The sequence below is a fragment of the Setaria viridis genome, chromosome 2 (assembly GCF_005286985.2).
Source record: "Setaria viridis chromosome 2, Setaria_viridis_v4.0, whole genome shotgun sequence".
Lineage (NCBI taxonomy): Eukaryota > Viridiplantae > Streptophyta > Magnoliopsida > Poales > Poaceae > Setaria > Setaria viridis.
In genome coordinates, this window is record NC_048264.2 from 23099746 (window position 1) to 23171834 (window position 72089).

Genomic DNA, 72089 nt, shown 5'->3' on the forward strand with positions numbered 1-72089 from the left:
ACCATCCGAGCCTTATGCGCATAGAAACAAATTCACTTACCGTAGTCTTGACCCGTGATTCTTGACAACGATAGTACTTGAAGATAAGCTGATCATCATGTGAATACTGTGGAGCTGCGGTGGTGTGGGGGAGCTCTGTCGTGCACCTTCACGGGGCTATTGTAGCGTCTTGGATGCTAGTCGATAGCTCAGTTATAAATAGACCAATGTGCAGCTTGAAGAGTCATGGCTCGAGTAATAGCGATTGTAGGCTTGAAGCTTATAGTTTTTGATAGGAGTCACACTCGCCCAGAAGCCTGATGCTAGAAGAATTCTCGTGAGGAACACCAGGGTGCTCCTTCCCTTCGCAGTCTATGCGATAGAGTTGGGGGGTAACGATGCTAGAAGAATCCTCGTGAGGAGCCTGTATCGTGAACCCAACCAACTTTGTCCAGGACACCGCTAGGGAAGCTTTCCCTATGAAGCGCAGCTTTCTTGTATTATGCTTTTTTCTTTTTTCTGCGTTGTAGCTTCTTATCCTGGAATGTCGGCTATCCTAGAGCTGTTCACAGTTTTTTGTAATATGTAATGCCGGGAATTTGATTTTAGCTGAATGAAAATATGCCTTTGCATCTATTTTTGGTGTTTTATGGGGCCATAAAGGCGTGCTTTCTTGAAACTAGGATACTGGTCCCTGAGGTTGAAAACTCGCTATGCCGCAAAAGCTAGCCGAGTAAAAGTAAGCGTCCAGCCCCCAAGGATGAGGACTGGCGGAGCCACCGAGGTGCACCAAGTAGAATTAGGTGCCTAGCTCCCGAGGACAAGGACTGACGGAGCCACGGAGGCGTGTAGAGTAGAATTAGGCACCCAGCCACCAAGGACGAGGACTGGCAGAGCATGGAGTCGCGCCAAGTAGAATTAGGTGCCCAGCCCCTGAGGACGAGGACTAGCGGAGCCACGGAGGTGCCCCGAGTAGAATTGGGTGCCCAACCCCCGAGGACGATGACTGGCGGAGCCACAGAGGTGCGTCGAGTAGAATTGAGTGCCCAACCCCCGAGGATAAGGACTGGCTAAGCCACAGAGATGCGTCGAGTAGAATTGGACGCCCAGCCCCTGAGGATAGGGACTAGCGGAACCACGGAGCCACGCCGAGTAGAATTGGGCGCCCAGCCCTCGAGGATGAGGACTGGCTGATCCACAGAGGTGCGCCGAGTAGAATTAGGTGTCTAGCCCTGAGGACGGGTCTGACAAAGCCACGGAGGCGCGCCGTTAAAAGTGCAACAAAGATCCCGCAGATTCCGTCCCACGCACGCAGCGTTAATAGGAGGATCCGCAAATTTCGCCTAGCACATTGCGCTGCTCTAAAGGAAGGCCTGCAATTCTCATCTATAACTCATGCCGTTATCCCATTCAAAAGCGCGAGGGGCATCTTATATTCAATCTCTCTTAGCGCCTCCACCTTAAGCCCACTAAGTACTTCGCTGCCGCGCTCCCGAACCCTAGGTCGCGTCGCCGCAGTCCACATTCCACTCATGTACACGCCGCTACCATCGCCTGAGCTGCTGCGCCGCCGCCGCCGCCCGAGCCGCTACATCACTATATTCGCAGCAAAACCCTAGTCCATTTTAGATCTAAATCCCAAGGCCTCGAGCTTGAAGAGATGGTGCAACTCTATGCCCCCGAGCCTTCCTTGGTGTGAATGAAATCTGTGTTGATGCAGGAGCGTATTCAAGCTCTTGTCGACCGTGGCCTCCTCAGTTCGCAAGCGCTGGTTGACTGGAAGCCCACTGCTAGTCAGGAGTTCTCGTCGGAGAAGCCGCGATGAGTACTGCTTCCTCAACTAGGTCGGTTAGCAAGGCGGAGTCCGATGCACCGAGCCCAGCTGCGAAGGACAATGAGTCGGAACTCCTCAAGGAGGCGTTAAAGGCGAAGATGCTTGACAAGGCTGGCGAGGATGCAGTGGTTGCGTCGCCACCGTTGCGCCCTAAGATTCGAAAGTACAGGAAAAGCACCCTGTAAGTATCACTTTTTCGTGATGTTTGTATTGTAATTGTTGTTGTCGGCTGAAACTTGTGTGAATTGCTTGCTGTGTCGGCGATGCTGGACCGGCGTGCGACCTGACGATGGTGGCGTACAACTAACTAGCTGCTCGGCCCAGACTGGGGCGACTAGTGGTCGTACTTAGGATTAGCCGTCAGCCATGGAGGGTAGTCGTACTGAAGAAGTTGCGCCGAGTCCACCGCCACAACATGATGAGGTTGGCTCCAAGGCTACCGACGATGCCATGGTCGACCCCGAGGTCGTGAAGAAGACAGAGGAGGATGCCAGGGTTGACCCCGAGGTCAAGAAGGAGGCTGAGGATGATGCCAGGACTGAGCTTTAGCAGGATGAGCCCCCTAGGGATGATCCAGTGCCTGAGAGGTCCACTAGGGATGGAGGAAATGATTTTGACACCTTGAACGTCTTTGAGGCTGACCTTGTTAGAGACACAGCGCATGACAAGAATGATCTTGCCAAGCTGCGGCAATCATCCTCTGAGATCTCCGAGCTGTTTATTTGTAGGTGTGCCGACCAACCCGGAGAACTTATATCTAAAATCCATTTTCTGTGCAGAGCTCTAATTGTTAGAATGTAAACAGAGACTAGCCGAGCGTGCTCACAAGAGGGCAGACACAATCCATCATGCCAAGCAATATCACCTAAAGGCAGAGCGCCTGGAGGTCGAGCTCGAGAAGGCAAAAGGAGATATCGAGAACTAGCTATCTCAGCAGAACCTCAAGAAAAAAGTGCATGATGCACTCATGAAAGGTACGGTGTGCCAACCTATTTTAATCAAATTTTCTTTTGGCATCCTTGATGCTGATGCGATCCTGTGTTGGCTACGCAGATTCAGCGATGCAAGTAGACAGACTCCAACAGAACCTCAAGGAGTGGGAGGACTCCAATGTGCGCCTCCAGCAAGAGCATGACATGGCGGTCAAGCGTGAGTATGCCGGATCATAGAAGCTGGCCTACGAAGCCAATGCGCGCAAGGAAACTGAGAGCTACTTAGAAGCCACCATAAGTAACCTTCGGAATGACCAATGTGTAATTGCTGGGTTGAAGGTAGAGTTTGAGGAGCTACGGAAAGGAGCCAGCTATGTGATGGACATGGTTCAGCCAGACGCTGACCCCTCCACACCAACACCGCTGCTGGACCGTCTGAAGGCCGCACCAGGTCAACTCAAAACTCTGCTGAAGGAGACTGCTATGGAGTGCGTCAAGAGCACCTTTGTGTTGATAGTGTCGCACTTCCCCAATCTGGAGTTGGAGTGTGCTATGACGGGAATTGCGGCTGACTTCAACGAGGAGTGGATGCCCGAGCTGGCTCAGCAATACCACGATGCGGCAGAAACTATTGTAAACGACATGGACCTGTAGAGAAAACATGTAGGATGTATCAAACTTTTTGGTGATTTGTTGGATGCAATGTTTTTAATTATGTGTGATGAAAGGAAACTCCCTCCCTCCCTTGGTGTATACAATAGGACAACATGTAGCTAAGGCCTGTAGCCGCTAAGCACCTAGCCTCGCGTGACCAGCATCCTGCTGAGACTGGATCTCGAGCTTGTAGGAGAAGTGAATGAGAGGTTGTCTAGGTTTCGCTAGCTAGGATGCTGACCACACGAGTTAGTTGTATAGCCCTTGCGAAGGGGAGGAGTGAAAGGCGTGACCCAGAGGTCAGCGCTAGGGGGTAGCCTCCCGAGCTTGTGAGTGAGCGGGTCGCTGAACAGGTCGGTCAGCCCCCGAGCATTAGGGATAGCTCCGAAAGGGGAACAATAAGGCAGTAGGTATGCAAAAAGGGACCATAGGGATTTTATTTATTCAATATAGAAAGGAAAATAGAGTACATAGCTTTATATATCTAAGGGTAGAAGCATCATAGATGCTCGATGTTCCATGGGTTGTGGACACCGTAGCTGTCAGCCCATTGTAGTCGGTAATTGCCTAGTTTGATGACCTCTTTGATGATGAAGGGACCTTCCCAGGGGGCGGTCAACTTGTGCATGTCTTTGGTAGACTGGACTCGGCGAAGCACCAGATCACCAGTGTTTAAGGAGTGTTCCCTGATATTCAGATCATGGTAGCACCGTATTTGTTGCTCATGGCGTGCATGTTGGATGAGGGCTGCCACATGATGCTCTTTAAGGCTATCAATGTCAACCTGTCAACTCTTTTATGCCTCACCCTCCTCGTAGTATTGGATACGCGAGGCACCAAAGGCCACATCAGATGGCAAGACAGCTTCTGAGCCATACACCATAAATAAACGAGTGTACCCGGTAGCCCGACTCTTCTATGTTCATAGGCCCCAGATGACATGGGGTAGCCCGTGTAGCCACTTGGTAGCGTATTTGGACGCGTCATCGAAGATACGTGACTTGAGGGACTGGAGGACCACTTGCGCGCTCCACCTGACCGTTGCAATGCAGGTGCACTATTGAGGAGTAGTACACATCAATGAGGTTGTCTTGGTAAAAATCCCAGAATCAGACCCTATGAATTGCACGCCAAGGTCGGTTATGATCCTATTAGGCACTCCAAAGTGGTGCATGATTTCTTCCACAAACTGAGCTGTTTTAGCCAATTCAATACTAGTAACAGCCTTGACCTCAATCCACTTTGTAAATTTGTCAACTGCCATGAAAATTTGTGTTTAGCGCCTGGAGCGGTTTTGAAGCGCCCGACCATGTCCAGCCCCCAGCATGCAAAAGGCTAGGATGGTGGGATGGTGTGTAGGGCCTGAGCCGAAAGGTGATGTTGCTTGGAGAAGAATTGACACCCTTTGCATCGTTGGACGAGCTCCTTTGCATCGGCTACTACTGTTGGCTAGTAGAAACCAGAGTGTAAAGCTTTGCCGACCGAAGTGCTCGAGGCAGCGTGGTAGCCACATGTTCCTGAGTGAATTTCATGTAGTAGTTCAATACCTTTGCTGCATAGAACACTTTTTTAGTATCCTTGTGGATGCAGCTTTTTTGTAAAGCTCTTTGCCGATGATGATATAGTTTGCACTGCGCTGAGCTAATTTTTCATGGTCTATTTTGTCCTCTAGCGCCATCCTCTGGCGCCATCTTGTTGGTGATCAAGGCTATGAACGGGGCGCACCAATCTTCTTCTGCCTCAATCATCATGATGTCAGTGGGTTTTGGGTCGGCCGGGGCCTAAGCGCTAGCGTTGTTGGCCTGGTCTGGGTCCATGATTTTGATGGAAGGTTTGTGGAGATATTGTATGAATACACCAGCCAAGACTTGCGCACACTTGGAGCCGAGCTTGGATAGGACGTCGGCAACAGCGTTATGGTCCCTGGGGACATGATGGAACTCAAGGTCGTCGAAGTGGGCTTCAAGTTTGCAAATTTCTATGCAATAAGCATCCATGGATTCCTTGTTGCAGTGCCAATTCTTGTTTACTTGCTCTATGACAACCTTGTAGTCGCCATAAGTGAGTATACGCTTGATTTCGAGGGAAACAGCGATGCGGAGGCTGTGGATGAGAGTTTCGTACTTGGCGCCATTGTTGGTGGCCTTGTAGTGAATCTGGAGCACATACTTGAGCTGCTTGCCTTTGGGGGATATGAAGAGGACCCTCACGCCGGATCCTTCAAGGTTGAGCGTGCCATCAAAGTACATGGTCCAGTGTTCTGGCCTCTCCAGGGAGGGCGGCTTCTGGATCTCCGTCCACTCTACCATGAAGTCGGCCAGAATCTGCGATTTGATCGCATGATGCGGGCAAAATTTGAGGACAAACTCACCGAGATCCATGGACCACTTGACAACTCGGCCGTTGACGTCCCTGTTGTGGAGGATTTCACCAATGGGGAATGAGGATACCACACAGGTCTTGTGCGCCTGGAAGTAGTGATGCAGCTTTCTTGATGATATCAGCACTGCATAGAGCAGTTTCTGGACTTGGGTGTAGCGGGTCTTGGAGTCGCTGAGGACTTCGCTGATGTAATACACCGACCGTTGCACCACATAAGCATGGCCGAGTTCCTGGAGCTCCACAACTAGCACGGTGCTGACAACATTTGTTGCGGAGATGTAGAGGTATAGTGTTTCTTGGTCGATCGGAGCCGTCATGATGGGAGGAGTGGTCAGGAAAGCTTTGAATTCTTCGATTGCCTTGCTGGCCTCGTTGTCTCACACAAATTTGTCCACCTTTTTGAGAAGCTTGAAGAAGGGCAGGCCTTTTTCTCTGAGTTTGTTGATGAAGCGGCTAAGGGCTGCCATCATGCCAGTGAGCTTCATGATGTCCTTTTTGTTAGATGGTTCGTCATGTTTCTGACTGCATCCACCTTGATGGGGTTGGCCTCGATGCCTCGCTGGCTGACAATGAAGCCCAAGAGCATGCCAGACGGGACACCAAAGACACACTTGCTGGGGTTAAGTTTCCAGCGTTAGGCCCGGAGGCTGTTGAAGGTTTCCTTGAGGTCGGCTATGAAGCTTTCCTCATCTTTTGTCTTGATAACCATATCATCGATGTAAGCTTCGACGTTCATGAGCAGTTGTGTTGTGAGGCAACCCTAGATTGCCTTCTGGTAGGTGGCCGGCGTTTTTCAACCCAAAGGTCATGGTGTTGTACTAGTAGATGCCGAAGGGCATTATGAACGTCGTCTTGTCTTGGTCAGCAGGGTCAAGGGAAGTCTGATGATAGCCCAAGTAGCAGTCAAGGAAGCAGAGAAGGATGGTCCCCACCATAGAGTTTATGACTTGGTCCATACGTGGAAGAGGGAAGGGGTCCTTAGGGCAGTGCTTGTTCAGGTCGGTGTAATTAATGCACATTCTCCATTCACTGATTTTCTTTCTTAGAAGGACTACGTTTGCTAACCTGGGATGCTTATATTCATGAATGAATCCGGCAGCTAGGAGTGCTTACATTCACGGATGAATGCTTACATTTAGTTCTACCCTAATGGCCTCCTTGCGATCTTGGGTGAAGCAATGAAGTTTTTCCTTAACCGGCCACACAGTCTTGTTGAAGTCCAAGGAGTGCTCAGCCAGCTCCCTCGAGACACCAGGCATATCAGATGGTTTCCACGTGAATATGTCCGAGTTGTCCTGGAGGAAACCGGTAAGCACGAGTTCCTATTTCTCCGAGAGGTCGGCCCTGATGAGGGCTGTCTTGGTCGGGTCCTCAAGGCTGAGGAAAATCTTCTTGACCCTAGGGTCAGGCTGTAGAGCCGTGGAGGTTGGCTCCTTCTCAGGAATCGTTAGCTGGTCCTTGCTCATCTTCTGGGCCTCGACTACCATGGCGGTGGCCTTAGCTGACAACTCCAGAGCTTCTGCAAGCTGAACTGCCTCGGTGTCACATCTGTATGACGTCTCCACATCACCGTAGACAGAGAGGACTCCGTTTGGGGCCGGCATCTTGAGGACGAGGTAAGTGTGGTGTGGTATTGCCATAAACCCCGCCAACATAGGCCTACCAAGGATAGCATGGTAGGAAGTCTTGAAATTGGCCACGTCAAATGTGAGGTGCTTCGTGCGGTAGTTGGCCTGTGTGCCAAAGGTGACAGGCAAAACAACTCAGCCAATGGGGTAGGATCCTTTTCCAGGGATGATGCCGTAGAAGGGTTCTTCACAGGGCTGGAGCCAGTCAAAGTCGAAGTCCATGCGTTTCAAGGTCTCTATGAAGATGATGTTGAGGCTGCTACCACCATCAATCAGCACCTTGGGGAGTAGGGCCCATCTATGGTCGGGCAAACCACCAGCGGGTAGGACCCCGGATCTAGGATGTGGACTCAATGATCTTGCCTAGAGAAAGTTATGGACTATTCCGACTAGAGCAGATACTGGATTGGCTATACAGAGACAAAGTGCACCTCTCGTTGCTGTAGCTTCTGCTAGCAGTTATTGCAAAAAGCGTTGCGGCCACCCACAATGATGTTGACCTGGCACTCCGACCGTTGGAAGTTCCCGTTTGGGTCGACACTAGGCCATTGGGCATCTTGATGTGGCTGATTGCGGTGCTCTTCTCTGTTCTAGTTGTCATGGTCATCACGCCTGCTAGTGTTGAGGTCATCGCGGTCGTTGCGGTTGTCACGGTGGCGACCATTGCGGTCGTCACGATCACCATTGTTACGATTGTCATGGTCATCGTGGCGACGGTTATCATTGTGGCTGCAGTAGTCATGCTTGTTGTTATCTCGGCAGTAGTCGTTGCGGCGTGGTTTCTTGTACCCCTACCTAGCGCGCCAACTGTCATATTTATAAGCTCGGCAGTCTACCAGGGGGTTACCCAAGTGGTTGATTTGTAGGTGAAGGCGATTGCAAAACCAAGAACTCGAAGGTGATCACGAGAACATGAAGGGGACATGAGGGTTCTTAGACAGGTTCAGGCCTCCGGAGAGTAATACCCTACATCGTGTATGTTGGATTGTATTGCTCAAGATTGATCTGGTTGCCTCGGGAGGCTCCCTTGGCCACCTTATATAGGCTGACGACCAAGAGTTACAAGTCGGTTTGAACTTAATCTACCCGGTAGTTACATGGAAGGTAATCTAAGCCGGATTACAATACGCGTCCTATGATACCCAGGTAGATTTGAACTATCTAGCTACCTTGACATGTACTCCAAGTAACTTCATGTCCTAGGCCCGCACGTCTTGGTTGGACGGGCCCATTTGTCAGGTCCGGCCAGTATCCTGGTCGGTGGTGATCCATGGGGTATCCATATCCCTCAGTCATAGTGATTGGAGTAATCCTTCTATGGAAGATACTCACTTAGTCAGTAGTACCACAATCAACTTGACTATTTCAAGTCATGGTGTGACTTGAATTATACACAATATATGCTGCGATTTAAATTTAGATTTAGAATGTGAAGTCTGTTGAGGACTTGTTGTATATCCAAATCTATCAAAGTTATTTGATCTGCCAATGATTAAATATGGGAACATAATTTTCACATATACCACGAGGGTATGTTGCTCGGTATATGCATGAAACCATTGCTACAATCTCTCATTATCTCACCACCTTGCTTTCATAAAGAATGCATTTGTGAGAAGATGATATTACTATGGTAAATACCTCTCACAAGTGTATGAGAGAAATTCTCCATAATTGCCACCTTTGCTTTGACCCAATTTGAGTATTGATACACTCTACCTAGGACTTTTGGTCTAGATCCAGTTTAAGGTGTATAGCAATTTTGAGGAGCATATGTTGACAACTTGTAGTCTTTGTATAATTGATTCAATGGAACCAATATAGCATGTGAAATATTAACCCTTTAAAACTCATATCTCATTTTCCACGATGATATAGTTATGGTGTTCCAATGACCCAGTGCCTGGATTTATGTGCACATGTACTAGACTTTTGAATGCTGAACATTCATAGGCTTTGGATTTGAATATCCAAAAAGTGTCTAACAACATGCATGATGTTGATTTGCATTTACTATCTTGGAGGATGTCTCTCCCTATTTCCGCGGATGCTTGTAATAAGTTGTATCCCTAGTGACCATACTTCACTCCCTCTTATTTTAATTTGGCAGTTGAGTGATCTTGTTAGATCATCACTATTTCTTGCGCACTAATTTTAGGGATTGGATAAGATGACACTTTTGATAAGTAAATGCATTTGGCAGACTATTTGTAATGTGTTACAAATATAGGATAATCTGAACTGGTTGTTCAGATATTCTTTGTTATGTACGTGGATGTGAGGACTGAATATGTGTAACATTCATTTTGGATTCCTGGCATTCTATGTGTGGTATTAATCTCCCCCTAATGACTGGAATTATCCTCAAACTATGATCAACATACGGGCTATGTATAAATCTCCATAAGAGACCTAAGGTATTATATGAATGACGGATAATAATACCTTTTATGTGGGTCCCTAATGCCCATGATGTATACTGAGATGGTGATATCGGTATGTGGAAAACATAACCGACATGCAGATGGGAAATATTTGGGTGTGGCCAAGTTTCCACGTACTAACTACAACGAAGGGAGCCGTATGATTGTACTTTTATGAATTTAGATTATGCGGTGTGTAAGTTCGTATATTACCAACTTGATGTTGATACATTCAATTCTATTTGGATGGTCATACAAATGAGTTATCTTGATAAGAGATTCAATTAAGCCATAACTGGTATGAACATAGGGACTTAGTGATTCATTCCCAAAACCAAATAATTCCATATGAATGGATTTGATCCTGTGTCTAGGAAAATTTGCTCTAAATTGAAAATTTGAACAATGAATTTGGTAAAAAATAGTGGTGCCTTATGATCGGTAAGGGACACATGTGGGAATATTTGCAAATACATTCATGAGTGCTTTCGAGTGCCTAAATAGTCCATAAATGGCTAAATATGGCCAACTTATCTTGAATGCGTTCAAGAAACTTAGTGGCTCATTATTTTAAATTTTAAGGTAAGAGGGCCTTAAAATTAACTCCGTTGTGACACATGAGGTGTACATTTGAGGATTTTGGGAATGTATGCTATGACTAATAGAATTGATAATAATTTTTCGAGTTAGAATGACCAAGATTGAAAAATTGTTGTATACAGCTAACCCTCTCGAGACCAAAGTTGCGGTTCTCCCGCTCCAGGGAAGGAAGCGAGCCACAATTTGGCCGCCCTCAACGCACCGACCACAGCCACACGATCCTACCAGGCACGACATGAATCGAACAAGGAGCAGAAGAAGGGAGGGGAGCAGGATGAGGAAACGTACGGCAGCGCCGGGGCGCGGGGAGAGGAGCTGGCGGTCGAAGACCCTGGAGGCGAGGTTACCGCTACGGAATAAGCGCACCATCTCGGTCACCGCGCCGCGCGTGGCCAAATTTCTGCCCTATTTTCTAGACATTACAACTACCCCTTCGCAAAGGCAAGTCCGTACATGGAATCAGTTTTTCAACACCCGGATACTCAACTCAAGCTAACCTATTACATCACTAGCCCAAAATATAGGTCACCGAGGAGTACAACAAAAGAAACTGCTCACAACATGTCGATACACCTAAAAGTTGTTAAGGTTGCCTACTGAGGCAAAGCTAAGTGCAGGAGAGTGAGCGTCGCCAACTCAGGGCTTCGGGGCAGCCTCCTCAAAATCCATGCTCGAAAAGCCCTCAATCTCCTCGTGTTCCTCCTCCTCCTAAGCCATAGGCTCATCCTGCTGCACCTCTAAGGCGTGGATAGAATTAAGCTCGGTGTGGTGCTCCTGTAGGTGCTCATTAGCATCTGCCAGCTCCATGTTCACATCATAGAACTGATCAGCCAACAACTCCATATCATGCTCCATGTCCACTATCTCCTCCTCTAAATCAGAAATCTGGGTTTGCATATCAGCAATCTGGATATCCTTCTGCACCAACTCAAGCAACAGATCCACCATACCATTCTGCAAGGTGGTGAGAGCAACCTGATTGGCCACTACCATCCCAATCATGGTGGTCATAGCCCTGCTCTGCATCTCAATCATCTGGTAGAACACATTCATGCAACGGGCTGAAGTAAAAATCATGCCCTGTGGGTCCAAAATACCTAGCAAGTCCATGTGCTCCATGCGGTCCAACCAATCCGCGTCTCTCCTATCCTTGGCAGGAAACAAACCAATCGGGTCCAGCACAATCTCAAGGGGGTGCTCCCTGCAAAACTGTGTCAGTGCCTGCAAAGCTGCAAACTCCCACGTATCCTGCAACGTGTGTCGCTCAGCCACAACCTCCAAAAGTCACTGTGGCTGGTCAAGGGGTGGGGGCACCTTCACGTGCACGTAGCTCCGGGAAATCCCGTGATCCTGGTACGCGCGTCGCGCGTAAACAGACGGTGATAGGTACCCAAACGAGCGCAAAGTGTCCCATGGTATGGCAGGAAAACCCTCGTAGTGGAGACATGTCGAGCGTGAGGTGCCATCCACACCAACAGCAACTTACACAGGGTCAGCCATCTATAACAAAAGGACAAGTGAGAAACGAAATCAATACTCGAAAATCAAAACAGATTTCAGGCAAGTTTGAGAAAAACTCATAACTCAGAAAGTATTCATCCAAAATTCCTCAAATTTTACCAGCATGTTATTTAGGTAGTGTGTGATAAGTTTGGTATTCAAAGGTTGAGCTAAAACAAAACGTAACAGGGTGATATGCTCATGTTTCTATCAAGTGGTACATGCTGGAATTTTCCAAAACCGAGCTGAAGTAAATTGAGAATAACTCTCAAACCAAAAGCCCAGTGGAGCTCAAATTTTACCATTAAGTCCTTCATTAAGTTATTAGCAACTTTTAGTAAAAGGTTCCTAGCAGAAAAAGTCCTTAAAGTGGTCGAAAAATTAAAACTCCAACTGGTGTACACTCAGTGTTAGCAGCCAACCAGGGGGTCACAAATCTGATCATAACTCTCAACCTAGGGGGTCAAATTTTATGAAATTTTGACAGCACTTTATTTGGAACATTTAAACCAACTTTATTATATAAAAGTTTTGGTGTTAACATCTGGAACAACTCGAAAGAGTTTTAACAAGACTTGCATTGCGGAAAAAGGACAGCTAGAAAATCCTTATCGCGGTGCACTTCTTGTAATATGTAGGCGAGATCGAACTTCATTCTTTTAGGTTGCAATTTTTATTTCATAATGCATGCACATCCTAGTCGGCCTCATAACGGAAACAATTTCCCAAAAAAAAAAGCTTTGGACTTACGTAGTTAGTGCCAGTGTTAAGGCAACAATACGGCTCTCACTATAATATCTAGTCGAGTCGCTAAACATCGCTTCGTATGCAAATGTGGTTAGTGTACCTGCAGAAATCACATCACAACTTGAACCTTTCGTGCCAGCACTCATGAAAGTGTCCACAACCATTACAGTTCACTATAGAAACGGCACTCATGCGTTTAACGCTGCATGGACAGCGCAACAACCGTGGAAATAGGTTCTTTTGAATAGAACCAAATAACCCTTCGCATACTCGTGATGCGAAATCTTGCGCATGTATAATAGACGTGGGCGAACAACCATGATGATAGGCTTGTTGGAATCAAACCATACATCCTTTGCATGATTTAACATACGGAACCTGCGCACGTGTAATAAACGTGGGCGAAAACAACCGTGATGATAGGCTCGTTGGAATCGAATTCCTATCACCCTTCGCATACTCGCGATGCGGAACTCTACAAACGTATGATAACCGTGGTGAAAAGTGTTGGAAGTTAGTATAAATAACCAATAGTTACTAGCCACCTTAAATAACCCAAAAATTCCCCAGGGCTTCTCATACTAAGTTCATCCTTAACGAACTTACAAAATTTTCAACTAGTTTCTTCCAAGTTTTATTCGGAAAAAGGGTGTTTTAAGGTCTGTCGTTCTTCGTACCATGCTTCAAGTTCTGACTGTGGCGGAACTGTCCAAATTAACCGGATTAAAATGCACTTACGTCGCGCACTTTAAGCAAGTCAACTTGGTTGTCGATCGGATTTCATCCGATAAACTACTTACTCAGGATCGAGAAGCATTGCTCACACGAAGGTGAGTAGCACAGAGATTACAACATTCCCATCACATTAACATAGTTCAACAATTTATTACATTAGAGTTTTCAAAATACAAACAAGTTTGCAAGGTTCAACAAAGGTGGAAAAAAATAACGGAAGCTACACGACAATACATAATATCATGGCGAAGCCGACCATGAGATCCATTCAACGATCCACGCTGTCTGAGGCGGGTGCCCACTCAACTGACCAACCCGGAGGAAGCTGGGTCGGCCAAGTCAAGCTAGCCACCATTTCCTCATGTTCAGCACTTCCTGAAAACATAGCCACAAACAAGACTAAGCAACCAATACTCAGCAAGATTGACCCAACAGGTGATGACTACTTCACCAACTCCTAGACATGCAAGGCTTTTTGGCTGTGGGTTTATTTTGTCAAAAGCGTCTACCGTTGGTCCTTACTTTTAATATTTTAGCTCAAGTTCTAAGTTCATTAACCAGTCTAGATTAGTAGCTTATACTATGCAAGCATTGTTTCCAAACAATTAAAGAACAAGCATCAAGATTAAAGCATTATCATGTTCCATCTGTACTCAGTGCAGAATAGTGATCAAGCAGTCCCAAACTCTGAGAGGCAGATGAATCGATTCGAATTTATTAACCATGCAAGGCGAACCTAATCTCACGACATCCACACACCATAGAGGGTCGCTTCATTTGTCAGCCGTCCCCATCGATCCCTTCGGCACGTGTCAGGGCCAACTTCCTTTAGCATGCAATGCTCCATAGTCCCGGCCTCTACCGTACTATGACCGCACTTGCACCCACATGATGCACCAAGGGAACGACGTTCCAAGGACAGCCGGGGGAGGGTATGACACGCCCTAGTTCAATCAGGTACTAGGCTTCCCAATCCCATACTAGGTATGAGATTAGTACTTTCAAACACTTGATCACGAATGCCGACACGTTTCAACCTTAGCATGTTCATTACTAGATAGATGGGGCAAACCACCACATTGGAACCATTCCCGGTCCTGTCCGTCATCCTTATAGTTCTTGAAAGAGTAATCACACAACTCCTATAACTCGCGAGTGATAGACAATCACTCGACTTTTACCGAGTCCTATTTAGCACAGCAACTACTTGACCTTAGTAACTAGTGTTCAAAACAAGGTACTAAGTTCATGCATCTACGGTTTCAATCAACTCCTACAAACGTAAATGCACAATCATAAGCATTAATATATTGCATAATTTAAAAATAGGGAAGCATGCACCGGGGCTTGCCTTCAGGAAAAGTTAGCGGTTCCTCAGGGTCTTGATCTAGCTCGGGCTCAACTTCCGTGTGGTATAGCTCCGCGATGGTTTCCTCTAACAACGTAGGGTGGAGCTCGTAGGTTCCGTCGGTGATATTAGCTTCTACACGACATGCACATGCAAGAGTTTAGATTTCTCCATGCTTTTACATGAATGATGCTAGGCATGACTTATTGCTAGAAAGAAAGTTGTATTTAGGCCACATTCACCTAAACAAGGTTCTAACTTTCATTAACTTCGTAAAGTAAGGCGGGTTGTGGTTTAAACTCGAGGTTGACTTTGATGACGATTGTGTACATATAAGATTCTTAAAACTTAGAGTGGCATAAAGAAGGTGGGGGTCGTGTTTGGGGTAGTTCAGGGTTCACTTGGAGAGTTATTCATGTCTGAATGTTTTTTTGTATCTCTTCCAAAATTACCCATTAGGTGCATTAGGACTTATATTTCCTTTATTCCTTTAAACCGATTTCTTAGCCAAAATTTGGTTCCACAAGCAAACAATAACAAATGGAATTGAGAAAATTACAGCACCTTACTTGTGTCATTATTAAGTTACTGTAAAAAATTTGGGATCCATTGGATTACCACAAAAAGAATTAAAAATATTTTAACACCAAGGGTAGTATGCACTTAACCATTTTTATCTCAAAACCTACAGTGATTCTGAGGATGAAATTTTAACAGTAGGTTGAAGGTATTTTATAGAGACTTTGGTGAATTTTTAATGATTTTTGGAGAAGGACATATATTTCCCGTATTTTTCTCCTATTTATCATGTTCTATATGGAAAGGTGGGTTTTTTTTCTGACTCTAACCATAAACCATATTTTTCCTACAAACTACACTTCCAAACCAAGCTACTCCAAGTGGTTTCATATTTTTATCAGCTTTGGTTTAAAACTTATGCAAAACGGAAGATTTAATCTTAGATTTCAAATATAAGGTTAAAACAGTGATATCAAGTTCTACTCCAGGGCCCTAAGTATTTTTTTGACCTTCTACTCATTGAAATATACACCTCAGAGTTGGATTTACCTTTTTAGCATTTTTCTTCTATTTACTATGATTTAAAAGGCCTAAGCAAAAAATAAAACTATAGGATATTATTTACAACAGTAACATGGGCAAACTTATTTTTTGTATGAAACTAGACAGTTCACTGAGTTCAACAAAAGTGGTTTGGCATTTTTCTGATTTTTCTACGATTTATGGTGCATTTACAAAGTTTAATCCATTTTCTGTCGATTTAAAACAATAAATCAAAAACAACTTACAAACTAACCCTTGGGTCTACGGTTTAAATACACAAGGGTCCTAGTTCTTGCGCTAAGGCCCCTGGAAGAAGGTAAACGATATTGTTGGCGCTAGAAATCGGCTGATCGAATTCCCAGCGTCGGACACACGACCCGGGAGAATCTGCTTAACTCCTGTTTGGGTGATCGCGCTGGTGCGGTTCGCGCGGTGTGCCAGCCAATCTGACCTGCTGATTGGCAAGGAAAGAAACGTGTCAGATCCCAGAGGTTGCGATCGGCTAAGGTTCCGATCTTGAGATAGCTTATCAGCGAATCGACCGATTTGTCGTAATAAGGAAATCGGCTATAATGCAGCCGATTACCGGGCAGCATTAATAAAGAAGACTGCTGGAGTAATCTAAACAACGCTACAGTAACAACACTAGGAACAGATCTAAATTGGCTATATGAATAGATTGAATAACGAAGTACAGGAAAGCCGAAAGTTCCAATTTCTAGCTGGATAACTAGTGATAAAACTAGAACAACAGGTAAAACCTAGAATTCTAGTGAATATCGATAACTGGTGAATAAATCTAAACGAAACGACAGCGATGTGCCCGAAGTTAAAGCTTAGATGTTACTCGATAAACGGAACTTACAGAATCAGCCGGAGGTCAAGTCGATGCAGCCCAGCCAACTCGTACGAACTCGTGGAAAAGAAGAAAAGTATTGGCGAAGTCGCCTGCTTGAAAATAAGTACGAGGAAATAGTAGTTTGTTGTATTGATTTGATGATGATTATAGATCTACGAAGATGGCTATTTATAGCCTGTTACAAACGACTCCTTAACCGACTAGAACTCTATCTCTAATTTTAAACGAAAACGAATATTTACAAGTACGATTCGTACTGGAGTTGATCATCATGCTCTCATGGGCTGACTCCCTTTTTTATCTTCATAATCCACTTCAAGCCCATACCGGCCCAATTGCTCCAGCCCCCTAATCAGCCGATTTTTACCCACTCCATCGGCAAGGGACAGCCGATTACGGCCCACATGTCGGGGGCTCTGACTACGCCGACCCTGGGACCTAAGGTCGGGCGAGGCGGAGATCCTCCCTTGGAGGGTCGGGCGCATCCGACCCCAGGACTCCGGGGTCGGGCGAGGTGGAGTTGAACCCTTAAAGGGTAATCGGCCGATCCTTGACTGTAGCACCAATCGACCGATTTCCAACCGTGACCTCTGTGTCTTGCCGCATCTCCTGATTTCTTTCTTTCCTGACGCCGATTTCATACGTGTCAAAATCTGGCGTCAACACATGCCCCCCAGTTTCGGAGTAAAACATAGTCTTTACTTCGAAATTCTTTTCAACTTCCCTTCCGAAACAAACGCATTGAAAATATGCTTCCGTTTCGCAGTCTCCAGCCTGATGATTGCAATCTTTTCGAAACGAGCGCCCACGACAACCATTCCTCCTGAAAAAATCGAAACACCGGCGCGGTAAAAGTTCCGCTTTTACCCCTTCTCAGACCACCTTTAAATATCAACACGTCTCGTACTCCCCTTACGAGCTCACGTCTTCCTTCTCTAGCGCACGGGCCTTCTTCTTCCTCCGGCGCCTTCCTTAGTTTCCAGCTTTTCCCGACGTCTCCTTCCATCCACATTCCTCCCTACTTCTCCAATGGTGGCACCTTTAGGCACTTCACCAACGCCTGAAGCTCCGGAGCTGGCCCCACCGGCGGAGGTTCCAACGGCAACGGCAGCGACTTCATCGACGGGAGAAGGAACTCCATCAGCGGGAGTTGGGGCTCCAACCGAAATCCCATTGGCAGCTTCATCATCTGCAGCTCCATCGGCGATCCCGCCGACTACGATGAGCTTCATCCCGGAGGTCATTACCGAAACTTTCCTTAACAATAATGCATTTACTCTAGATCTATTCTTACTTCCGCACCCCCTTTTTCCTTTTTTAGGCGGTTAGGCATCAGATTACCATTCTCCTTACAGAAACTCCCGGCCTTATCTGCCTCGGTCCCATGGGAAACCTAGATCCAACCGACCTAATCAATTGGGAAACCCATAGGATCCCTTTTAAGCAATCAACTATGGACCTAGATCAATGGTCAGGTACCTTCAGGTCATGGCCGAATGAAACCCCCGGCTGGAGGGAATGGTACCAGCGGATATCGGCCTCTAAGAGGGTCCAATGGGATGAGTGCAAAATCAGCCAGTGCATCGATCTATCTTTGTCCCAAATGGAAAGGAATGAGCCATTAGTGATAGCAGCCTCTTACTTCTGGTCCGACGCTCTCAATGCATTCCTCTTCGGACACGGACCTATGACTCCCACCCTGGCCGATGTGGTCCTGTTGACCGGCCTTGACATTTCCTCTCCAGACACCCCTTTTCGCCTTTTGGCCACGACATCTCATCGGCTGGACACCAAGGGGATCGGCGGATGGAAGGGATTCATCAGATGCAACAAAAGGGCCGGATCAATCGAGAACAGAGAGCACACGGCCTTCCTGATGATGTGGCTAGAGAAACATTTTTTTTGTGGGAGAGCAGCCGGTCCATCCACCAACACGCAGGCTCTGGCCGAGGCATTATCGACAGGGGCCTCTGTTCCTCTTGGAAAGCACCTATTGGGAGCAGCCTATCATATGTTGCACCAAATCGGCGTTAAACTATCCCAAGGGGAGCCGATTGGAAACCCCGGTGGACCCTGGTGGTTTATCAATTTGTGGCTTAACTTGTACATGAGCAAGATCTCTCAGCAGCGAGTGGAGCACATGACATTCCCCAACATCGAATCGGCAAAAAATCCCACTGTCCGACGCTGATGTACGTCCTTCGGCGAAGCGGCATCAGCCTTTTCCGGTTGCCCATATTCTACTACCAAGGTGGCCGAATACTTCTGGTGCTTTTATAACGGTTTCAGCGAAGACGCAACCAGTTGGTTCCCTTATCAGAGGGATGACCCGATCTTTGAGCTCCCTTCTTATTTTGACTCAACCACCGGCCGATTCGATGAAGACCTTATAGATGAATTGATCAAACCAGGGATCTTACTGGCAAACTTCTTCTCGGGGAAAGATGCTCCTACTTATGAGTTCTACAACCCTTCCATCGCAGCACGGCAGTTCGGCATGGGTCAATTGCAAATTTATGCATATTTCGCCGGCCGGGCAAAGTTCAGAGACGAACTCACCAAGGGCCTCGACTATAATCGGCTGCGTGACCGGATCCCAAACTCTGACACCATAGATCTGACCGGTTGGATAGTGGCTCCTTTCGCCGTTCAACAGTTCAAACTATGGTGGGCTGAATGGAAACAGTACCTCTTCTGTGCTTCTGCATCAGTATACTGCAATTTCCTGGATCCAGCCAACATCGATCCGAACACCGAGGTATTCTTTTTTGCTCAGCCGATTTTCATTTTCCCTTATTTTTACACATATATACTGACTCTTGCTGTTGATCAAGTCTGAAAGCCACGCTCCCCCAAAACGCAGCCGGAGTGGTCGACCGATAGAGGGCCGTTATCCATACACAACATTCCCCCTCATCGGCTATCATGCCCCTTCTGTAGACGACATCGCCGGCTGAGCGAAACAGGCGCAGAAGAAAGTTGTCAAGAAGACCAGTCGCCGAGTGTGTGCTCGTATAGAACCGGCCGATCCACCCATGATTACATCGGCAGAAACTTCGGCCGTGCCGACCCTTTCGACTGCTGAAGAGGTAGACATTCAAGTTGCCACAGAAGCCAGAGCAGCCGCCGCGTCATTATTGGTGGAGGCTATGCAGGTAAACTTACTGTCCGATCCTCCCGATCGCTATCTCCATACTGACTCTTCTTATATTAGGCTGCACAGACTACCCTTGCGAACCCTCAGCAATCGGCAGTAACCCAAGCAGCTAATGAAATGCCAGTGCTTCCTCCTGCTGAGGTATACGGTCCTTCAACCCGATCTTCTAGTATTTGGATGACGCTCTTACTAACTTTAACACAGGTTGCCGATACGCTAAGCGCATTGCCTGATCAACCATTGGCCACCCTTCAAGAAGCTGGCCCGAGCAGAGCGCCGATTGTCATTGAGTCCTCTTCTCTCGACGAGCCAATGGTGCCAGTCCCAGAGTCGAGGGTGATGATTTTGCAAACGCAGCTGGAAGAAATCCATTTTAAAGAGGTAAGAGATCTCCCGCCCTTAATTGGCTGATTTGCTACTACCATCGGCTGACTTGTTTGCTTTTTGTTTACTATTTTATAGGAACAGGACACCCCTAATAACAGCCTCTTCTTGTTTGCGGTCGCACTTTCTGATGATGAGGAAGTTGCCTCCCGTTAGGTCACTTTGAGCTCCATCCCTGACGACATCCGTACCAAGCTTGAAAGCATACGATCCCTTCTTCAAGAGGACATCGGCCGATTGGTAGAAGATGCTTCACCGATTCGGCAGCTCTTTGGTGACGTCAGCGGGCGAGTCCCAGAGGAAGCAGAAGAAGCTTTGGCGCTGGCCGCTTACATCGAGTCGATGCGGATTCCGGTCTTCAGGGCTCTGCGTCACATGGCCGATCGCGCCAAACTGACCAAAACTCGTGAAGAAGAAGATTCGTACAAGCGTCAGGCTCAAGAGGTGCATCAACGGATTCATTTTCTGGAGGACTCCCGCCCTAGAATCGTCGGCACGATAGACCGCCTCAAATGCCGAAGAGCAGAACTCACCAAGGAGATGGAGCAAGTGACCAAGGAGATAGCCGCCGAAGAGAAGAGGCTTTAGGAACTCCCTTCCGTCATCGCCGATTTGAAGCGAGAGAGGCAGCATCTGGCTCACGAAGCCCTTAGACTCCACCGCCACATGTCAGAAGTCCCAGGATTGGCAGAGGATGACCAACGGGTCCTAGACTCGGCCGATCAGATCCGGCGTCAAGCGATTGCGGCCATCAACGCTCTTCTGGGTGATCTGTAAAAGTACTAGTAGTTTTGTACGGACATAAATGCCTCCTTTGACTGTCCTTCACGGCGCTCTCTTATTTATTGCCCTTTTTATTTCTGATGGGACGCGTCTTACCAAACATCCACGCTTTCTCCCCTTATAAATACAGGCCTTGGTTCCACTTTTGAGAGCACCCGTTTAACTTAAGTTCTCTCTTTCCCTGACTTGTTGCCGTCGGCGCGTTCTATGGTCATGTCTTCTTCGTCCTCCTCTTTTTCCTTTGTTAACCAGGTAAGAGACCTTCCTCCGCCTTACTCTCAGTTCGATTCATCTGAAACACCTCATCTCCGGCGGTTATATATTGTCATCTTTTTCCAGCCACGGCGCCTTAGTCCTGAACTCGAACGAGCCATCGAGCTCGTGTATTCTGATGAACCGTTGTCACAAGAAGACAAGGATCTAATTAGGGCTCATCGTGAAGAACTCAAGGAACACGTCCCTGCCGATGTCCAACGGATCTGGGACTTCCTCGACGGTAACAACCACAGGCGACCTCGAGCAGACAGGAGCCACCTGCTTCCTGGTCAAGTTGTTATTGAAGATGCGGTGGCAGGGACATCACGCCCGGTAGTGGACCGGAGTCATCCTCTTCCCCGTCAAGTTGAAGCGGAAGCCGCGATGAAAGACATAGAAGAACGACACATCCGTCTTCTGATAGAGCTAGGCCGGGTTGAGAGAGAACTTAAGAAGAAGCGTGGTTAATTATTTTTTGTTCTAAGGGCGACTTGTACTGCGTCGGCCATGTAACCCATCATCCGTACCGAATAATAAATCAGCCGATTTGGATGATTATGTTTTCTCTTTAGGCGATTTTCTCTTGTATCGGTTGTGTGTTTGTTTATCATATTATGTGGTCGATCCTTATACTCCGACCCATATACTAGGGTAGTACCTTTTCAAGTATCTCCCATTCAAAGCCCTAGTAAACTCTTCTCCTTCGATCGTTTCCAGAATGTAAGCGTTTCCTGGAGCACACCGGCCGATTTTATACGGCCCTTCCCACATAGGGGACCACTTACCGAATTTAAGATCCTTTGACCCGATCGGCAGCACTAACTTCCATACCAGGTCCCCCAGAGAGAACTGCTTGACCTTGACCTTCTTAACATACCATCTGGCCACCTTCTTCTTGTTTTCTTCGATACTGATCAAAGCTCTCAATCGTTGGCCCGCCAAGTCATCAAGTTCCCTTTTCATGAGTGAGGAGTAATCATCGGCCGTCAGCTGATCTTGAAGCGACGTGCGTCTCGATCCTGTCCTCAATTCCCATGGCAGTACTGCCTCGTGACCGTACACCAACTGATAAGGAGACCTCTTGGTGGCCCCGTGGCAAGCCATCCTGTATGCCCTTAGAGCCTCAGTCAGGCATAGATGCCACTTTTTCGGCTGTTCTTCTATTTTCCTCTTGATTAACTTAATTATCCCTTTATTGGAAGATTCGGCCTGACCATTAGCTTGGGCATAGTACGGAGAGGAGTTTAGCAGTTTGATTCCCATATCAGCCATGAACTCTTCAAATTCCCCTGATGTAAACATCGTTCCTTGATCGGTGGTGATAGTCTGGGGAATGCCGAAACTGTAGACGATATGGTCCCTTACGAAATCAACCATGGCGGCCGATGTCACAACTTTTAGCGAAATCACCTCCACCCATTTGGTGAAATAATCTGTGGCCACTAGAATGAATTTATGCCCTTTGCTTGACGGAGGATAAACTTGTCCGATGAGGTCTATTCCCCATCCTCTGAACGGCCATGGTTTGATAATAGGATTCATGGCCGATGCGGGCGCACGCTGTACATTCCCGTATTTCTGACAATCTTGGCATCCTTTATAATATTTGAAGCAGTCTTCGAGGATTGTCGGCCAGTAGTACCCATTATTCCTAATCATCCATTTCATCTTATGTGCTGATTGGTGGGCTCCACATACTCCTTCATGGATTTCTCCCATCAGAGTTTTTGCCTCCTCTATTCCTAGGCATTTGAGCAGAACACCATCAATTGTCTGGTAGAACAAGTCATCTTCTAGTAGCACATATTTTGTGGCCTGAAATCGTATCCGCCGATCCACTTTTTTAGATGGATCTTTCAGGTAATCGGCGATGTCTTTTCGCCAGTCGTCGGCCGCGAGCTCTAGAGCCATAGCTCTCTGAATCGGCCGATATCCGGATGCATGTTGGGCAAGCCTGTTGGCATCCTCGTTATGATTCCTAGGGATGTGCTAAATAACTGCGGACTTGAATTCTTTCAGAAGCTGAAAGCAATCCTCGTAATAAATCTTTAATACATCATCCCTGCATTCAGACCAGCCTGTTAATTGGTCCACGATAAGCATGGAATCTCCAAAAATCTCGATGATGTTGGCCTTGATTTCCCTCAATAATTGTAACCCCTTCAACACAGCTCGGTACTCTGCTTGGTTGTTAGTGGCGGATGCTTCTATCGGCAGAGAGAAATCATAGCTTGCCCCCCGAGGCGATATGAGAACGATGCCGATTCCTGATCCTGCCCCACATGACGAACCGTCAAAATATAAGGTCCACGGCACTGGTTCCACAAAGTTAGTCTCTGGTCCGCAGTGCTGGGCAACAAAATCGGCCATAACCTGACCCTTGACGGCCTTTGCCAATTCATATCGTAGATCGAATTCCGATAAGGCCAAGATCCATTTTCCGATTCGTCCTTTCAAGATCGGCAATGACAGCATGTATTTTACCACGTCATCTTTGCATACGACTACACATTCTGCCGATAACAAATAGTGCCTGAGCTTGGTGCATGAGAAGTAAAGGCATAGGCATAGCCGCTCTACTGGGGGATACCTTGTTTTGGCGTCCAGAAGTCTTCTGCTGACATAATATATTATCCGTTCCTTCCCCTCGAACTCCTGGACCAGAGCCGACCTGATAGCTCGTTCATCAGCTGATAAATATAGTTTAAATGGCTTACCAAATTAAGGTGGGATCAATACTGGTGGTGAGACCAAATACTGCTTGATATCTTCTAGTGCCTTGCGTTGCTCTTCTCCCCATACAAACTCTTGGTCGGGTTTCAACTTTAACAATGGTGTGAAGGCTTGGATACGCCCGGATAAATTAGATATGAATCTTCTGATGAAATTTACCTTGCCGATTAGGGACTGCAACTCAGTCTTATTTTGCGGGGCCACGACTTTATTGATGGCCGCTATGGTCTTCCGGTTGATTTCTATCCCACGCCGAAAGCACATTTGTTCGGGTTCATCTTCAGCCCATGTTTCTTTATGCATTCCAGTACCTGCCGCAAATCAGTTAGATGTTCCTGGTGTCCTTTTGATTTGACTACGATGTCGTCGATGTAAATTTCCACCAGTATACCGATAAGTTTGTGAAATATGTAATTCATGGCTCGCTGATACGTAGCGCCAGCGTTCTTCAAACCGAAAGTCATCACCACCCACTTGAATAAACCAAGGTGACTCGGGCATCTGAAGGCCATTTTGGATATGTCTTCTTCGGCCATTAGTATCTGATTATATCCAGCGTTTCCATCCATGAAACTAATAACTTTGTGCCCCACGGCGGCATCTATCAGCACATCAGCCGTCGGCATTGGGTATCCGTCCATTGGCGTGGCCTGATTAAGATTCCTGAAATCGACGCATACGCGGAGCTTTCCGTTCTTCTTGTATACGGGTAAAATGTTGGAGATCCATTCGGCATAACGGCATTGCCGAATAAATTTTGCTTCGATTAGCCTCGTTATTTCGGCCTTTATATCAGGTAGGATTTTAGGATTACACCCCATGCAGGTTGCTAATACGGCCGATACCCCGGCTTTATGGGTAACCGATGTTCGACAATAGATCAGTCTAATCCGGGCATCTCGTGGTATTCCCAAGCAAAGCAATCCTTAAACTCTCTTAATAAATTTGTCAATTTACATTTGTATTCCGGATCCAAATTTGCACTAATATACGTCGGCCTTGGCTTGGTGCCATCGCCTAAATCTATCATTTCTAATGAATCGGCCGACGTGAACCCGTGTCCTAGCTTTCCATCTTCCCGGGCGAACTGATCCATTTAGTCCGAATCTTCGGAGCCGACTGCTCGGATCGGCTGTAGGCCAAAATCGGACACCTTCAGGAAATCAGTGTCCCATATCTTCCCAGATATGCACTTGACATTCTTGCAGCTCCATTGCTGCGTATCGGCTGCCGCGACGCTGTATGCGGAATCGGCGGTGACCACCTCGATGTTGTCGCCGACCCACTGTACGAGGCATTGGTGCATCGTAGATGGGATCCAACAATTTGCGTGTATCCAGTCTCGACCGAGTAGCATGTTGTAGGACCCTTTGCCATTAATAATAAAGAAAGTAGTAGGAAGGGTCTTACTGCCGATGGTGAGGTCGACGCAGAGTGCGCCGCGGGCGGGAGACACGTTGCCTTCGAAGTCCTTGAGCATCATGTCTGTCCTAGTCAGGTCGTCATCACTCTTCCCTAGCTTCCGGAACATGGCTTATGGCATGATGTTGACAGCAGCTCCTCTGTGTACTAGCAATCTAGTGATGGGTCGGCCGTTGACATGCCCCTTGAGGAACAATGCCTTTAGGTGTTGTCGTTTGTCATCTTCGGGCTTCTCGAACGTGGCTGTCATTGGCTCCAAAGCCATTTGTACCATCTGCTCTTCTATTGCCGACATGTTCTGTCGGTCGGCGGGAGTCATGAATTCCATCGGCAGTATGAAAACCATGCTGATGTCAGCTGCCGATTCGTCATCTCTCCTGTCATGTCTTTTGGGGCGCCAGACCTGAGACCTGCCATTTTTCTCGTCCACCGTATGTTGTTGCTCTTCTTCCTGTTGTTCCCACTGGCAAAGACGTTGGATTCTTCGTTTTTGAGACTTGGTCAATCCATCAGGGCACCACCTGGGGTTCACCGGTTTAGTCAGTGGCCTGGCGCGTTCCCATTCTGGTTCGCGTCCTAAGGGGTTCTCATCTGATACCCGAGCATCGGCCATCTCTTCAAGTCGATCGTGAACGCTGACTTTGTTTTCTGGTTGGCTATGCCGATCGAACTTGCCCCCCGGCCTATCGTTTCGTTCGCGCCTGTCTTCCGACCGATCATATCGGTCACCTCTGCCCCCCAGCCGATCGCGCATTGGAGGGCGCCGGTCTTCTTGTTCACGCCAATTCCTGCTGATCGGCTCCATCTCTGGAGCGAGACCTCCTGAATGGTCAATTATTACGATACGGGCCGACGGCAACCTAAGGTTGCTTTCCCAGCAGTGGATGAAGAATGGGCATCGCCAGTGATCTTCATGTCGCCGCAACGCCTCTTCCCGGGATCTTGAGCGTTCCTGCTACCCTTGATATTTGTCGAGCAAAAATTTGGAAGTGACAGGCCTGCGTGGTTCTTCTGATCCATCGTATTCATCCTCCATCCGCCGTTTTCCCTTGACGTCTTCAGGCGTCGCTTGATTTCTAGGGTCCACGGCGCCAGTTTTCTTAGCCGATTCAGATGTCAGCACCTTGGTTTGGAGCGAATTCTTCCCCGTGTCAACCATGTTGGTGGGGAAGGGGTGTTGGTCGATCTTCATCGGTTTGGCCGGCTTTGTTGGGACTTCAAATTTGAGCCTACCTTGTTCGATGGCCGACTGTAGTTGCTATCGGAAGATCTTGCATTCATTTGTATAGTGGGAGGTGGCGTTATGCCACTTGCAATATTTCATCTTCTTCAGTTGTTCGGCCGACGGGATCGTATGATATGGCGAAAGCTTGATCTGTCCTTCTTGGAGAAGAAGATCGAAAATTTTATCGGCCTTTGATGTGTCAAATCCAAATGTTTCCGGCTCCTTTTTCCCGAACGGACATGATATCGGCTTTTTTCCTTTAACCCACTCCGCCAGGCCGATCTCTGTTTTGTCTTCGGATTCAACCTCCTCTAAGTACGCCACCTTTTTCTGGAAGTTCCTTCGTGGATCAAAAGGACGTACTTCCTGGCCAGACAGTCGATGCACGATTTGGCTCAAGCTCTCAAACTCCTGTGAAGCATATTTCTCTTTGATATGAGGCAGGAGACCCTGGAAGGCTATGTCGACCAATTGTGCATCAGTCAGGGCTAGGGAGTAGCATTTGTTCCTGATCTCCCTGAACCTCTGCACATACGAGGATACCGGCTCATCACTTCTCTGTCTGAGGCTGGTTAAATTAGAAAGCTTCATCTCGTGGACCCCCGCATAGAAATACTTGTGAAACTGCCTCTCCAGGTCAGCCCATGTAATTATTGAGTTGGGTGGCAGTGTAGCGAACCATTGGAAGGCCGACTCGGACAGGGACGATAAAAAAAGGCACACTCGTAGAGCATCCTGCGCCGCTGCCTCTCCGCATTGGATGATGAATCTGTTCACGTGCTCTACAGTGGAGGTGTCATCCAGCCCCGAAAACTTGGTGAAATTGGGAACTTTGTACCGATGGGGAAATGGCAGTAAGTCATAAGTAGGCGGGTATGGTGTCTTGTATGTGTAGGTCTGCATCTTCGGTTTTAAACCGAATTGCTCTTGAATCACCTCCGCTATACGTGCCGTCCAGTCTGGTTGTTGCTGATGGACTATCGGCTGGGGAATCGGCACGTGCTGGTAGAATGGCGGCGGGATGACTGGGTGGTGGGTGAGAACGTGGGGCACTTGATGTGACGTGGCCGGTTGCGTAGTCGGGATCGGCTGTCTGAGTGAACCGACGGCTTCGTCATATAGCACGATCGGCGCAACGCCCCGAAGTGCTTCCGTTGCTTCTGCCCCCCTGCTCATCTCCAGCATGATAGGCTGATGTTGTGGCATCATCGGCCGCGCAGCCGATTGGAAATGTGCTTGGATTGGAATGTTTCCATAATTGGCCGATTGATCTTGGACGGCCGACGCCGATGGTGCCCCACAAGGCATTGAATTTGAAGGAGACAACTGCGTGGAGGACAGCTGAACGGACTGCGGCTAGAGATACGGCGCGCTGTTAGGCCCGAGAGGGATTGATGATGAGGAGGTGCCGGGACCTCCAATTTGAACTTGGATTGGCTGAGGAGCCGATAGGGTGTATTTGGATAACTCCTGGTCGGGGCTGTAATAGGTGGGGCATACGTCGGCCCCTGGTACCCTTGGGACACGCCGTTGGCCAAGGAGCTGATGACGGCATTGTATACCGTATTAGAAATCACCGGGGATTGATCAATGAAAGCTTGATAGACAGATTGTTGAACCATCTCGGACATCTTTCCCGAGTCCTCAGCGATTGTGATCTGGCGGGGAGTTGGAAACGGAGTCTTTTTGACAGTTTCCCCGCTCTTGGTACGATTGAAGGATTGCAGACACGTCTTCCGGTAGTATGCCATCTGCTTTTCCAATTCTTCCTTCTGGTCGTCTCTGAGGTCTGCTTCCGTCACTTCAATGACGTTGTCTTCCGAGACTTCGATAGCTTTTGACATAGTGGCGGTTGTATTCGTCCCACCGGGCGTGCCAAAAGTGTGCTGGCGCTAGAAATCGGCTGATCGAATTCCCAGCGTCGGACACACGACCCGGGAGAATCTGCTTAACTCCTTTTCGGGTGATCGCCCTGGTGCGGTTCGCGCGGCGTGCCAGCCAATCTGACCTGCTGATTGGCAAGGAAAGAAACGTGTCAGATCCCAGAGGTTGCGATCGGCTAAGGTTCCGATCTCGAGATAGCTTATCAGCGAATCGGCCGATTTGCCATAATAAGGAAATCGGCTATAATGCAGCCGATTACTGGGCAGCATTAATAAAGAAGACTGCTGGAGTAATCTAAACAACGCTACAGTAACAACACTAGGAACAGATCTAAATCGGCTATACGAATAGATTGAATAACGAAGTATAGGAAAGCCAAAAGTTCCAATTCCTAGCTGGATAACTAGTGATAAAACTAGAACAACAGGTAAAACCTAGAATTCTAGTGAATATCGATAACTGGTAAATAAATCTAAATGAAACGACAGCGATGCGCCCGAAGTTAAAGCTTAGATGTTACTCGATAAATGGAACTTACAGAATCAGCCGGAGGTCAAGTCGATGCAGCCCAGCCAACTCGTACGAACTCGTGGAAAAGAAGAAAAGTATTGGCGAAGTCGCCTGCTTGAAAATAAGTACGAGGAAATAGTAGTTTGTTGTATTGATTTGATGATGATTCCAGATCTACGAAGATAGCTATTTATAGCCTGTTACAAATGACTCCTTAACCGACTAGAACTCTATCTCCAATTTTAAACGAAAACGATAATTTACAAGTACGATTCGTACTGGAGTTGATCATCATGCTCTCATGGGCTGACTCCCTTTTTATCTTCATAATCCACTTCAAGCCCATACTAGCCCAATTGCTCCAGCCCCCTAATCGGCCGATTTTTACCCACTCCATCGGCAAGGGACAGCCGATTACGGCCCACATGTCGGGGGCTCTGACTACGCCGACCCTGGGACCTAAGGTTGGGCGAGGCGGAGATCCTCCCTTGGAGGGTCGGGCGCATCCGACCCCAAGACTCAGGGGTCGGGCGAGGCGGAGTTGAACCCTTAAAGCGTAATCGGCCAATCCTTGACTGTAGCACCAATCGGCCGATTTCCAACCGTGACCTCTGTGTCTTGCCGCATCTCCTAATTTCTTCCTTTCCTGACACCGATTTCATACGTGTCAAAATCTGGCGTCAAGAGATATCAATAGGACTTATATTGGACCATGTACTGTGATGGCGCCCTTAACCTTGAACTAGCAAGCGTGGGGGTGCTCTTCATATCCCCCAAAGGTGAGCAGCTTAAATACGTGCTCCAGATTCATTACAAAGCTACCAGCAATGGCGCCGAGTACGAGGCTCTCATCCATCGACTCCATATAGCTTTTTCCCTTGGAGTCAAGCGTATACTCACCTATGGTGACTCAAAGGTGGTGATCGAGTAGTTCAACAAGAACTGGGACTGCACTAAGGACTCCATGGATTCCTACTGCGTAGAAATCTGCAAGCTCGAAGCCCACATTAACGGCCTTGAGTTTCATCATGTCTCCAGGGACCATAATGTGGTTGCCAACGTCCTATCCAAGCTTGGCTCTAAGCGCACCAAGTTCCAACTGGTGTATTCATTCAAGATCTACGAAAACCTTCCATCAAAATCCTGAAGCCAGACCAGGCCAATGATGCTAGTGTCCAGGCTCCAGCCAACCTAAAACCGACTGAAGTCATGATGGTTGAGGTAGAAGAAGATTGGCGTACCCCGTTCATAGCCTTAATCACCAACCAGATGGCACCAGAGGATAAAGTAGAGCATGAAAAATTAGCTCAGTGTAGTGCAAATTACGACGTCATTGGCAAAGAACTCTACAGAAAAGTCGCGTATGTGGGAATACTGATGAAATGTCTTCTACGCAGCGAAGGCGTCGAACTATTACATGAAATTCACTTGAGGACATGCGGCAACCACACTGCCTCAGGCACTTTGGTCGGCAAAGCTTTCCATTCTAGTTTTTACTGGCCCACAGAAGTAGCCAATGCAAAGGAGCTCGTCCAGCGATGCAAAGGGTGTCAATTCTTCTCCAAGCAGTAGCACCTTCCGGCTCAGGCTCTGCGCACCATCCCTCCATCATAGCCCTTCGCATGCTGGGGGCTGGATATGGTCGGACCCTTCAAAACGGCACCAGGTGGATACACACACACACATCTTCATGGCATACAAAATGGATCGAGGTGAAGCCTGTCACCAGTATCGAGTTGACTAAAGTAGCCCAATTTGTGGAAGAAATTATGCATCGTTTTGGAGTATCTAATAGAATCATAACTGACCTTGGCGTGCAATTCTTAGGCACCGAGTTCTGGGATTTTTGCCAAGATAACCTTATTGATGTATACTACTCTTCAGTAGCGCACCCACGCTGTAACGACCAAGTAGAGCGTGCAAATGGGTGTGGCGGAACCGCCCAAATTAACCCGGCTAAAGTGTACTCAACGTCGCCTCATATGCGAGCAGACACTTTAATCAAGTTAAAATGGTAGTCTGTCGCGTTTCACCCGATAAACCACTTATCTCGGATCGAAAAAAGCATACCTGCACGAAGACGAGTCTAGAGATTACAACAATCCAGATAAATTACAGGTCCCAACTTCATTTATTACAACTCAGGATTTCAAGATCATAAAGTAAAATTTTCAAAGTTCAAAAGCAATGAAAAAACAATGGTAAGTCTAACGTCGAGACACAATACCATGGTGAAGCCTGCCATGATATCAAAAACCATGATCCTCGTCGACCGAGGACGGGTCCCACTCAAAAGTCCAACCCAGAGGGAGTTGGGACGGCTGAGTCACACTAGCAACCAAGCAAACAACAGCACCTGAAAAAGATAGCCACAAGTAAGGCTGAGTATACTAATACTCAACAAGGCTTACCCATCAGGTGGTATCTAATCCACCGACTCCTAGACATGCAAGGCTTTTTGGCTGAGGGGTTTGTTTTGCTAAAAGCAGCGAAAGTATATCCTTACTTTCAAGTTTTAGCATCAGGTTCTAGTTGATTATCCATTCTAGGTAAGAACCTATTCTAAGCAAGCATGTGATCAAGCAATTTAATTCAAGCATCAGTAATAATCATCATCCTTTGTTTCACTTCTTACTCAGTGTAGCATAGTGATCAAGCAGTCTCAAACTGCGAGAGGCAGACGATTCGAATCGAGTTTCTTAACCTTGCAAGGTGGACCTAAACCCACGATATATGCTACTGCAGCACCGGGTTCACATATATTAGCGGTTCCCGTCAATTCACGTCGTTTGTCCAGAGCCTACTTCCCTTGGAATACAATGCCCCACTGGTCCCGGAATGTCATTGTACCGTGGCCGCCCTTGTACCCACATGTGGCCACATGGGAACCTAGTTCCAGATAGAGCGGGGTAAAGGTCCACGCCAATTCAATTAGGTACTAGGCTTCCCCATCCCATACTAGGTATGAGCTTAATACTTTCAAACACTTTACCACAATCACTGTCACGGTTCAATCTTAGCACATTTTTCCACTAGATAGACGGGGTAATCCACCATTTCTGAAAAAATAGCTCAGCTCCGCCGGTCAATCCTTATGATTCCAACATAAGTAAACAGGCAACTACTATAGCTCACGAGTGATAGGAAATCACTCGACTTTTACCGTGTCCCTATTTAGCATAGCAACTACACGACTTAACATACTAGTATTCAGCACATAGGTACCTAGGATCATGCGACTAAGGTTCCAAGCAACTTCTATAAATTTAATGCCCAAACATAACTAGCATAAGTAAGGCATAATTTTAGAAACCAGGTTATGCTCCGGGTGCTTGCCTTCTTGTCCTAAATTTAAATTAGCCTTGGGCTCTTCCAAAGTTGGTTCGGGTCTTGATTTGCCTGGATTAAGTCCAGCTTGGCGGAGGGTGTCCTTCTTCATGTTCCAGGTCAAGCTCGTATGTTCCGTCGGCGAGGTTAGCTTCTACATGAGATGCAATGCAATAACTCAATATTTCTGCCATTTTATGGTCTGAATGGTATTTCATATATTATTACAAAGCATAGCTAACTCAAGACCCAAACTACTCAGACAAGCACCTTCGTTACTTTTCTTCATAGACAAAACGTGTTTTTGTGATTTAGACATTTAGATCGAGTTGATGGTGACTGTGTACACATATATGTATAACATGTTCATTAACCTCAGATTGGAAAGTCAAATAGTTTCTGAATGTTTTGTTGTAGCTCTTCCAAAAATTATCATAACTCCTTACTACTATTTAATTTGTTTCTATTTCTTTTCTTCTCCACTTAAATTTCTAATTTCATTTCGGTTGCATATGTTAGCTATGGGTTTAAAACTTTTACACAGACTTCTCAATACCATTACTAAGCTATTCTAAAAATGCGGGGTGCATTGGGTTACTAAAAAAACATATAAATTATTTCATTATCCTAAGGTAGCAATCACTTAGCTAATTTTAACTCAAAACCTATAGAGATTTTGTTGCTGAAATTTTATCAGTGGGTTACACAGGTGCAACAGAGTCTGTGATAAATTTTTCAGGATTTTTGGTGAAGGACATCTAGTTTCCATATTTTCCTATGATTTAATCTTGCATACAAAGAAGGGCAGGTTTCATCATGTTTCTTATGGTGAACCATATTTTTCCTAGCAAGTATGTTTCATAAGCAATCTAATGCAAGTGGTTTCATATTTTTCTCTAACCTATTCTATTACTTATGCAAAAAGAAACATTTTTAGCTAGATTTCAAAGATAAATCTAAAAAAATTACATAAACCTCTACACTAGGGTCCTAATCATTTTTCTAGGCACAAGCTCATTGAAACAAGGCTAACAAAAGTGGTTTTGCTATTTTACTATGCATTTAAAGGATTAAACACTAAATAAAAATCTAGAGAAATAATTGTAATAGTAACATGCACAAAGTTATATTTTTTATGAAACTAATCAACTCAGAGAGTCTAACAAAGTTGGTCTTGTGTTTTTATCATTTTTCTAAAGTTTACTACACATTTTCAAAGTTTGCCATATTTTAAAACTAGTCATTTCACAACCAGTCCGAAATATTCTTCAAATCTACCCCCATGAAAAACATCTTCTTTTGCAGATCTACCCTTCTCTTCACAACTAAGCCCCTATAACTTGCGCTTAACCCCCTGGACTAAATCCCACCTTAAATATAACTCTGGTTATTTACGCGTAACCCCCTATACCCAACCGCGATGTGGCGCATGATGACAGATGCTGTCGGGAAGATGAGATGCGTCGTCGTGCCAACTAAGACCGAGCATACGATGCCCCTGGAGGTGCCCATGATCCGCCCAGGTGCGATTACGACTATGAGGATGCTTACAACCCGCCCAGGCGTGAGTACAATTATGAAGATGCCTATTATCCACTAGACGCAACTGCGGCGGACGTGGAAGGATTCCTCTTGACCAGTACTACTTCGATGACAAATACAATGATGACATTGAAATTGACGGCTTCACTGGTTTCACCCCATATCTCCGAGCTATTCATTGGCCGCCTAGTTTCAAACCAGCCATCAATGAGAAATACGACGTTTGTTCACAACCCCACTATTTGGCTCAAAACATACAACACCGTGGTAAAAGCTGCTAACGGCACTTATGATCAGGTGGCCGGATATTTCCAAATGGTTATGGGTGCTGCCCTACTCTTGTGGCTAGAGAATCTTCCTCCAAACAGCATCGACAGTTGGGGTCAACTTGCTAGAGCCTTCACTCAGAATTATCAGGCCACTTACAACCGACCGGGCAACAGAGAAAAACTCGGCCAAGTCCATCAGTTGGTAGGCGAGCCACTTCGAGAATATGCCAATTGCTTTTTTGAGAACCGCGACAGGCTAGCCAGCATTGATGATCACGACATCATTTGGTATTTCTGCTCCAGCCTAATTAACCAAAAAATGTTCGAGAAGCTGTTTGAGGCAAAACCAAAGATGGTCGGACAGATGATGAAAGTCATCAATGATCAAGCCGACCTGGAGGAAGCATCAAAAGTCCAATTCCGGAGACACTGCCAGGCTGATGATTACAATCAGCCAATCCACGATGAGCCCCGAGCATGTCTAGAGCATCAATTTTGAAAAAAGGGCCCCCGAGGTCTACGCTGCTGAAGGCGACCCGACCAAGCAGAGAACTTTCAACCGAGAAGAATTCGATAGGACCCTCACCGGCCCATGCCCTTTCCACAAGGATGCGCAGCACACCCTGCGAGACTACATGGCTTTGAATATAAACAACCTCGCCGCAATGACTAATGTCGGGACAATAACAAGCGCGACTACCATGGTCGCGATGGTGACTGTCGCCAAGACAATTGTCACAACTGCCACGATGATGAACACGATGACCGCAACAGCAGACGTGATGACCTCGATAGCAAAGAAGAATGCCACGACCAGCCTCAGCAAGATGCCCAGCATCCCAACGCCGACCAAAACGGAGATTTCCAACGGCCCGAGTGCCAAGTCAACATCATTGTCAGTGGCCGCAGTGCCTCATGTAGTAATCGCTAGTAGAAGCTACGACAGCGAGAGGTCCACTTCATTTCAATACAACCAGTCCAGTATTTGCACTAGTCCAAGCAGTCCATAACCTTCTCCAGGCAAGATCATTGGATCCACATCCCAAATCCCGGGTCCTACCTGTTGGTGGTTTGCCCGACCAAAGATCAAAATTATCGCACTGAGTACCTCACATTTGAGGTGGCTAACTTCAAGACCTCCTATCATGCTATCTTCGGTAGACCAATGCTGGCAAGATTCATGGCAATCCCGCACCATACCTACCTCGTCCTCAAGATGCCAGCTCCAAACGGTGTCCTTTCTATCTACGGCCACGTGGAGACCTCATACAAATGCGACACAAAGGTAGTCCAACTCATAGAAGCCCTGGAGTTGTCAGCAATTACCATCGCCATGGTTGCCAAGGCCTAGAAGATAAGCACAGACCAGCTAACGATCCCTGAAAAGGAGCCGACCTCCTCAGCACTACAGCCGGACCCCAGGGTCAAGAAGATTTGCCTCGGCCTTGAAGTGCCGACCAAAATGGCCCTCATCAAGGCCGACCTCTTGAGAAATAGGAACTCACGCTCCCCGTTCATAGCCTTAATCACCGACCAGATGGTGCCAGAAGACAAAGTAGAGCATGAAAAATTAGCTCAACGCAGCGCAAATTACATTGTCATCGGTAAAGAGCTCTACAGAAATGTCGCATCTACAGGCGTACTAATGAAATGCGTTTTATGCAGTGAAGGCATCGAATTATTGGATGAAATCCACTCAAGGACATATGGCAGCCATGCCGGCTCAGGCACTTTGGTCGGCAAAGCTTTCCGCTCCGGTTTCTACTAGCCCACGACAGTAGTCAACGCAAAAGAGCTCGTCAAACGTTGCAAAGGGTGTCAATTTTTCTCCAAGCAGCAGAATCTTCCAGCTCAGGAGTTGCGCACCATCCCTCCATCATGGCCTTTTGCATGCTGGGGGCTGGATATAGTCGGACCCTTTAAAACTACCCCAGGTGGCTATACACATATTTTCGTGGCAGTCGATAAGTTTACAAAATGGATTGAGGTGAAGCCTGTCACCAGCATCGAGGCGGCCAAAGCAGCCCAATTCATGGAAGAAATCATGCATCATTTTGGAGTGCCTAACAAAATCATAACTGACCTAGGCGCTTAGTTTACAGGAGCCGAGTTCTAGGACTTTTGCCAAGATAATCTCATTGATGTGTACTACTCCTCAATAGCGCACCCACACTACAACGGCCAAGTAGAGCGCACAAATAGGATGGTCCTCCAATCCCTCAAGTCTCGCATCTTCGACGATGCATCCAAGTATGCCACCAAGTGGCTACGTGAGCTGCCTCATGTCATCTAGGGCCTGAGAACATAGAAAAGTCGGGCCACCGGCTATACTCCCTTGTTCATGGTATACAGCTCAGAAGCTATCCTACCGTTTGACGTGGCCTTTGGTGCTCCACGTATCCAATACTACAAAGAAGGCGAGGCAGAAAGAAGTCGGCAAGTTGACATTGATAGTCTCAAAGAACATTGTGTAGCAGCTCTTCTCCAGCATGCACGCCATGAGCAATAGATACGGTGTTACCACGAATGCAATGTCAAGGAGCGGTCCTTCAACGTTGGTGACTTGGTACTTCGTTGAGTACAGTCCACCAAGGACATGCACAAATTGGCCGCCCCTTGGGAGGGCCCCTTCATAGTCAAAGAGGTCATCCAACCTGGCACATAACGACTACAATAGGTAAATGGATCTGGCGACCCAACCCTTGGAACATCGAGCATCTATGATGATTCTACCCTTAGAATGTACAGCTATGTACTCTGATTTCCCTCTTCATATTGAATAAATAAATACCCCTGTGGTTCCATTTTTGCGTACCTATTGCCTTACTGCTTTTCTTTCCTGAGCTATGCTTTACGCTCGGGGGCTGCCCGGCCTGCTTAGCAGCCCGCTCGCTTACATGCTCAAGGGCTCCCCTTGCTGACCTCCGGGTCATTCCTTTTTCCAACCCCTCTCGCGGCTATACAACTAACACGTGTGGTCCGTGTCCTAGCTTTTGAAACCTACTCAACCTCGCGTTCACCCCTCCTAAAAGCTCGAGATCCACTCTCAGTAGGATGCTGGTCAGGTGACGCTAGGTGCTTAGTGACTCTAGGCTTCATCTACACGATGCCATGTCGTATACGCCAAAGGAGGGATGGAGTTTTTCTTCCTAAACATAACATCTTACTTTGTCATTACATGAAATAGTTTAACACATCTTACAATATTTTACAGGTCAAGATTGTTCACAATGATCTCCCCGCCGCCATTTTATTTCTCTACAACCTCCAGGACTATGGCCACATCAAAATCAATAGCGATCCCAGTAGCGGCACGCTCCAGGGGAGTGGTCGGGAAATGCGAATGGAGCAATGTGAATGAGTTCTTAATGCACTCAATGGGGGTGTCCTTCAGCAGCCTCAACAAATGACCCGGCGCGGCTCTTAGGTGGTCCTCCAAAGGCGTTGGCTTCGCTGGATCGGCATCCTTCGTGATCATATCCATCAGGTATCCAGCCGACTTCCAAAGCTCCTCTAGATTCAGATCCAAGCCTGCAATCATGCGCTAGTCATTCCGAAGATTAGCTACGGACTCCTCCAGGCTACGCTCAAGACCCCTGCGCGCGTTGGCCACATAAGCCAACTTTTAGGAGACCGCGTATTTGTGGCTAACCGTAGCATCATGCTGCTCTTGGAGGCGCGCATTGGCATCTTCGCATTCTCTCAGGCCCTCCTGCAACCTCACCACTAAACGCATGGAATCTGCTCAGCTGACCAAATCTACATCAGGACAAAGACACCAGGAAGCAAACACGACCTCATAACTCAGCAAGACTCACCTACCAACTCTGAGCTAATGAACTACCTTTCTCCAGCAAAGCTAGCCTCAAGGCGTGCCCTGGCGGCCTCACCCTCCCTAAGGCTCCGTTGTAGCCTGGTCACTTGTGCAGCGAAATCTACAAGAACCAACAAAAGATTGCATTAGTGTGAACCTCGCATAAAATACTATCGAGAACAAGTTGACCAACTGTACCTCTCAGGAGCCCATCTTGAGTGGTCTTCTTGACCTCTCGTCATGCCTGCCGCCTCTGGATCTCCTGCCTTGTTTGTTCAAGCTTAGTCTCCAGTTGCGTTGCTCATGACCGGAAGCAATCGCAGTGGTAGACCACCTATTTTCTCTTGTGCGCACGCTCAGCCAGGCCCTACTCAAATTCACAAAATCAGAGCTCTGCAAAAGAAAATTGAATTTCAAGCTCAAACCCAACAGATTGATCAGCATACTCATGTGAAGGTACTCGGAAATCTTAGCTCTGGCCTCATGCAGCCGAGCAATGGCCTTCCTATCTTTTTCATCATCCTCCTCAACCTCTTCAACTATATACAGAGCAGCGGTAGGATCATTAGATCCACACGTAGGGAGCGCATCAGGCAACACATTGTCCCTAGGTGGATCCTCCTAATGATGATCGGCCTCAGTACCATCCTCAGCCGCGTCCTCCACCACCATGTCCTCTAGCGCCGCTTGCCCGACCTCAGCGTTCGCTGGAGTCGCACCCTCGATGCGAGCACCAACCTCAGCATCTGCTTGGGCCACGCCTTCGACACCACTATCCCCCTAAGCTGCACGCCCGACCTCCGCGTCCCCCTGGGTCGCATGCTCGACCTCCGCATCCTCAACCACAGCAAGCCCCCGAGCTACATCCCCAACCTGAACGCCATCCCCAACTACGCCCCGGCCCTCGGCCTCCTCCTTTATCTCCAATACAACACTGAGGTCGGCCACGCTGTTGTCAGTGACTTTAGCGCTGACTTCAACTTGTTGTGGCATAGAGCTCAGTGCAACCTCCGCAACTACAACACCAACACCAACCTCGGGAGCTAATAGCTGCCAAGCGGTACAACCGCTGTCAGCTTCAGCCTGACTAGGGCATCTTTCTAGTTGGGTGGCACCGTCATCAGATCGGGTGCTAGCTCTGTATCATAAACATAGCAAGCAAAAAAACCAAGAAATCAAACTATTGTCTCAAGCATAGAAAGCACAATAGAAGACGGCGACACTTACAAAGTACTCTTAGTAAACAAACGGAATTTCGAGCGCAACTCTTGTGGCGGATTAGGCGCATCACCACTAGAGCCGCCCCGCATCCTCTCCTTTAGTATGTCCTTGAGGTACGCTGCATCATTAGCAGTAGTTCCCCCGAGCTTCGGCTCCCCGCCCTGTGCAACAAGGCTTGGCGCGCCAGATCCCGCTCCGCTGGCCGTTTCGGCAGTAGCAGTGGTAGTCGGCACGCCTTTTTTCCGACCGACCACCTTCTTCTTCTTCTTGGCCAGTTGTGAGGCCTTGTAATGGGGCCGCTTGTGAGTCACTTGCCGAGCCTCCCAACCTGCACCTTGGTCTTCATCAGCCACAAGTCCAAGAGAGGACTCTGACTCAAACTCAAAGCACGGTGGCGGCGCAACCGGCACATTAACCAGTGTGACCTTGGGCAACACCGCCTGAGTCTCACTAGGCAACGACGGGGGGTAGAAATATACACAAGGATCGCTCTAAATCAAGACATGAATTCAAATTAGAAAGATCACAAATCAGAAGTGCACCTCATCTAAGCATAAATAAATGCAGACTCAACGGGCTAGTCAGCGGATTCCTCAAAGAGAAGGTATGGGGGCGCCCGTGTTGTGGAACTCGCTCTTGAATAACCCTGACAACCGATGATAAATCTCGTCAACGGACACTGCACCATCAACCTCCCGAGTCGGATCAACAAGCCCCAAGTACTCGTATGATGGATGTACTCGGTTCTTGATAGGCTGAGTGGCCCGCTGACAGAAGTTGATCCCAATTGCCATGGGCATCAGTTCTCGGGCCTTGAGGTTAACAAATTTTTCTAGAAGCTCATTCACTTGGACCTGCTCTGCATCGGTGGGTTGGTCCTACCACTTAGATATAGACACAGGATCTAAACCGCTACACCGTGGCAACTCCGGCTTCTGGTTGGCAATCAGGAACCACTCGGCGTGCCACCCCTTGTGAGACTCCTTCAGCTAAAGATCAAAGTACTCGCGCATCCTATTGGGACGCAGAGAAAAACTAGCCCCATCTATGACCCTATCCTTCCTTGGTATTCACGGGCTTAAGTTGATACAAATTCTCCATAGATTGAAGTGGGAGGGGATACCCAAATATGCCTCGCACAAATGGATGAAAACAGCAACGTCTAAGATCAAGTTAGGATTGAGGTGTACCAACTTGATCTTATAGTAGTGAAGGAGCCCACGGAAGACATCCCTAGTCGGGATCCCGAACCCGCACTCGAAGAATGGGGTGAAGACCATGGATTGCTCCATATCCTCAGATGGAAACTCCTAACCGGCGGTCGCTCGCCTATCCAGTAGCTCCTACAAACCGAGAAGCCCGCGGTTGACGAAGGCTTGGACCCTCTCATGCATCATGACGCTCTTCATCCACGCGGAGGAAGGATTCAAGGCATTGCGCTTCACCATTGCTTTGCGAGTTCACGGAGTGGATCTAAAAGGCACTAGGGTTTTGCTGCACATAAAAGTTGCGCAACGGCTCAGGCGGAGGTGGCGCAACAACCTGAACAACAGCGGCAGCGCGTATGTGCGTATGCGAAGAAGATTTGGGAATATGGCGGCGCAACCTAGGGTTCGCGAAAGCGGTGGTGGAGTGCTCAGTGAACTCTGGACAGCGGCGTAGCAAGGGATTGAAGATGAGAATGGCAACGGTCGCGCAACCCCCGCTCTTTTAAAGGAGATGATGGCATCATTCACGAACGAAAACCACGGGCCCTCCGTTAATGCCGCATAAACGTGCCGGGCGGAAAGAATGGACCTTTTCGTTAACCCACTGTGTGCCTAACGGATTTTTCAGTATTTTTGCTACAGAGCGCCTCCCTAGCCTTGCCATCCCTCGACCTTAGGGTCAAATGCACAATCTTACTTGATGCACCGCCACGGCCCTCGTCAGTCCTCTCCTTGATGGCTGAGCGCCTAATTCTACTCGGCCCACCTTCACGGCCCTCGCCAGTCCTCTCCTCAGGGGCTAGGCACCCAATTCTACTCGGCGCACCTCCACAGCCCTCGCCAGTCATCTCCTCAGTGGCTGGGCGCCCAATTCTACTCAACGCGCCTCCGCGGCCCTTGCTAGTCCTTTTCCTTGGGGGCTGGGCGCCCAATTCTACTCGACGTGCCTACGCGGCTCTTGCTAGTCCTGTCCTCAGGGGGCTGGGTGCCTAATCCTACTCAGCACACCTCCCTGGCCCTTGCATTACATGACACAAAGTGGAGCACACCTCTACGGCCTCATAAACATAAGAAACAGATGCAAAGATAGATTTTCATTTGGCTAAAATCAAATTCACGGCATTACATGACACAAAGCATGTGTGAACAGCTCTAAGATAGATGACATCCTAGGATAAGAAGCTACAACGCAGAAGAAGAAAAAAGTGCAATACAAGAAAGCTGCGCTCAAGCTTCCTTGCCGGGGTCCTAGATAAAGTTGGGAGGGTTCACGATACAACCTCCTCACAAGTATTCTTCTAGCATCGTTACCTCCTGACTTGATCGCAGAGACTGTGGAGGAAAGGAGCACCTGGGTATCCTTCATGAGAATTCTTCTGGCATCAGAAACATTGCTGGAGGCTACTCCTATCAAGCACTACAAGCTTCAAGCCAACAAGCACTATAACTCGAGCCATGACCCTCCAAGGCAAAAAGCAGGTCTATTTATTGCTAGGCTGCCGGTTACCCTCCAAGATGCCACAGAAAGCTCGTGAATATGCATGGCAGAGCCCCTACACACCAGCATGACTCCACATCACGTGGTGCCCAGCCTTGTCCTCAAAGTGCTGGTGGGCAATACTCCCGTGCAGCTCTCCTGGCGAAATAGTACTCCCGTGCACCTGCTTTAGCGAAAAAGAATCCCTGTACAGATGCTATGATGGAGCAGAATCCCCGTGCAACTGCCACGATGAAATAGTATTCCAATGCTACTCCACTGATGCAGCCGCACTCCCGTGAACAAAGACCTTCGTGTCGTTTACCCATCATTACTTCATCCCCAAGAGATTTGGGCATGGATTTTTGGTTGGCATGCTTCCGTGGCTATGCCCGGACACTAAAGATTGCTTCAAAGAGACAACTGCCTTTTTTACCATTGCACCGATTATACTAATCACCTCAATGCTCGGGGGCTACTCCTACGAAGTGCGTCTTGCGACGCCCTCCGTAACCTTCGTTTCGACTTGTTGGATGCCTGACCTCCATCAACTCGGCACCCAGCTTCGCTCTGCGCGTTGGTTCTGCACATGCTCGGGTTTTTCTTCCTTTTTTGAGCACTGCGCAGCCTCTCCATCACCATGAAGTCATCACAACTTCAGCCGACCTAAATTCAAGCTTCGCTGCGACAACCTCAAGTTCCTATTCACTTACACATTGCTCGGGGGGCTTGAGGGATATGGGTACCCCATAGGTCCCCATCGATCAAGATACCAGCCAAACCTGACAAGTGGGCCCGCCCGACCAGGGCATGCGGGTCCAGGATATGAAGTTACTTTGAGTGCACGACAAGACAACTGGACTGTCTGAATCTATCTGGATATTGTGAAACACATATTGTAATCCGCTTAGAGTACCTTCCATGTAAAGACCGAGTAGATTAGATTCAGACCGAGTTGTAACTCTTGGTCGTCAATCTATGTAAGGCGGCCAAGGGCACCCCGGGGACATCTCAACTCATATCAAGCAATACAATCCACACATACAGGACGTAGGGTATTACTCCTTGGAAGCTCAAATTTGTCTAAAACCCTCGTGTCCCTTCGTTTTCTCGCGATCACCTTCGAGTTCTTAGTTTCGCAATCGTTCTCACCTACAAATCAACCACTTGGGTAACCCTGGTGAACTGCCAGGCTTATAAATCCGACAAGTACTATGAACAATAATATGTTTATAGATAGAATGAGAGGTTAGGGTTTCTAGGTATAGTGAAAGAATCGGAAAGGTATCAACAAATTTCAGGATTATTTTATTTATTAAAAATTATTAAAATATTTGATACTTGTTTGACAAGTATCGAGTGAGTATCAGTGTCCGGACAGTATCGGATGAGTAACAGCATCTGATATGATACGTGAGCGTTCGCAAGTATCCGCGCATTGTAGCCCGTACATGCTTAACATTCGTTTTATTAGAAAACAAGTTTAGTTCTTGATTAATAGGATTAGTTATTTCTTATATTATGACGCAAATTGAGAATGGGTAGGTTTTTCTCTATATCTTATCCTTGTCCTCTTTATCTGAGTTTATTACAGCGGTAGAAGATGTTTCCATATTTAAGGGCGGTAGATGCTACCATTAATCTTAGTGACTTATATAAACTGTTTCCTCACGTTAGTCGCTCACATTGTAGGGTCCTAAATTGTTCAGGGATAATCTCAGTGCATGATTTCATCGCACAGTACCCAAAACTACCATATTAGCTTTTCGATTAAATGAAACTGTCACTCTCAGTGCATAATTTCATAGCACAGTTTGATAGAAAGCCTGCAACATTTAATTGTTGCATGGTGTTATAATGTTATCATGCGATGAATCCTCAGTGCAAGTTTTATTAGGCTTTATGGGAAAATGTGCAAGCTGGTTTTACGGGGATGAAACTCCACTCTCATCTTTCTTCATAATTAACTTACCAAGTTAGCAAAACTACTGGGTATGTTCGTTTCAGCTTATTCAGCTAGCTTATCAGCCACCAAACAGTGTTTTCCTCTTATAACAAATCAGCCGTTTCAGCTTTTCAGCCGGCTTATAAGCGAACAGCCCCAGTGATGTGGCACAGAATTTAATGCTAACGAAATCCCATGACACCCGCTGAGACTGGCCTAATAAACTAGAAGCACATGGTGCAGCCTCTACCATATTGACTAATTTTTAGTCAATATGGTTTCTTTATCGTATTTTCAATATATATTTCTTTTCATTTTGGCATGATCACTTTTTTCTTTTATTATGTTGAGCAGCCTCACATACATTTGGAAGGATTTCAGCACGAACATGTGATGCTTACTGTTGGAGTTCTCGATTTACCCGTGCACTAATATTTTTTTATCGATCTGAACCAAAAAGGAATAGGAGAACAGGACATGATCACAATATTTTCCTTCGTTCTATTAACTGTAGGTTGGCCTTATGTACTGATATGTATATTGATCATGTCCTCCTGTGTCCATTTTGATTTGACAGCATGCTGATGACAACTATATTCGATCTTATGGATCCGTTTGTGGCTCCTCTATGTGCTTGCATAGTGTTCTCGGGTTTTTTGCTATTAGCAATAAGCAAGTGGTCGGCAACACTGCCAATAATTAAAAAGAACTAAGAGGAACTGATACTACTGGAACATCCGGTACAGGTTATGGACACGGCAAGTATACGGGCGCAGCGTAGCGTAGCGCGCCGCCCATCCTAATTAAGTAAAATCACCCAATGAGAAGGTAAACAACTACACACCCATGAATGGAATGACTTGAGTTCTTCCACAATTGAAAGTAGTAGAAAGCGTAAATACTCTCATCTACAGCTAACTTAATGAAGTATCAAAGTCATCACAACACGCAAAAAAAAAAATAGATCACCTAGGAGAAGGTAGGTGATTTTTCATTAAAAAAAGAAATAGGCATCCAAATTCAATTCGAGCTAGAGGGGATTTGGACCTAAGTGGTTAGAGTACACAACTAACACCTCCCACCGTAGCCAGTTGAACTAGACTCACTTCGTCAAAGTCATCACAACACTCACATGCACAAACTATTACAAGGTAAGTACGATATCTCTACGGAAGAAATTCATCAGCCTTCTCCGAATAAGCACAAATGCATATTAGATTAGGGTTATATGACATGGAAGTCAAGGAGTACAGCATATATACACTTTACAGGCCAAATAATGCTTAACAGCTTGCAGCACTTAGCAAAAAAAAGAATAATATCTGCTCCAAACATCTCGACAACTTTGAAGAAATCAAATAGCTTCAACAGCAGCCATCTGTTCCAGAATTCGAGCCAAATGTAACAATACTAAAATTTGAGCAATAAGCAATGGCTATCGCGGAACCATATCCTGGTGTTATCATGATCCCAGTGTACCACCAACATTACTTGTAGGCACATAGCAGAAGATGACAGCGTAACTCAGCTACCCACCTTGAAGGCGTCCACGAAAAGGCCCAGACATACACCGGCTTTCCAGTAGTTCACCATCGAAATCAATTTCTGAAGCCTCCCAGGAGGCCTGGCGATTGGTTTTCTGTACATAAGCATGCCAATTCCCTCAATGGCAGCCACTACAACAGCAGCAACAAGAACATCCCAGTCGCCAGTCTGCCCTAGTATTGTTGCCAAGGCGTTGGCAGTGTAGAAGCCAAGGAGGACGAGGAATATCTTTGTGGGGGAGTTGGTACTGCCAGAGTTCAGCTTTTCAAGTAGCTCCCTTCCAGCGGCTTGGATGAGTCTGCCCAGCCTTGTCCTACCAAGGAAGCCACTGTCCTCATCAAAATCTTGGCCATCAGTGTTAGATGGCCCACCAGTTTCCAAAGCAAAGGCTGGCCTCAATCTGCAGTTTTTCATCTGGTAACTGAAACAGAGTACAGATATCAAACCGTGGTACCAAAGCTTCTGAGGAGCAGAGAAAAAGAACTCTGCACAACAATATGAAAATAGACCACATGATGCCCTATTTTATAGAAAAATAATTTAGAAATAATTATTTTTTTCTAACATAAAACATCATGTTCTCTATCTGCTCAGCAAATTTGAACGTAAAATTCGACCTGTGCATGGAGGAAAAAAAAAGAAAAATCTCATTAGGTGGTAGCTTGGCCCAAGTGGAATAGTTTGGGAGAGTAACTTGAGATGCTGCCACATAGCTCTTGGAGCTTCCGTTGGCTGCCAAATTGTTGGCGAGCGATTCTGCCGCCTGTGTTTTTGCCCGTGTTGGTTCTGTGCTGCAACTAGGAGGAAGTTGGCAGCCAATGATCGGCAGGCAACCAAACCCAGGCCAAATTTTGAGGGCGCAACAATTTTTTGGAAGGGTCACAATTGGTAACCAACCAAACGTGCCCTAAGTTTTGTTTAGGGGTAGGCGCACAAATAGAATTGGTGAGGGTACTAAAATAGACCTTTTCCTTTCATATTATAAACTTAGATACAAAGTAAAGGCCAAATCAACAAGAAATCCACCTTTCAACGAAAGATGTTACTATTTAAATCAAGATACCCACTGAAAATGACTACCCTGATCCTCTAAAAGAAGCAGGAAGGTGCTTGAACTATTATTTGAAGTGTCATTTTGTAGAAAGCAGTTGGAAGTTTGTGCAAGACTTTGATTGATGGAAAGTGGGCAACAATTTGAAGGGAGTTACTATGACTATCTCACTAAGATAAAAGAATGTGGATAACAGAAAAATCTCATACTCACTTGGCAATGCATAGTATTCTCACATCACAGCCCAGTGATTTGTCACAACAAAGCTCAACAAGACATCAATTTGAATGGTTTCTATTTATCTTTAACAAAAAAAAGCAACATCAAGATTCGAGATAGGTGACTGCTTAGGAGCTAAATATAGTACTTTGTTCTTAGTGTTTTTACTGCCTTTTTTTACTTTCGAATTTTACAGGTAGCAGTGCATGAAATGGTCACATTAGTGCACTGAGCTGCATCCAATTAGTTCGTAGCGGAGTTACAGAAGTTTTCGAGTGTAATTGTCTACGAACAAATTTGCTAAGCCAGGGGACCATTCATTTGATGCGGCATCAAATCAAGGTAGTGATGGGGACACAAAAGTTCCAGGTCAGGAACCACTACTGATACAGGACTCGTATCAAAAGAAGAAAAGTTACCTAGAACTCACCTGAGAGCCCCTCTGCTATTCTCCTTGGTCGGCCGCAGGAAGCATGCCCAGCTGAGGGGGATGCAGCATTGCGCCGCCGGAGAGCTGCCGCCTCCGCAGAGCCCACTGGACGGAGCCCGCGGAGCGCAGGGAGGGGCCCCACGCTGCAGAAGCATGGGGAGCGCACGCGGGGCAGCTCCTCCGTGCCAACTACCGAGGACCGAACGGACGCGTCGGCGCGAGGACGGGGAGGAGGCGTCGAGAGGAGCAGCGAGAGCCTCTCACTGCTTCGAGGAGGATGAGGCAGCTCCCCTTCTGGTTCAGGGGTGGGCTGTCCGGCTGTCCTGCCGGCGGTCCGCCACAGGTCCATGATGGTGATGGAGATAGAGTGCACATTTGTTTTTTCTGCCCACGTGTATCGCTGGCTGGGAGCACAGTCTGCCACTCGCCACAACCATGCCAAAATTCTGTTAATCCACATGGAGGTATAAACCTTGAGAATGTAATCTTGCAACGAGACGCGACAACTTCATCATCAATCAAGCTGTGTACACCAGGTGAATCACCTGTTTAGTACAATATAACTACATTTTCGAAGTTTAGCGAGACAATGAGATAAGTCTAAGAAATTATCACCGCATCTGTAGAACAGTTTAATCCAAAAAAAACATAAGCAAACAATTCCATCCCTGAATTTTCAGCACCTCAAAAGCTTTCGTAAACTGAACATTCAGCTATCCGTGGTGATAAGGCTCCAAGCAAACCACAGTATATGATTATAGGCGTTTCACTTTGCATGCAGAACCCCTGTCATAACAGGTATACAATTGTATTTTCCAAAAAAATAACAGGTACACAATTGTAAGAAAAGCAATCTCCATACAAAACTTGACCCCATTGATCAAATCTACTCTGGCAACCTCCATACAAAATTTTGAGCCCATTGATCAAATCTACTGTGCCAGAGTATCCAAATACATTATTAGAACAAAAGACATACCTATATTATTCACCACCTTCAAATTGAGGAATCTTTTAGACTACTCAAATCATTTGGCATACCACATACACACACCATTTAACCGCACATGCCATAGTTATCCTTCGGACGCACTAATACTCAAAAGATGCATTGAGACGGTGCCATTCGCATTAACTTTAATTATCCACTTCCTCGTTACCTGGTGGAGGAAGAAAAGGAGCACGCCATGGCAGTGTTAACGGGTAGAACCTGTCTTGCTCGCACACTGTCTCTGACTGCACGTTTGAGAATTCCATGCACGCCAGGTTCAGCGACGCGAAGAAACACAATCTATCCTTGACTTGCTCCTTAGCTGGGAAGAAGCAGAAGCTACCCTCGGCTTGCTCCTCATCCTCAACAACCATCCTCAGGTGCACGGTGCCTGAGTACGCCGCGACAACCTGCAAGGCGTTCAGGTGCACGGCATAGCGCTCGGCAACCTGGTGAGCCAGTCCCTGCAGCATCACCTTTCTGTACAGCGTCCACTCCTCACCTTGGCAGGTGGCTGAAGTGTTACCACCTTCCTCACGCCGGAGCCACACCCTCAGGACGAATTTACGCTCGTCCGCTGCCACCAAGCCAATGTTGCCACGGTCATCCATCTCCATGAGGGTGAAATCGCGCTGCGACTTCGTCTTCATCCAAGGGCAGGGGATGCGCTGCAGGTACCTGGGCAGGGTCACGATGGAGCGCGACATCGTCCTCGTGTCCAGGGCAACAAGGCACCGGCCAACATCATGGTGAGAGCACCGGCTGTAGATCACCTCACCGGCGCACTGCGACCAGGCTACGTCATGCCTGCAGACGGCGTACCTTGCAGCATCGGCGTCACGGCACGGCGGCTGCAGCAGCTGCCATTCACCGGTGCCCGCAGAGTACAAGCAGGAGTGATCCCTTTCACACCGCGGTGGAATGTTCGGGTTGTCGGAGGGTTCATTCTTGCACACGAAGACGACATTGCCGCCATCGAGCAGGAAGCCGGTCATGTCAGAGAACACATGCGGCAGCGGCCACTTCAGCTCGGCGTGGCCGCCGGTGAGCAGGTCGTACAGGAAGAGGTGGTTGTACTTGCGTGGCTTCAGGAGAAACCGGCCGTCGCGGTAGTCCAGGATCTGCAGGTCTTGGTAGCGGCGGAACCGTGTCAGGCCGTGCACGGCCCCGTCCACGGCGCGGAGTGGGGCGGCGATGTCGGGGCGGGAGCGGGCGCCGGCGTCGCGGAGGACGCGGAGGTCCCAGATGCCGCCTGCGGAGTGGAGGAGGCCGAGGAAAGGCGAGCCGAGGTGGCGGCGGCGGAAGCGGAAGCGGCGGAGGAACGCCGGGGAGGTGCAGAGGCCGCGCCACCGCTTGCACACCGCCGAGGCGACGGTGAGGCTCGCTTGGGACGGGAGGCGGATGAGGACCTCGCCAACGGAGTCGTCGCCGAGGTCATCGAGTGAGGTCTGGCTCCCGGCCGCCGGCGCCGCCATTACTCCCTCCCCTCACCTGGTTTCGGCGTCGACAGGTGGGCCCTGCAACCGTCCGCTCCCTCCCTCCCCAGCCCGCCTGCTCGATCCCCCAACTCCGGTGCCCGATGCTACCGCCTCCCTCGCCCGCCGTTCCAGCTGCCGGACTTGCCGCCGCAGCCTCGATGCGCTGGGGTGACCCGATTCCTCGATGGCGGCTCGATTATCTCCAGATCCAGCCGTGCCGGACCAGGTCGGTGGGGGCAAACGATTAGAACAGAAAGGGGCGACGGGAGGCAGGAGGGAGGGCGAACGGAGTCGATGCGGCGGCGAAGGATTTAGTGGGGGAGGGGAGGGACGGAGCTTGCAGGGATGGCGGCGCTGCACGGACAGGAGAGAACGAGAATGAACGGCGATGCGGAAAGATGGATTCGGATCGGATAGCACTATTTACCGTATTTTAATTCGAATTCGAATACGGATGCGAATATTATCGAATACGGATACAAATATTATCGAATACGAATGTAAAATGAATAGTTCGAATTCGGATTCGCATTCGGATACTGCTCGTCTTATAACATATCATCATAATAAGTGTCAATTTTGCTTTATGGTTTTATAGTTGATCAAAAATTATGTTACAAGTAGGGAGTAAATTATGAGCATGGTACATAATAGATATCTTAGTAAAAATAACATATTTATTAATAAATAGTTAAATATATCAAATAAATATAAAAATAAGTATTTCCATAAATATATATCATTTAATAATAAAAATAAGTTCATTAATACATTTAAATATGATTTAGCATTTAATAAATAATATAATGTATTTAAAATTAATATGAATGGTCATATTAAAATTAATTAAATTTTATCATTATATATAACTAGTAATATTAGGTTAACATAATTACTAATTTGTCATATGGATAATTTTTTAATAGTTTAAATGGTGCAAGTAATTATTTCATTAGCAATATTAAAATTAACATCATTTGTAATTAGTATTTAGTAATATAAATAAGTTTTAGATGGCTTCATTATATACTTTATTCTTTGCGGATACGGATAATGTCGCATATTTCATATTTTTGTCGAATACGAATCTGGAACCGGAGAGAGCAAAACATTGAAAATTGAATACGGATACATCCATTTAGACATCCATATTAAAAACGAATACGAATACAGATATCCATATTGACATTTTTAGCGGATACGGATTCGGATAATTTGGATTTCCAGACATCCAAATTCATCCCTAGCGATGGGAAAGGATGGACATGCCTCCCACGCAAGTAGAGGGAAATCCACAAAATAGCACCAGTTTTAGAAGGTGTTCAGGAAACAACACTCAAAACATCTAAATTCAGAAAACGGCACTGGTTTTAGCCACTAAATCTATAAAGCACACTATCATCTACTTTTCCAATTCTTCTATTTGATTCTTCTCATCTTTCCATTTACAAATAGATCAAATTGCCCATGGTGCATTTCAGCTATGCTGCCTTTTTTTCTACCCCTTCCATCCAATTGGAACAAAGAAACAACAGATATCACCACATACCACATGTTGTATACATTAGAGGTCCATTATGTCTTACATAGGATTGCACCTTACATATGTATAATAAAGTTTGGCATTCAGACATCTTAAAATAACTACTATAAGTTGCATGGATCAAAATATCACACAATTCCCATGCATCAATATTACCAATTTGGCACCCAGATATTTTAAAAGACCTAATAAGTAGCATGGATCACAAAAATATCACACAAATTCCATGCATCACTACTAAGCCATCATTCTGTCCCATTTTATGATGCAGCCCCTCCTTCCTAGGGTAGCACAAAGAGGCGCTTCACTAGGTTAGTGGTAGTAGATGGCCCTTGAGCATGCTCTTGACCTCCCTGTAACAAAGATATCCTTCTTCGGGTAATACTTCCAGGAGATATATTAACAGCAGGCACTATCCTTTGCTTGACTGCTCTGTTCTTTGGTTTGGAAGGTGCCTTCCTGCATACAAAAAAAATCAGTTGCAGCACATTATTAAATGAGTAGATATGGTTACTTACCTTTTCTTTGTAACACTGCAACTTGGATTATGCTATCCAACTTCTCCACATGTTTCGCACTTATCTAATTTCCTTGCACCTAGTTCATCACTTGACTTAAATCTGTTCTTCCGTTTCCTTCCTGGTCCTATCTTCAATTTGGGTGGGAGTAACTTGAAACCCATGTTCACATTAGGCCATTGAGACTTGTCAGTCATTGTTGGAATTGTACCACTATATGCAACCTTGAACCTCGCAACAGAGTAATACTCATGCACAAATGAGCCCAAGTCAACATTTCTCCCCGCTTGTATGAAAGTCAAAGCATGACAACAAGGCTTCCCAGTCACTTCCCATGCTCTACAGCTACATGTGTGCTCATGCAAGTCCACAACATGCGGCCAAGGTGTCAAATCCTTGTAATTGCCAAAAATCTCAGCCTTGTGCCTATTTTTGCAGACCCTCATATGTCCTAAACCTTTAGTCTTAGCTTTAAGTTCACTTATAATAACAGGAAGAATATTGCCAGAGAGCTTATCTGCAATTTTTCTTCTCTTTTCCCATAACTCCATTGTCATTTGCCTCAATCTGTCAACTAAATCAACAATAGGCAAGTCTTTGATGTTCTTAATCTATGAATTGAAACACTCAGCTAGATTATTGTTCACATAATCACATTTTATCTCGGTGGAGAACATAGACCTACTCCACAAGTGATTGTGATGCTCATTTAGGTAACTTATAACATCTGGACATGCATCAATAATTTGACCAAAATGGTAATCAAACCTCTCATGCCTGTATGCCCTAGCAGCCGGCCACATGTTCTTGTCAAAAATTTTGCCACGATAATACTTCCTGAAATTTTTCCAAAGATGTCTCATGCACTCCCTATGCTCAGCGCCAGGAAATACCTTCTTGACTGCACCATCCAAACCCTTGCATGCATCTGATGATATTGCTAGTGCCGGTGGATGTCCTATTGCCTTCTTGAATTGACTCATGAACCAGGTCCAATTATCTTTAGATTCTGAGCCAATGACACCCCATGCAACCGGGTACATCCAATTGTGGCCATCCAAGGCACATGTAGCTCCTAATTGTCCATTGTACCTCCCAGTCAAGGCTGTTGAATCAATACCGACGTAAGGCCTACACCCATTTTTAAACCCATCTATGCAAGGTTGCAAAGCAACAAACAACTTGTCAAAGTGAACATTATCTCCATTGCAGATGGTGTCGATCTCCATAATTGATCTAGGAGAGTTTGCAAGTAGTTCAGCTCTAAAATTAAACAAGGATTGAAAACTGTCATCCCAACTCCCATAAATCTTATCTAGAGCTTTTTGCCTACCTGCCCATGCAGTCCCATAGCTCACCTCAACACTATAAACTTCACTGAATTTATTTTGCAGATCCTTAGCCTCAAGGTTTGGATTCTTCCTTAACCATGCAACAGCCTTCTCAACAATCCATTTTTGAGATGCCATGGAGCTTACTAATTTGCTACTGGATACACAATCATGGTCACAAGGTATCATTGAGATCTAAAAAGAAGGTATACAAAATTGTTACACTAGATTTCACAAGTTAAAGAAACATGTTTAACAAGATTTAAAAAAACCAAAGGGATGTAGAGAATTACCACAACAGTTGGTTGATGTGGCAATTTACGAGCCACTATTCTCCAATTGCACCCCTCTGCTTTGCATTTAGCTCGATATCTTGACTTATTAGTCACTACTTTGTGCACCTCAAACTCATTCTTGATTGCATATTGTCTCAAAGCCATCCTAAAATCATGCATTGTAGGAAAACATTCACCTACCCGGATATTGGGATTTTCCTTGTCAACCACAATGTTAGCTTCACAATCAGCATTATCATGTACAAGAATTTGTGCCTCGAGAATCTTAGCATCTGAAACATGTTCCACCTTAGGAGCCTCTCAAGTGTCATCCTCATCCCTAAATCCTAAAGCAACATAAAATTGTTCATCGCCAACAAAAACATCGGCATCATACATCATAGCAGGATCCACATCACCCTCGAGCTGGCTTGCATTCTTGCTCCCCAACAATTTCTCTCCATTGATATGCTCCTCTCATAGCGTGGTTTCAGTTCAAACTGTACAACCAATGTCAACAATTTACATGTCCAATACATCTGAAATGCATTACCGAGATCAATGTTTGTGGTAATCTGCTGCAGATACTTGTTTTCTCGTTCCCAAAACCAGCATACTAGCTGCTGACAAGTCCCCTAGATTGTTTTGCTTGCAAGATCATCAATTAAATGTTGGACTAAGTAGCCACCAGCAATGTTTACATATAAAACATGTTCTTTATCTTCCATCTCAACTCTACTTCCATCATCAAGAAGAGTTGTATAGGCTGGAATTGAAGCACGCAAGCTAAACAAATCGTCTTTCCTACAGACCAATTGAGGAAAAGTACCAAAATCAGAACAGAAGGGGACCATGAACTACATAATCAGATGGGGATGTGAACTCACCGTAAAGATGTGCCGTAACTTCCACCATTTGATGCCTTGTTGCCGACCATCCCGTCGTCATCGATGCCGTCACCGCCGGCGCAATCTGCACCCTTCTGCCAAACGATACATGTGCTATCTGCGCCCTTCCACCGTCGCCGAAGGAGTCATCACCCATCCTGCTCGATCCACGTAGGTCACCGCTCCCTCCCAATCTCGTTTTAGGGGCTGCAGTGGTTAGCCACCGCCGCCAGCCATGCCGTCTAGGGCTTGGGTAGGCTTGGAGGTCGGAGCGGAAGGAGTTCGTGAGTTGGGGAACCGGTCAAGAAGGCAGAGAGCAGGTCGGTCTTTTGATTTAGGTGGAAAGGAGCGGAAACAATTAAAACAAAGGGGAAAGAAAAGGAGAGTGCTGTTTGCTAACTCGTTACTTACCTTACGATGCTATTCTCTCAATACACCAAGACCGGATGTTGTTTCCTGAACACCATAACACACCGGTGCTATTTTGTGGATTCTCCCGCGCAAGTAGACCGCCGCTGGATGATGGGCCAAGGAAACTCCAGCCCATCTAACCCTTTGTCCTATTTTTCCTTTCACCCTTTCCTTTGTTTGTCAGTTTACGGTGATGTGCATGGCATCCATCGACAGTAAGTGCTCCCGGTTTCTATTTAGTTTTTGTATTGCTCTCCGTTTGCTTTCACGACTGATAATCAGTTTGGCACTTGTGAAATCAATTTGTAACTGTGTATTGAAAAAACAATCATCCATGTGTACTCAATTCTGAGAATCGAATCCCACTGATCTACTATACGAGTATACGTAATATGGTTCTTACACGGTGGGAGCCAGGGTCGCTACGTACCGGTTTTTCATCGGGATTAGATTTTGATCTTCATTGAACAACTCAGAATTCCTCGAGCTGGCAAGCGGCTCGTATTACAGCTGGTTAGTCTTTTAGGGGTCGAACCCTAGTTTAGCACATTTCAGACGGGGTTTATACCCCTGTCTACCCTTATTTTTTAGTGTCTCCAGCTCCTTTTGCGTGAAAACTTGGCCCGTACGTGGGGCTAAGGGTATATTCAGTTTCCACTCGTACTTTACCCGTACGTTGGCTACTAATCTTAATCTTAGGTAAGATTTTTCTAGACTCCACATGTCATAATGTTAAAAGTATGGTAAAATTTTCTTAGGTATGATAAAATGTGGCTCCAAATTATTTTACCAAACTTTTTTGTTGCTTGCCGCACTTACAAAGGTTAAATGCACACTTACATAACTTTAAGTGTGGCAAATCATGGCCGGAAACCTAAAAGTCCCAAAATTCGAGCCATACCGAATAAGACGTATCATCCCATCAAGAAATTTATATTTTACTATTAATTTATATCTTTTGCCTGCGTATTACCAAGGCGAATGTGGCCTGCTTTCTAAAATTGTCGGTCCAAAAACAAACAAATTGTCTTGACCACACAATAACGGGTGAAAAATTTATATTGAGTTTTTAGTAGAAAAAAATACGTGGAACTTTAAAGACTGGATGGCAAAAGTGTGATGATAATATTCACAGGTAGCATTTATTAGCATATTTTCCTATACAAATCTAAAAAAATTTGGATTTATTCACCGCCTCTAAATAATAACGTGATTACCGATTTAGAAATTTCAAGGAATGGTTTGGGCTTGATTACTTTTGGGCCCAAAGTAAACTAAGCCCATGCCTACGCTTGTCTAGATGGATATTAGCAAGTTCATCATCTGCTATGGATATTATATGATACAACACAAGATTTATATATGATAGTGCTATTTATATATATTGTCTTCAGTCAAAATTTGACAACGTAGGTTGCTTTGTGATTTTCTTTTTGTTATTCTACTTGACTTCATTCTGTTTGTTGCTTTTCATGGACCGAAATATAGTTGCTTTGTCATTTATTTTTGGGCTAGGCACGTTACTGAGTGTCGCTGGTGGAGTTCGTAAAATTGGCCCACGGCAAATGTAGCGGCCGATTCATTTCGTTTGCATTTTCTAATGATCGTTCGTTAATTTTTTTAAAAGATCATTAGTTAAGTTGGTGGCAGCGGCGGCTTCTAAACATAGCAGAGGAGTTTGATTGGAAGTGTTTTGGTCAGCGATTTTCTTTTCGGATTTGTGGTAAGATCTTCATTTTCTTTTACCAATCCCCCTCATGTTCCTTCACCCTCTTCCATTAGAATTGTGGTATGAATTGGGTGAAAGATCATTCTTTTCGAGCTTGCAAGTGCTCGAATATCCGATGGGAGCATTGCCAATTGGATGGGACCCTTGCAATCAGGGGCGGATCTAGAACGGAGCTGCGCCCCGGGCTGAGCTGTTGAATCACACCTAAAATAGTCTAATTTTGTCTCCTAAGCCTCATTTTGTTAGGCTAAACAGCACATAGGTTAAAGGGATTCCATGATCTCGCCCCGGGCTGCAGCCCGGGCAGCCCGGGCCCTGGATCCGCCCCTGCTTGCAATAGATATGAATCAAGAAACTAGCGTTCAGGTGATAATCAAACTTGGCCTCAGGGTATAGTGCCTTCGTAACGGGCAATGGCTATCCACTTCCTAGATCTCCAACTAGCAGCGGAGCGTGCTCCTGAAGATGTCATGAGGTGGAATTCTAGAACGGTAGCTGACATTCATAGCTAGTTCTAACATTTGAACTGAACAATCACGACAAAAGAAGTCCATGGCTGTAACATTCATAATAAGTAGTCCCAACATTTCAAATTAACAATCACAACAAAGAAAATCTACTGCTGCAACATTTAGAACGAGTACCCTGAAATATTTCAAATCTAACAAAAGGTACTCATGCGACATACATGATAAGTAGCCTGAAGATTTCAAATTGCCAAATAGAGGTTCAACATCCAGAAAAATGTAATCCCAACATTTCAAATCACCAGCCGTGAGCCCGTGACAAACGGAAACTATTGCTGCAACAAGTAGCCTGAAACATTTCCAATCACCAACCGCAACAAACAAAAACTACTGCTGTGACATTGAAAAGCATTATAGTGTATAGTCTATACAAAGATGCCTTTGGTTATGAGTGTCTCATTTCATTTTTTTATCTACTGAAACAGTATTCAGAATTTTTATATACATTAACAAGATACATATATATTTTTCCTAAAAAAGAAAAATAAAAACAAGATACATATATCATCTAAGGAATATATATCTTCAAGATATGAATGTTTCCAGTTCTACTATATATATATAGAATGTTATAGTAAATTACTCAATATATATATATATATATATATATATATATATATATATTTGAGGAAGCAAGGGGGCCCGCAGCACGCATGAACCTTTGCAATTCAGGTCACGAACCAGATAATACAAAAGAGGTCCTCAGGAGTCAGGACCAAAATAGTTACACAGGGACATACACATGGGAGGAGAGGGGGAGCAGCTGCTTTCTAAGGCTGATTTACATGGCTCAAGGACCGGCACCAGGACAAAACGGGATCCACAGTACATCAAGTCGTACGGAAGCACGGTGAACCCAAAGAGTGATATGCTACAGCAGGAGGGCCTCCATTGCCCTTGCATCAAGGGTGGCGTCATCGAAGACTTCACGGTTCCTTGCTTTTCGGATGACACAAAGGGCCCCCAAGGTTGTCGTGTGCCCCGAGAGGATGCCCACGATGGGCTCAGCAGCATCACCCTGATTATATATGCGTGTCTCATTTCCTAATAGATGGAGGCCATTAAAGTTATTAATTTCTATAAAGCTGGTAGTGTTTCTTAGCGCCATAGGACTTCAATTTTCTGCACCACCAGATTTATGAGCTTCCATTTGGATATGCTCGTTCATGTCTCTACCCGCTAATCACTCGTCCACCACCATCCCCCCTCACTTAGCCATTTATTTGGCCTGTCGATGTAACTAGAAAGTCACATACTCTCCCTTTTCCATCCCAATACATCCGCCGCCCCAGTCCCCACACCTATCATATTCACTCATATCTCACCTAACATTACAAATCCTTGAAGTAATGCGTAGGGTATTCACTATAATAGATGGAAGCCACTAAAGTCATTATTTGCTATAAATCTGATCTCATGTTGCGCCACATCATCTCAATTTTTTCTAAAGCAAAAAATGTGGGGGAGTTCCCCACAAGGCTTCATTTTATGGTTTTAATTATGTATGATAGATGAAATACTTGCGGGGCTGCAAGAGGGAGAGAAAGGGGAGAATCAAACTAAGCTACAATCACTGCTGGAAACTCCGTGGGTGACAAAACCGACAGGGAAATTCAAAATACCAACAGGGAAAAGGAAAAACAATTTCCCTGACGGTTAACCAACAGGGAATAGCCACCAGGATAAAGCGACAAGGAAATGAAAATTTGCCTGTCGGTTTTTCATTTTCCTGTCGGTTTGGTCATTTTTCTGTCGGTTTCCAACACACAGGGAAATGTCTTTCGTCCGGTTTGAAAAAATTTCCTGTCGAGGAAAGCTTGACAGAGAATAACCAATTTACCGTTAAGAGAAACAATTTCCTGTCGGGTTACAATAGATAAAATTTAGAGCTCGTTTGATAGGGCTGTGGCTATGACTGTTTCGACTCCAGCTGTGGCTTCTCCAATGAAGCAGCTTTTTTTGACTTCAGCTTATCTGGTTGAAAAAACGTTTGGTAAAATGGATTCTCCTGATTGTTATAGAAAGGTGAAATGTCCATAATACACTTGTTGTTTTGTTTTTTTGTTTTCTTCTTTTTCTTCTTCTTTTTTCTTTTTTTCCTTCCACTTCGTTTTCTTATCCACTCCTCCTGTCTTCCTCCTTTTTCTTATCCACTCCTCCCGTCTTCCTTATCCGTTCTCTTCCCTATGCCCTCCTCGCCTGTTGCCGCGCCGCCCACCTTGCCCGCCGCCGGCCAACCCTCGCCTCCCGCCACCTCCACCGGCCCACCCCCACCTCCCGTCGTCCCCACCTCCTGCCTGGCTGCCGACCGCCGCCTCCGCCTGCCTGCGGGCCCTCCCTCGAGGGCAAGGGTGGGAAACGAAGAGGAGAAGCTGCGGGAAGCCTATTTTTTTTAGCTCCTCCTCCCTCTTCCGGCTCCTCTCAGCAGATTTCGCGGGGCTTCACTGATAGAGTTGTTTCGCTTCCGTCCGTTTGGTAGGGCTTCGGCTTCTACTAGTGGAGAAGCCGCGACCGAAGCCCTGCTGTCACACCCTAAAATTTTCAAATTTCAAGATGTGATTAAAAGGAATAATTAAACAATGATTTTCTATAATTTAAAATTTTTGCCAACATTTATTTTCTTTACATGAAATTTAGCATAGGAAAAATAATTGTTTGTTATTCGGAATTTAATAAGGTTGTTCGTCTCTGTCTATGCATTCATGCTAATGCATCTTGGTGTTTCATGAGTGAAAAAGTTTTAAAAATGCGTTTAGACGTTGTCCAAATTCTTCTAAGAATTTTTCAGTTTTTCTGAAATTTATTCTCCTTTTCCTTAAGCTTAATCCAAAATTTTCTGGATGGTTCTAAAATCATTTTTCACAACCTCCAGATATTTTAATTGGATTCCTCATGTCCCCCCAAAATGTCTCTGGGATTTTTCCTAGATTTTCTGGGATTTTCAAAGTATTTTTCGTGATTTAAAAATTATCTAGCTTTATCTGGATTTTCATTTACATGAGGAATTATTTCTGAAATCTTTTGTTTTTCCTTTGCTCTCCGTCGGTCCGTTTCCCCTCTCCCTCCCTCTTTTTCCTTTCCGCCAGCCCAGCCAGGCTACGGCAGCCCACTTTTCCTTCGCCAGCCCATCTGGCATCTCCCCAGCCCAACTCAACAGCCGGCCCAGCTCCTTTCCCCCCTCCCACCAATAGGCGGGGCTCACCTGTCAGGTGTGTCCTCTTCCTCCAGCCAGTGCTCAACGCACCTCCCGCAGGCGTCGCCACTCAAGCTCCTTGCCTTCCTGCGCTGCTCCGACTCCTCCCTCGCCCCCTCAGCTCCCCGCGACCCTCGCCCTTCCCTGCACACGCCGCCACCTCTCCGTTTCACCTTCCTTCCACCCGAAACGGCCACCCACCATCGGTCTCCATTGATGGTGCCGCCGCCGCCCTTTCCCTCCCACCAGCGCTGCCTCAGCTCCCTCCCTCCGCCTATAAATCGAGCGCCCAAGCTCCGGTTGTTCCTGCTGCTCGCCTCGCCTAGCCGCCCCGCTTGATCCCACGCCCCCGAGCGCTGCGCCACCACCACCCTATGCGCCCCGCCTAGCACCGCCACTCCACGCCCCTAGTCCGCTAGCATCTTGCCGCTGACGTCTTGGCCGATTGCCGCCGTTGAGCGCCCCCTCCCTCTCGGGCCAAGCACCGCCGGTGAGCTTCGGCCAGTTCCATCCCAGCATGAAGAAATCAGGAAGGAATTGGATGGTCTGAAGGTTGAACAAGATAAGGTGGCCATTTTGCAGTCTAGCCCCTAATGATCTTGTAATCTTTGTTCTGTTTCTCTATATCTTGCATCTTTCACAAGAAAACCCCTAAACCTTTGAGATCCTTGCAATCTAATCCAAGCCTTGTCTTTTTGCAGATCTAACCCCAAAGTTTCAGCTTTTCGTGAGCTCTATTCCCTATTTCTTGGTAATCTTCTCTGCTAACCCTTAGGATCTACGGTTAATCTTGTTTAGGTCCCTAGAACCTTGTTTAGTCCGTAGTTTTCACGTTTTAGCTCCGTTTTAATCCGTTCAAGTTGCGTTAGATTCTTCACAACATAAAGTACACGTTAGTAGTGATGTTGAACATGATTTCTTGTCTTTGAAAATAAATTTATTTTTAATTTGATTAATGGCTATTGGAATGCCTTTTCCTAATAAGAATTTAAGTATGATTTAGACTGGTTTTTCATAATCAATATTAATTTGACTAATTATTATTCAATTAGTTTTGTAAATAAAAGTGAGTAGGTTCTATCCTGATTTTCATAAACTAAGGTTTAATTGGTTAAGTCCTAATTATAACTAGCTTTTCTAAATAAAAGATATCTAGGTTATACATCGGTTTTCCTAAATAAAATTAAGATGCTTAATGATATTATAAATGCATTTTCAGTATTAACATGTTTAGTTGAACTCGAAATACAAAATTCAATTAGATGTCTTATATATGCTCTGAATTTCTAAAGTTAATTGTTGAATATTTACAAATAAAATATGAATAAGTTTACCGCATTTTCAATAATTAAATGTAACTTGCTTAATTCCAAATAGGGTATTTCTCTAAAATAACCTATGTCCATGTTTTATTTAATTAAAATAGATCAAGCATATAGTCTTTTTATTTCTTTGATACATCAAACTTCTCGATAGTTCCGATCTCAGCGTTTCCAGCGTTTGCGTGACCTTAGGTCAAGCCTTGTCCTTTAGTACGCTCTTTTAAAGCCTTTCTTTTATTTTGATGTATTGTTCTTAGTTGTACTTGTTTGTTTGTTTGTGCTGGTATTTGCTTCGATTAGAAGGATCGCTGCTTGAAAGCTTTGAAGAGTAAGAGTTTCAAGAAATCAAGATCTGAAGAGTAGTAAGAGTAACTTTACATTGGAGAAAGGCAAGTGTCCCTAACCATCCTTCTACCTATGCTTTATTCATAATATCATGATAATGTTAATTGGAACATGGAGAACCACCCAGGAAAACAGTACAACCACGAGAACTATCATGGCTCTGGTCTTGACTAATTAATTAGAGACTCTAGTCTGGGGTAATCTTACCTAAACGGCAAGAGGGGCGGTGGTAGTTGGGATATAGCACCCGCTCTCTTGGGGAGAGGGCTTAGCTAAGACACTGTACCCATTAGGGGGCTGTTATAACCTGCTACTGATCCGGAAACCTTAGCGGGTTACCACTTACTAGGGAATCTTTGTAAAGGCCTCGTAGCGTCCCTATGCAATCACACCTCAGAAGTGTGGTATTGTGCCTGATCAGCACAGCATGGTTGGGTCCAAAGTTCTCTGAACTTTTCGTGACTCGTGGGTAAAGATGTACAACCTCTGCAGAGTGTAAACTGATATATCAGCCGTGCTCACGGTTAAGAGCGACCTGGACCCTCACATGATTAATTAAACTTGGATATGGACTTAAATTGTTATTCTGGTTAGTTCCTGTGGCCTTACTGAGTACCAACCATAAGTGTACTCATCCTTGCTTACTGCTGCTACGAAGAAAAAGCTGCTATGAAGTTGCTATGAAGATGATTCTGAGCTCTAGGCGTACGCAACCCCCAGTCATTTGCCTGTGAAGTTTGGAGCCTCCGTTTCCAAGGTTTAACCTGTGTGTCTCTGATAGTCTTATAAGTCTTTGTTTATCTTTCTACGTGATACTGTTCCTGTTATTCACTTATGATGTCACTATATGTATGATCCTTTATGTTGCGTGTTGTGTGGTCTCCACCCCTCCATATCCACGGAATATAGTATTTCCATGCATAGACCTGGACCTTTGAAGTGTGGGTTGTGTTTGAATGTGTGTTGGGTTATTTTTCAATCTTTGTTTCTTAATGCAATGATACACTCTCTCGTGTGCTCAAGGAAAAAAGTTCATAGTTGTTGCAGTTTCAACCGGCGTGGACAGGCACATGCAACGAAAGGACAGCCCCTATATATATGGGATGAGAAAGGAAACTAAAATTCAATGTGCTTTATTTTGATTTGTTAATTGATACTCCCTCCGAACTGGAAGTCATATATATATCTATATATCTATATATCTATATATATATATAGTACCGGTACTAAAGGGTCCTTTGCTAGTGGCCTAACCTCCCAGGCCCCTCTACCTGTGCATGGTCCTTGGCCTCTCCTCCTCTCCCCTCCCCCTTCCTCTCTCTCTAGCCCCTTCACCCGCACACCGCCCACTCCGCTCCCCTCCCCCCTCCTCCGCTCGCCCCTTCTGCCTCCCCTCCCCTCCCCCTCTGCTCGCCCCTCACCGACAGGGAGGAGTAGCGGCAAGGCGAGGTGAGGTGGTGGCGCGGATCTGCAGGCAACAACGGGAGGTGGAGGGCTATGGGAGGGTGTGGCGCGAGGGCCGTGGGAGGGTGGCGGGAGCGGCGGGGAGAGGGCGGCGGGAGCGGTGGGAGGGTGGCGGTGGCGGGAGGGCGGGGGCGAGTAGATGCGGTGGCGGCGGGGGTGAGTGGATGCGGGAGCCCTCTATCTCTCTCTTGCTTTCTCTCTCTCTCTGATATAGGATGCGGCGGCGGGAGGGCGCGGCGGGCGGCAGCGGGAGAGCGCCGCGGGAGGATGGCGGCGGATAGCGGCGGGAGGGCTCAGTCTCGGGAGGCGGTGGGGAGGCTCGGGCGGGGGAGCGGGGTGCGGGTCGGGCTCGGGCTCGAGCTCAGGCTGGCAGGGTGGGATTTCTTTTTTCTTATTTTTTAATACCCTTTAGTACCGGTTATTTGACATGGTACTAAAGGACCCCCTTTAGGACCGGAGTAGCGGGAAACCGGTACGAAAGGGGGTTCCCAATCGGTACTGATGGGGCTTTCCCCAGTAGTGTAGATGTATAGTAAAAATTATGAAGTATAAGTACTAAAACGATCTATAATTTAGGATGGAGGGAGTGTTGAAAACACTATGAGTATTTTGGGATTGTCAAAACGAGAACTATTACCTCCATAACTTGATAACGTTTAAAGCTCCCCAGAAAACTCGTAAGTGTTGTGTAAAATGGAAATAAGCACCGTAAAAATCTGAAAACTCCCGAAAACTCTCAATATAAAGCATATATAATTAAATATTCTATCATATGTACTTAGAGGATTTGTACAATGATTGGAAAAAAAAATGCACTTAAGTACTCTTTACTGTGGGAAATACTAGTTAAGTACGCTCAATGATTCCAACTGGATGCAATTCGAGGATAAATAAGTAAATTAGAGTTAGGTTGGCAATGTGAAAATTGTATTACAAGATAAATCATCAAATATATCTTTATAACTCATAGCTTTTGTATACAGCTTGCAATATGTGTTGTTATAAAACATTAAAACTTAGGTATTAAAGATTTGCTTTTGGGGCTCTCTCAATATCCAAAATGACATAAATATGGTATCTGAAAAACATGTAATACATGTAACAAATTTAGCTATATATCTTGTTGATTAAAGACAAATTTAGCCAGGCGGTGCACACTGATGAAGAAAAGAATACATAGTACGAGAGGATATGTCCAAGCCACCGCCTGGCTAAATTTGTTTTTAATTTGGAAAACTATTTACTTCATCTTTCCAAAATGGAACTGATGGTAAAAGAAGAAATTTGGGAGACTCGACTAGTTTCTCTATACGAACTAACATTTGTCGCCTATAGGTTGCATGGCATTCAGGTTATTAGGCACATCCAGTTAGGTCTCGCCAGTTAACTATATGCGTTCCTGTCGATGTCAGCATTAAAAAAGCAAGTGCTGCTAGCTGTCTGAGACAGACAATATACAAATCAATAACTCTTTGACTAAATATTGGCGGATTAAAAGCTGACATATACAGACTTGTGGCAGTATATGCTAGTCCAACCTTAGGCACCCATGTCTTCAGGGTAAGAGACTTGTTCTTTGAGTCCATTGATTCGTTCCGTGCTCTCTGGTTTCTTTAGACCAAAAGATGTCTTTCGAGCAACTATACCCTTCCAGAGGGAAAACATACTTGTCACTGTGTCTCATGCACCACTCTTCTACAAAAGGATATCATGTATTTCAAAATGCTGACTGCATAGTAAACTGATATTTTGAGGCTAGAGTTGAGTAATAGAGTATGGACTCACATCTTGTTGAGATATTTAGCGGGTTTAGTATGAAGAAATGATTTAGTGGAATCTAATGCTATTTATAAGCAAATTTATTTTTTTAAATCTTAGAAACAGACTGATTTGTGGTCCATACAGTGTTATGACATCTATATGCACTTATTTCCGTAAAAAAACTATTCACTATGTGGATCTAAACTATTCACTTATACGCAGAGAGTGGAGATGTATCAAAACAAGTTTTATGGGGTTAATCTATAGCTTAATAGGGTGCCTTTTTTTGGCGAAAAGCTCACTAGAGTGTTTGTACAGCAATAAAAAGTTGCTAAATATTGTTCTGGCTGAAAGTTATGAGAGACAACTTTATCAAGAAAGTTTCATGAAAAATTTACTTTTCATTATCATAGGGGCACATAGCTAGTATAAACTTTTAGTCTACATATTTTCAAGACAGCACCTAGTTTAGAAGGGCAAGGAGCACGACATACGCTTGGTAAAATCTCTCCTGGTTCCAAGTTTTTAATAAATGATCTGCGCTGACCTGCAGATTCCACTTCATATGCTTGGCACTGGAACCCTATTTCAGATTAATTTACAGAAACTTATATGTAAATTTGAAAATATAAAAAATAAGATTCACCCCACTTTATTTTCAAATGTGCATCATGTTCCAAGTTGAATGGTGTGCACACATAACTGTTTAGAATAGTATGCTAAAAGTGTTATCAGTAATTATTTTATAGTGGAAAATACATTGATGGAATACAATCATAATTATGTAACTATATATAGTCAATGAAATATATAGTAGCCACAGTTAACTCCAAAGGAGCCCATGCAAAAGGAATATACGAAATACACACCCAAGCATTACAACTCGTCAGTGTCATTCTCAGTTGTGCTTATCGGTGCTGATTATCCTTTTCACTTTTGCTTTTTGGGATGCACTGCTAGCTTGTTTTTTGTGTCGGTCATGAGCGGGCATGTGTGCAAGGTCAAGTAGTGTGACTCCTACATGAACGACATTAAATTTTCATGATTTTAGTTACTTAAAACTGTTTCTAATACAGACCAATTGACCTGTGACTCTGATTAATGTGGCTTCCTTGCATGAGAGGAGGTATGGGGAGGATATCTTGCAAGCATTCATTGGTATAACTTTATTCCAATTGACCCTCCATCACGAAAGCGGTGTATTCTGACAGTTCGTCAATCGATGTTCTGGGGCTGTGGTGTAGTGATATTCATTGGAAAATATAATAATTAAGCATGCATTTTAGCATTAATCTTGAAAAAGGTTGATATCAACAGAAAAATTATCCATGTGGGCTGTATATTTAATCTACAACCGAGTTAGTAGGAACCAAGGTGGAGAACCGGCTGCTATAGAAATAGTATATGTATCATTTTCTCAAGTTATGTCACTATTTCATCCTAGACCCATTCACATAGTCCCACCTTTCACCACTCAATCCAATTATTCCTGACTAATATGGTCTTGTACCGAAATGCTTCTTTGGGCATCATCTTGGTTGTCAAACAACACTTTATTTGACACTTAAATTAATTTATTAAGTCCTCATATCAATTCATATATTATTTTTGAAATAACCAATCTAAACTTTTTGTGAAGATTTGTTTTTCTGTTCAAGTTAGTAGATTTACAAAAGCATTGTAGTAAGCTGAATTTTTTCCTGGGAGAATTATTATTTGTACCTCATTTGGTGAAATTAATCCAATCTCTTAGACACAGAGCATGAGCATGCACTATATACTCTGTCAGCATCAATTGAATGATTGACGTTGATATCTAGGAACCTGCATATTGCTCAGATAGTTTGGCCACATGACTAAATGCTAAATGGATTTTTTCTTCCAACAAGATAGAGCCAGCACAAACTAAGGTTACTTGTCCTATGCCACACAACCAAATCTCAAACAAAATCGGGTCGACATGGAATCTGTCAAAAGCTTTTGCCTCCAAACGAGGGAAGTGTGATATACCTCTGCAAGTCCAAGTTGGCTGACTTTTGCCAACAAAACATGACCCTGTTTGCTCTTCCTTGAAGCTTCCCAACATCAGATGCTTTAGTGTCTTCCCTATAAATATGCCAAACATCTTAGTAATCTCATAACAAAAACTCAACTACACACACCCCTATTCAGAACACAGCAGAATTTTTGGTACCACCATGTCTGCTAGCCGTGCAGCTTTGGTCATTTGCATGTTCCTTTTGGCCTCATCCTCTCATCTGCAAGCTGCTAGGGTGTTTGCAAGAAATGACCATCGTGCGCATGACAAGAAGGGTTCTGTTTCTATTAGCAGCGCCACTGGTAATGCTAGTCCATGCTTGCAAGATGCACAGCTATCGGCATTGTCACCACCGGCCAATGAACCGGCTGACATGGCCAGCAATGGACATGGTCGAGCCCTATGGTCGACCCCAAGTGATGGTGTTGGCCATTAGTCATATGTACTCGAAACACAGCGGCTGTTTTATGACGATTGTGGACACAATAATCTTCAAAAGGTGTTTTATGAATTTTACCACAGTAGGAGCTAGTGTTCAAGAAAATTATGTAGCTACTTCTTGCTTTCATATGGATCTTGTAGATTGTGATAACATAAAGTTTTCCACATATACTGGTATGAAGTTTATGTGTTGGTAGCTGTTCTGTTAGAGTCATTAGGAGATTACAACTTAGAAGATGTATGACTATCCTTTTCATCTACAGTTGATAGGAATAATATATACCTTATTCCTTTAGTTTATTTTTGCAAGTTGATGGCTCTTCATTGATCATATCCCTGGCGCAGGCAACTGTGAATGGGACCCTTGGACCGTTTTTTACTTTAGTGACATAAACACGCATGAACTGCCACTTTACAGTGCAAACCTTTAAACTACACAGAAAGATTTTATCAATTAAACAAATGTCTTAAAGAATTAATACAAAGTGGGTTTCCACAAGGGAGCAACCCTCCCTCTGCCTTCTTTCTCTCCAGATCCCTCCTCCAACCAATACCCAAACCAAAGTACACACTCCACATGTTTACTCAGTGCTAGCTGTCGAGTGTCCTGATGATAGCGCCACCAGCTTGCGCATTCACCAAGAAAATATGAGCTGCTACTCTCCAATGCTAACCATGCTTCAACCAGAGAACTCTCCCCTTCCTAGCCCCCGCTAGCTCCCTCACTTTCCGCCCCCCTTCCTCTCCTTCTCCGGCGGCTCACCAGCGGCTAGAGTAAGGTGGGCCGGCCCCCATCCCTCCTGTCGCTTAGATTTACTTATGTTTAGCTCTAGTAGTCCCGGATGGGCTAGCTTAGCTCAACGGGGGCTGGAGCTCCCCTCCCTTACTGCTTCAGCTGCTGTCCTCGTCCTCGTTGTTGAGCTCGTCACCGGCCATGGAGCAAGCAAGGTGAGCCCCAATGAAATAAAGTCTCCTTGGTTTTCTCCCTCCCCTTCCTTCGCTCGCCTCAGCCACCACCGGCACCCCCTCCACCCCTACCTCCTCCACCATGTCCTCGCTGGCGCCGGCCGCCACGCCCACTTCAACCGACCTCCACCACCCCTCCCACGCCGTGGTGCCGTCCACAACCACCCCGTCCGCTCCCTTGCACAATCAACATCTATGGCCACTTCAGCCAACATCTTGAGTCCAGTGGAGCACAATCAACATCTACAGCTCAAGATCCTAAATCCTCGACAACACTGGCCAGTCAGACAGTCTAGAGGAGCGCTGGCTGTACTATCGGAGTGCAACAAGGAGGACCCCAGATGTCTCTGGCGTTGCCAGCTCTCTCTTGCGGCCCAGCACCCCCTTTGGAGATATCACCCATGTTTGCTCCATCACAGCTATGAGTTTGTGTGCGTTCATTTGAGTCATTCGACTGACTCCTTTGTAGTAGCTCAGAAGCTACAACCACTCTTGGGAGGGAAGATCCCAATCTTTATACTATGTTTTAATGTTCAATATAATCGAGTCCTTAAGTATAAAGACACGCCACCAGCTTGCCAAGCGACCTTTTTCCTGGTGCGGCGAACCAGTGGGTGTGTGCTGCCCTTGTGCCAACTGGGTTGTATTGTGTGCATTAGTATTTGAAAGCGGAAAACAATTATTAATTCACACGATAATCGTTCCATTAGTCATTCCGGAAAATATATAGGGTACAGATACAACCGAAGGAATGAATCAAGAGAGATATACAAGATTGATCTACATCAGTTAGTTGCCTACATGAGGGGATTTGCCGGTCGTGCAGTCCGAGTTGTCGGGCACTGTTGCCCATCCGGCAGCACGCACAAGCATGAGGACTAAGAGACAATTTTCTATTGCCTAAAGCTGCCACGTGTGGGAGAGGCATAGTTCTGGAAAAATGGGAATTTGCCTGACCAAAGGCACTACAACACTAGTTTCGATATTGCAAATTTTACTACACAAGTCCATGATATACACAAAAAGGTTAGCATTTCCAGTCTCTCTCAATCTAAACGAACTCAACTCTTGTCACAAATGTATTTGTTCAATTTGTTTTGTAGAACTTGTAGCTAGACTTCTCGACAGTAACATTTAATATGAACAAGGCTACAAGATTGGTCATGACAAAATGGCATCTTGAACTTTTTCATGACAAGTTTCTTTTACTGCAAATGTTTTCATTTAGTAACATAGCTTCTATGTTTTTTCTTGCTTCACCATGTCTATGACGACTATATTTTAAACAGAGACACTCAGCTTGCTTTGTGATATTATATTTTGCAGTATTTAGTAAAGCTAGTACTTTTTTTTACAAATACTTCATTACATGAAGAGGTAGCTAGCATTTGATGATAATATTAGCGCCAATTCCACTTGCTATATATACGAAATTATCATGCTTGATTGCAGTCATATTTTGACACCCACTCAAAAGTTTCTAAAAGTGCCAGGCATATTGGCTAAGTAGGTTTCATAGTATTTTCAGTCATTGTAGTTGTAGGGTAAATTTCTGTAAGAGGTCGGCTGGACTGGACCATGTATATATGGGTCATCCTACAAGCAGATTGTGGCCGACTCCGACTAGTAGTACTCGAATTGGGTGAAGTGATCCTGCAGCTCATTTCAATGGCCCACATGAGAGAACTAATTAATGGTTTTTACATACTATCTGGATCATGAAATTAAAGTCGTGATGCCAGTAGGGAGGCCATGAACTGAGAGTGACACAGTACTGTCGTCTGGGTTCTATATATGGGACCATTTAGATATATATAGAGTAGTAGCTTGTCCTAGACGTGAAGGCAGCTGATGGGGCTTGACTTGATCGACATATTATAGCAGTTAATGGTAGTAGCTGTAGGTTCCCTTAGTTTTGGTGCTTTAGAATGCTTTAAGAGCGGCTTTTAATATCTCATATGCGTACGAATTAGGATAAGTCTTAGAACATTCAGAAATCTCTACGATCCCTTTCATCAGTAATCTGTAATTCTGTATCCTTCTACCTCAGCCTTAGCCTACCGGCCCTCCTTCAGTGTTTGAAGGCACAACTGATGAAAGTACACCGTAAATTTTCAAGCAGTCGACTAGCATAGTGCTTCTGGCATCCCACATCTTAAGGAGCTATTTATGTCGAGAGTGTGAATGGCATCAGGGGTGTCCATGACCTATGAGAAACGTCTCCAACAAATTCAGTAACAAATTGCTTGACCATCAAATGAATAGGAACAAGGACAGATATACTCATAGATTTCAGCTCCCTGCTCGGTTTGAACGTATCCAATGTTTGTCAAATGCAACAGAGAAAGTTATTACACAAGAACATTGGATCCATGAGGTTATCAGCTGGGATTCATGACCCTTTCACTGCTTTTGGTTGGAGGCCCAAGGAGTAATTGTCTGAAAGTACTCTGCATTTACATATGCGTAACTAAAAGCACAAATGCTGTGGTGTAAGGTAAGATCAATTTCGGAAAAATGTAGGTAAAGGGCATTCAGGTAAGCTAAACAAACAGTCATATTGAAAAATGGGACCATGAAGGTAAACTAAATCTTTGTTCAAGCTAGTAGTTTATGTGTTCTTGTCATAAAAAATGGGGCCATAGATTTCTGGTAATCCAGGCATCTAGAATATCAAGGTTCATGAGTACATTGGTTTCCTGATGGCACATATATATACATCGTTCAACGCTAACTTCTGTCACATAACGCCTCATTACCACTAACAGGTGAGCAATTTTTTTACTGATGAAAGATGGATGGTATCGCTTCAAATTGTTTCACAAATCATTGTTCAGAAAGCTGAAAAGTACCTAAATAACTTCCATTGACCTGTAACCGTAGGTACTTGAAACACATATATTTTCCTGCATATTGTACAATGTTGGAGTTAAAGATGTGTTGACATTTTTCTACTGCCATGAATTTTCCGGAAACCAAAAGAACTATATACGAGGCCTTAGTTCAAACGAGAACAGGTTTCTCCTGATACTTCATGAAGCTCTAAACTTGATTGTCAGGACAACGAGAAAACGCCCTAGCAATTCTAGGTTACATTCCGAAAAAGCTGTGTAAATTAAGCTCCACATCCGTGCTCACTTTTGCAGAGGTCACATACTTTCAGCTGCAGTTAGAATTAGAGGTCTTTTACGGTACACAACATTAGGATACAATACTGATGTTTGAAACGGTTGAGATTAATTGCATACTACTATTTTTTAAGACGTGCATGGCACGTTTTTCATTAAGAATAAGAGAATTAGCGCAAAGTTACAACCATCACCTGTGATCAACAACAGAAACACAATGACAGGAAAAAAAAAGGAAACCATAGCACCACCGTCACACTAAACACAACCTAAGATGACTGAAACCTGCAGTAGATAAAGTCAACATCAACACACGCACATCACCGGTTGCCTAACAACCTGGAGCCAGCAGAGGTAGAGCGAGAATGTCATGCAAGATGATGCCTCCAAGGAGCGAGCAACGCCAATGCCGCCATCGTCCGTCTGTCCATGGAGGACCAGACGGAGAACCATACCAAGTCTTCAAATGGCAAAACCAAATGGATGTGGTGGCCGCAACAACGCCCCCAGCGAGGTGAGCTACGTTAAGGAACGCAACCGTTGTCGGCACCGGTGAATGCTGGGCAAAGCTTTTGCTAAGGCCCCCAAAACCAACTCCACGCAGCTGATCGCCAAGACCCGGACGAGAGACAAATCAATGGGATGGTAGCGAGCAAT

The 72089-nt window shown here is 45.6% G+C and overlaps 3 protein-coding genes across 10 annotated transcripts; all 3 read right to left on the minus strand.

The window, feature by feature from the left end:
• Positions 1-37311: 37311 nt before the first annotated feature.
• On the minus strand, positions 37312-42127 carry LOC117846594 (uncharacterized). 7 transcript variants are annotated; one of them, XM_034727818.2, is made up of 5 exons: positions 41729-42127; positions 39216-39537; positions 38435-39126; positions 38187-38355; positions 37312-38109 (listed from the first exon to the last, which is right to left on the minus strand). In XM_034727818.2, the coding sequence occupies exons 1-3, from the start codon at positions 41781-41783 to the stop codon at positions 38769-38771; spliced, it is 735 nt and encodes a 244-aa protein (XP_034583709.1). In that variant the 5' UTR covers positions 41784-42127; the 3' UTR covers positions 37312-38109; positions 38187-38355; positions 38435-38768. The 7 variants fall into 7 exon arrangements, 4 of the variants coding, with proteins under 4 accessions (XP_034583709.1, XP_072148276.1, XP_072148277.1 ...); XM_072292175.1 differs by having other exon boundaries at positions 37312-37900; positions 37993-38109; positions 38187-39126; XM_072292176.1 differs by having other exon boundaries at positions 37312-37915; positions 37993-38109; positions 38187-39126.
• Positions 42128-45661: 3534 nt separating this feature from the next.
• LOC117845252 (uncharacterized) lies at positions 45662-49967 on the minus strand. Of its 2 annotated transcripts, XM_034726216.2 has the most exons (3): positions 48245-49962; positions 47085-47501; positions 45662-45805 (listed from the first exon to the last, which is right to left on the minus strand). In XM_034726216.2, the coding sequence occupies exons 1-3, from the start codon at positions 49548-49550 to the stop codon at positions 45795-45797; spliced, it is 1734 nt and encodes a 577-aa protein (XP_034582107.2). In that variant the 5' UTR covers positions 49551-49962; the 3' UTR covers positions 45662-45794. The 2 variants fall into 2 exon arrangements, with proteins under 2 accessions (XP_034582107.2, XP_072148278.1); XM_072292177.1 differs by lacking the exon at positions 45662-45805 and having other exon boundaries at positions 47130-47530; positions 48245-49967.
• Positions 49968-51646: 1679 nt separating this feature from the next.
• Positions 51647-53083, minus strand: LOC117844181 (uncharacterized). Its single transcript, XM_034724941.1, has 2 exons — positions 52508-53083; positions 51647-52225 (listed from the first exon to the last, which is right to left on the minus strand). Exons 1-2 carry the CDS (start codon positions 53081-53083, stop codon positions 51647-51649), a joined length of 1155 nt encoding a protein of 384 aa, XP_034580832.1.
• Positions 53084-72089: the final 19006 nt, after the last annotated feature.

Bases quoted from the DNA above. Each gene is read 5' to 3' on its own strand.
- LOC117846594 (XM_034727818.2), bottom strand. From the start codon at position 41,783: ATGAAGGATACCCAGGTGCTCCTTTCCTCCACAGTCTCTGCGATCAAG. The intron at 39,538-41,728 runs GTAACGATGCTA...ACCAAGGTGCAG, and splicing joins CTCTGCGATCAAGTCAGGAG to GTTGGGAGGCTCGGCAAGTG. The intron at 39,127-39,215 runs GTAAGTGTCGCC...TTTATGATACAG, and splicing joins TTGTTTACTAAGAGTACTTT to AGCTAGCACCCGATCTGATG.
- LOC117845252 (XM_034726216.2), bottom strand. From the start codon at position 49,550: ATGGCGGCGCCGGCGGCCGGGAGCCAGACCTCACTCGATGACCTCGGC. The intron at 47,502-48,244 runs GTAACGAGGAAG...GGCGAGTGGCAG, and splicing joins TCCTTTTCTTCCTCCACCAG to ACTGTGCTCCCAGCCAGCGA.
- LOC117844181 (XM_034724941.1), bottom strand. From the start codon at position 53,083: ATGGCATCTCAAAAATGGATTGTTGAGAAGGCTGTTGCATGGTTAAGG. The intron at 52,226-52,507 runs GTATTTCCTGGC...TTCAATTCATAG, and splicing joins TGGATGGTGCAGTCAAGAAG to ATTAAGAACATCAAAGACTT.